The sequence below is a fragment of the Cyanistes caeruleus genome, chromosome 1, assembly GCF_971803275.1.
Source record: "Cyanistes caeruleus chromosome 1, bCyaCae1.hap1.1, whole genome shotgun sequence".
Lineage (NCBI taxonomy): Eukaryota > Metazoa > Chordata > Aves > Passeriformes > Paridae > Cyanistes > Cyanistes caeruleus.
Genome location: NC_141701.1, coordinates 119621701 through 119693789, shown reverse-complemented (window position 1 = coordinate 119693789; position 72089 = coordinate 119621701). Strand labels below are relative to the sequence as shown.

Genomic DNA, 72089 nt, shown 5'->3' with positions numbered 1-72089 from the left:
TATACCCATCTTCTGTAAGTAAGTGCAAATAAACCCTGATATTAAAGCCATACTGATAAGTCCAGCTGAGGGTGTGTGCTGAGAACACCAGTTCAACACACCAGCACTGCAGCCAAGGCAGAGGGAGACAAGCTGGATGGAACTGCAGCAGCAATGCTATTGCAAGAAGGGAACAGAATTAAAAGCAGGAAACAGGAGAAGCCATGAAAAGGACATGTTGCTGATTCATGCTATATCCTGAGTTGGCTCTCAGGGAAAAGGCATGACCTCCATAATTTTTGCAGGTACTGAATCAGTTCTGCACATAGAGTTGCACACCAGTACTACATTGCCGGAGGAAAGAAGATACTACAGAAAACTGGGTGAGGTCTAATAATACTACCAGACCCTACTGTAATTCAAGACTTTGTGTTCAGTGGATTGTTTATCATCATTTGAAATTACTGACCTGGAACCAAAAAATCCTGCAAAAAAGCATGTCTTAATGTTTCAGAAAAGCTTGCATAGCTGAAATCATAGATGCATAAAGGAATCTTCTTTGCATAACAAAGAAATGGTAGTTTTGTTAATTAATTTATAATCATGTGAACAGAGTTGCAGTTTGAGTTAGTTTTTATTTATTTGATTAATTAAAAACAAAAAAAAAAGACAAAAAATAACCCAGACATACATCTGTAAAACTGAAAAGGAGAAATTTTTCACCAGCGCAATGAAGGCAATCACCTTATCTGCTGAATCTTTAAGCTTGATACTCCAACGGTTGTTCTAAACCATATATCCTGTGAAGGCAGTAAAATCAGAGATTCAAGGGAGAAACAGCATCTCACATTGTTGCTGCAGGAACATCACTGCCTATTACTGAGCAGCATTTCTGATTATTCGCTATGAATCCATCTACTGCAGCTGATAAATTTGCAGTTTTGGATGATGTTGCTAAATATTTCTTGATTTTGACAAGTCACAGCATGGTCAGTTTTCTGGTGAATGCATTTCTCTGAATTCAGGATTTTATATTTGGCAGCTCCGCCATTTCTCTCACTGCAGTGTAAAATCCAACAAAGAAATAGGTCAGTGCAACTCTCTGGATGAGGAAATTTAAGGCAAGAGATACTACAGAGATACATCTGAAATGTATGTAAAGGTGAATAAAGAGTACTTTCTTCCTCAGGAATTACAAATTTTGATTTTCAATATAATTCTCAGTGATGTCAGCCCTAACAGACTAAGTTGCAAATTTTCAAGGATTCCATAAATGATCTTAGAAAGTCAGATCTTATTTTCCTTTTATGACAACCAAAAGCTAGTTTAAACTAGATAACTACAGTTAAACACAAATAAAACAGGAAAATACTGAGAAATACAAAAAAGCAGTTCTCAGCTACAGAGAACAATAAGACTTACTACTACAATATTGATTTGTATTGTCTTTTGCGGTCCCATAGGCAATACCAATTTCTCCTTAGTGTGCACATGCTATGGTCAGCAAGCTAAAAATACCTCACATTTTTGTGGGCAATCTGTTTCAAAAGAAGCCAAGAGAACATCACCAGTCATGATAAATACAGTTATGGAGGCTGCTATACAGTAGCCAATATGTTCACACAGGTTGGACAACAGAAGGCTGCTAAATGCATTTTATTCTTCCACTCTCTGCAATTCAAAGGCTGCTTGAACTTCTTTACTGCACCTTTTAAATTACCAATCAAAAGGCAGGCAATGAATCATGTCTTTGGTTTTTGCAGAACCACCAAATGCTCTTTGTACTAAATGTATTGGGAAGGTGAAGAACTGAAAACCTATTTACTCCTTCCATCACCAAGCACCACAAGAAGCCTGGATAGAACACAACATTTCTATTGAACAAAAGCCAGGTGAAACAGTGTGCAGTCAGCATGCACACTGAGTCACCTGAGAAATGCTTGTGTCCTGACAGTGTTAATAACCACTGTATCAATGATCCAGGTGGAGGTGCTTAAATCTTTTGCTTTTACAGAATAATAGTATTTCTCCTGGTAGTTCTTAGATAAATAGCAGAATTGTGTGCTTCCCATTGACATTCTGCTGTTTCTCTAAACTGTCACGGATGTACAGGTGGTATGTCTAAGTATCCTGCATATCACTGCTTAGAAAATGTATGCTGTTTAAAAATTTAGAAAATAACCTAGTTAAATCTATCTTTTTTTGAATGGGTTGTTGACTTACAGCTGATTTTACTCCTTCAGGGACAACAGAGAACATAGTTGCTAGGTTTAAGCATTTAAACATGTGGTTAGGTATAAGACACCATTTAAATATCTCAGGTGCTGCTGCTTTTATTTCAACTTCTGTGGCTAAATCACCAGACTGCCATGGGCAGCAGTGATGGTGATTCAGTAGATGGCACTCCAGCCTGGGGTTCACGGTGTTGCCTGCACCCAGCCCGGGCATCCCCAGCAGGTGGAGTGGCTGTGTCTGCTCTGCCTGGGCGGGCACCTGCGGGGAGATGATGGGGATGGAGCCACAGGGGACCTGTGAGAACACCTGGTTGTGCATGGTGTGAGCAGCCTTGTGCTCTTGCAGGGAGTCAGTCATCTTTGCACCATCCTGCTGTTGACTCTTCCACGAGTTTCATGGCTAAAGGGACCCCAAGCTGCTGCTTTTTGACAGCAGATTGCTGCAGTCTGTTCCTCCCCTTTCAGAAAGGTGCTGTGGGGGGTGATGTTTGGGTTTCCCTACATAATTACGAACAACTCATAGCCTGTGTGCTATTCTGCAATGAAATACCTTCCGTCTGCCCTATGCAATGTGTTTTACAACCTATCAGAATACTATGGATTTGGGTCAGACTAACAATGTACCCCTTTTTCCATGTTCAGAGCTCCAGAGTAAATTTGCTGCTAAGGTTCTGGGTGCCATTTTCAAAACACTGTGCACCATTTTTCTGACAGACATAAATACTGAACTGTTCTTCAGCCATACTGGCCCTTTTCTCCGTGGATGACTTCAAAGAATTGGAAGATGGGGCTTTGAGCAACCTGGTCTAATGTAAAGTGTCCCAGCCCATGGCAAGGGGGCTGAATTAGGTGATCCTTAAGGTCCCTTCCAGACCAAACCATTCTGTGATTCTATAATTCTATGCCCCTGTGACATAACATATGGAGAAGGGGGACCATGAACGCAGCTGTTTCTGTATGGCCATCTCCTTGTGAAGGTCCACTCAGGATGTGCTAATCCCAAGAATGGAATGGCAAGCAGTGGCTAAAGAATTTCAGAGATGAATGGTGACTTCCCTCAAGATGGTTCCAGATATTGACATGTTGTCCAGGAATCTAATTATGCTCATTGCTTTCTAGTGACTGATCTATTTGCTGCCAGTAGGTCAGCAGTCAGAGCTCCTGTCATGAAGATTAGTGCCTCCATTAAGAGGATGTTGTGATCATTTAGAGGGAAGTAAGTGAACCAGGGGAATAAAGATAGTAACCTAAGTCTTTGACATTAACCGCTTAAGTATGGATCAAGGCTTGAATAATGAGCTTTTGATTTTCTTTATCTCATCGAAGATATGCAAGATCCATGCTGAAGTCTGCAAATGCATTTTTAGGGTGAATGACAACAAAATATTAAATTTAAATTCAATAGATATGTAAAATGACATGGATTAGAACATTAAAATCACTTACCAAAGATATAGTAAAGGACTATTTTAAACTACCAACAATTCTGATGAATAAGAACAGCTTCTCAAGCTGATTTTGGGGGAGCCATGATTGTCTTCCTGCTTGTGATTTCATGCACACAGGTCACACTGGTGTTGGTGTGATGTCTTAAATATATGACTTACTATTTGCTTCATTGGCTTACAAATGGCCTTATTGAACATTTGGGCAGGAGGCAGATGTTGTTTAACTTCATCCAGGACAGGTATGGAGTGGCAGGAGAGAGCAGATATTGAGGACTGCAGACCAGCTGTAGACAGCGATGTGCAGTTTGCCTGCTGTGCATTTCTGCAAGAGCAACAGAAGAACCAGAGTAAATGGTGATAAACAGAGATTTAGGAAACTTCTCAACAGTTGGAAGTGTTGCCTCTGCAAAATGTGAATATTTCAAATTGGTTAAAAGACTATGCCTTGATAAATCACTATCTTTCCAAGAGAGCTGTAGTGCTAAAACAGGCCTTGGAGCAGCACCTACCGAAACATTCCTGCTCCTTTTCACAGTAACAGCACTCACACCCTACAACATGTAAATGCTGGACTAGACTCACAGAGCAGACCTGCCAATGCAAGGCTGAGGATGCAGCAAGGCACTTGAAGAACAGTGAAAATAAATGAGAGCACTTTACCCATATAGATAGAATGATTGAGTATATACTGGAGATATTGTGTGAAAACTAAAGAAACAGAGCTTTTTTTTTTTTTTACACATTTGCAAGAAACCTATAACACCAGTGTCATCACAGGCTTGATTCCAAGTGTACCCTTCACTCTTTCCCATGATGAATATAAACTCTCAAAATAAGTAATGCTGCATTTTTAAAAAGAGGAAACATTATTTGATAGTGCTTTGAAAAAGCAAAATTGAAGTTTAAGGCAATACTGAAGCTTGAATTAGCAGAGGACAATGTATGTACCTAAAGACATCAGCACTGAAGTAGATTGCAAAGACAGTTACAAAGATATATGTATATGTCTTTGTATACTTTCTCTTAGTGGCTAAGATACTGGCTCTTAGTGGAGAAATGAGATTCAAACATCTGAACCAAAACTGAGGTTCAAACATCCTTCTCCTGCTTACCACCCTTCATATTCCTTGCCATCTGAAGCTGCTCAATTAGAATGGCTACAGACAGCCCCCTGTGCTTGTGTCTACTTTGAACAAGCACAAAAACAAATCCAGCTTCATCTTTTTGTGTCTGACCCAAGCACATGTCATTGTTAAGACAATTTGTCAGGGTCTCACTTGAAATTTGCATGCCTCTTCCCCATACTTAGTGAGAAATTAATTCTGTAGCTGCTAAGGCTGGTCTGAGTGGAGGTCAGTGTAACAAGGCCTGGACGTTGCAGGTATGAATGAATACATGCTCTGCAAAGGCTACAGGTAAAGTAGAGCTGTTTATGTAGTCACTTGAAATCTCAGATCTCCCTGTTCCCCAGATATTATACAATGTTTCTGTAATCAGAATACAATCGCTGTAAGGGCAACAGCAAGCCCAACAGGGCTCCCCATTCACATAGGCAAAATGCTTCTATTACTTTGTTTAATTTGTCTTAGTACAAAATACAAACACAAAATTAATAAAACAAAATTTTAAATAATTAAAATTAATTTAAAATAATAATACAAAATTTAAAATACAAACATTTTCTAGGAAAATAAATAAATAATTGCAAAAATTATTCTGGTTTCTTGCTTGTCTGTGGTAATGAAGTGAGAGAATTCAGCAAGGTACAGCATGGAAACAATTACATGAAAACACAGCAAGTGCATGGTAGAGTCCCACATCCCAAACTGAGATGAGACAGGAGGCATTACAAATCTCTCTAGGAATATTGCAATTTCAGCAAATCTGAAATTCAGACCAATGCATATTGTAAAAATTTAATGAAAAAATTCTTACCACTCTTCCCACATTATGTTATTATCCAACATTGGTAATTTACAAGGTAATTAAAAAACAACCCCAAATGTTTTAAAATTTGGCGTCAGAAAGAGGAAATTAAGCCACAGGTGGAAACTAGAGTCAGTCAAATGCCTGAAGCTATGTCTAATTAAGTAACACATTTCAGATAGATCTTGGCATTAGCTTTTTTTTGGCCATGTAATATAATTTAAAAACCTCACTAGAGGACATTAAGGACAGACAAAGCAATGATCTATATCACAGGACTTGTCTACACAGGAAAGAGCTAAGGATAACACTGCAGAGTATCTGTTCTGCAACAGCTTTCCACGGGGACTTTTTTTTTGCACTAAGTGTGCATTTGTGTGGTTTAGCTGACCATGAGAAGTGAGCTGTGTAAAAAGCAAACAGAAACATCCATCATGGAAAATAAGAGCATCTTCTTTAGGAACTGGTACACCACAGCTTCTGGGCTCTCAGTTCTGCACTTCAGATTGTTTCCCAGTAAGCACCTTACAGGGATCAATCCAAAGTGCACTACTCCTTCACTGTAAATGTACAAAATAAAGGAAATGGAACAATTAACCACATGGATTCATGATGAGGTAATAGTCAGAAGCTGCTTGTGGTGCTGAACTACTACTGCAACTCACACATGTAGCCTCACAAAGCCCAGGCTGACAACTGCAAAGAAGCAATAGTCCAGCACCATTCATACCCTACAACATGTTTCTTCGGCTGTAAATGGCATTGCAGATGCTTCTCAGACAATCAAGAATCTGTTTCAAATATACTAGTGCATACAGTGTAATTCATATTGTAAGTTCAAATATTACACAGATGTGATGGTTTATTCCATGTAGATTTTAGGCTGAAAAAGGTAGCAGCTTTTCTTCACTGTAATAACTTTAAGACAATGGATACACTCTTCTGAAAGCAACAGAATATGTGGGAAACAGAGAGGGCAAAACCTTCTGATGTGGCTGTGCCAGGCGACATGAGGCATCTGATGCATCTGACTTACTATAAAAAGAACTAAGCAAAACATCCTAAAACAACGAGAGGTGATTCTGAACAACTGATATTTTTGCTTGCCCATCTCCTATGCTGAACAAACCAGTTGGCTCAGTAGATTTCAACCACATGTACTTGTAAAATTTATTCGCAGCAATGATTGATATAACTAAAAGTGACAGCCATTGACATGTTAAATGCTCAGAGGTTGCCTATGGGAATCTTATCACCACATGAGAGTAGTCTCAGTCCAATTATGCAGGTTTGCCTAAAATGATAAAGCCTTGTTGAAGAGTTCCCTAAACTGGCATTTGGAGGGTATATGCTTACGCCTGGGCTGAGGAAGAGACTAAGATACATTGAGGTAATGTAGCTTTAAACCAACTTAATGCATTAATACTAGTAATTGTGCCAGTATATTTATTCTGGAAAAAAAAATGCCACCCTAAATGGCTCTACACCAGCACAAACCCTGCATGTAACCAGTCTACACAGCCAAGGCAGGAGTAATGGCAGGAGGAGTTCACCACGGGAACAATCGTTCCTCAGCCTGGTGAGATCCATCCACAGGCAGCATCTCAGAGCACTGGGAAAGCAAGGTGACATCCTTTACCTTAAAATTCTCTTGTTTCCTGCTAAATGAGATTGTGTGAAGTGGCATTTACATGAGCCAACAGCAGAGTCATTGAAACTCAGCTGGTGCACAGTAACTTGTTCAGCTGCCACAACTTCAGCAGAAGAGCAAGCCCTGAGACTTTGCTGTCAAAGTACCAATGGGTGAGGCTTGTTCTGGCTGTGGCTAGGATGTTAGGATGTTAGGAAAAGGGGGCCATTCCCCAGTACCCTGACCACTGTCAGTAATTCCAGAGCCTTTACCCCTTCTGTTTCCAAACCTGCTTCTCCTAATTGCATCTCTGCTATTCTTCTAACTCCATTGGTAACCACCTGGCTGCAGCTTGTCTTAAAATATTCACCACTAACTTGACCCCTCCCATCTGTGCTCATCTAAGACAAAAACTATCAAACCAAATACTTTTCAAAATTACTAATTCCTCCCAGCCTCTTTATTGTCACACCTGGTTCCCACTGCTGGTACTCCAACTTCCTTCTGCCTGAGAGGAACAAAAAGTTACCTTATCAAGCCATTGCACAGACACTGTCTAGAAGTCATTTGCAAAAGTCTCATCCACCTCCCCAGGTGAGACCCACCTACCCCTCAGGTTTGAGGTCCCATCAGCACAAGAAGCAAGTTTCCAAGGATTCAAGAGTGTGGTGAGAACTGTGGGGTAATCTGCCAAAGGAAAGGGATGCTCTTTGGAAATACACATGTGCAGTCTGCTTAAAGTATGGCTCCATATAAAGTTTATGAAGAATGCCTAATTTTTTAAGTTTTGTTTTCTTTTTTCCAGATCTGGAATAAATAGCACATGAGAGTTTATTGCTAGTTTCTTCTTGTCAAAAGAAAAAACAGAAAGGTTTGTACCAACTGAGAGTATTTGGACTGAAAATATCACAAGCCTGCTCTTATTCTATCTCTTTTTATGAATGTATCAGGACAACAGTGGGCAGTACACAGTAATCCACATAGGCACTGCCTTTCATATGACATGTACATTTTCTGTGCTACCCAAATGGCAGCTCATGGCCAAGTCTCTGGAAACTTAAAGAAAAAGCTACCATTTTATAGCCAGTCTGACCCAGACATCTCCCACTTGAGGTATAGAATTGCCATTGGCTGCTGTTCTGGACTCTGGGGGCACAGGTGTTTTGGGAGGATCAATTAAATCCTGGGCAATGTGAATTGTCTGAAGGAGAGGTTTGTATATGCCTTGACTACAAACATCTAATTACGTTGTATAAGCAGGGAAAATAGGGCTGCCAGCTGCTTAGCTTTTGTGCCTTCCATCCCAGTAGAAAGAGACACAAAGAGAAAGGGAAGATAGGAAAGATGGAAAAAAACCACTTATCTGGAGACCCTTTCAAGAGCGGGGTTGTTCTGGCCTCACATTCTGCAAGAAACCAGCACACGACCAAGAAACTGCAGATTGAAAACCAGTGTATGAGGCTCTTCCAGTTAACCACTGCTTTACACTATTATAACCTTCTCTGAAATAGTCATAAATATCAAGTCAAATTTTAGGCCTGTATGTTTTGTTACTTTAGAATTTGCCCTGGACGTTGATTTTAATTGGTCAGTCTGGTGTATTCATGCAAATAAACAGTGGCTCTATCCTATTTTATTAAACCTGACTTTGAGAAATAAAACTAAGCAAAATAAAAATTGAGTAGAAAGAAAGCGAGGAAACAATAAAAACCTGGTAAAAAGCAAATTTAGGGGGGAAAAAGGAAAAGAAAATCTGTATTCCTTTGCTTCAACCAAACATGTAAAGGAGATCCTTTAAAAACATTCATGTTTCTTTCATCCTTGTTTATTTTTTTCTTGAAGAGTACCATGCAAGTCCAGCAGGTTGACTAGACAATGCTATGCAAAACCAAGTGTGTGGCAACGAACCACAGCTCTTTCTGATGGCTTTCAGTTTTTAATAAGGCTCTTGGCTTCAGCTCAAGCTGAAAAGATGGCAAAGGAATTTCATTAATACTCCTTTTCTTGGCAGTTGATAGTTTTCTTCTTCACACTAAAAAATCAAGGCTTTCCATTTGTCCTTGTCTTCAGATCAGATAAAATACAGAAAACTGGAATTACTTATTGGTAAAAAAAAAAAAAAAGAAAAAAAGCAAAACAAAAGAAACAGTCCTTTTTCATATTACATGCAAATCCAAATAATCCTCTTCCTCCCACAGTCTGACCCAATTTTGCTTGGGCAGACTTTGTGCTTCTAAGCCCGGCACTTTTGAGACTGCAATTTAGCAGATGCTACTGAATGTGAGAACACAGCACTTGCAAAATAAACTCTAAAGCTACCACACTCATTGCACTAAAATGTCCAGGGTCCTGGCAACTTGCTTGTTCTAACCAAAAGTCCTCTCTTGGACTAGCCATGATCACGTAAATGGACAAGCTAAAGCCAAGAGTTTCATTCCTTCAGCAGTTTTAGATAGGAGAACATTTGCTCTAGCTGCTTATTGCCATACATACTTGAAAAATGGATACAAATTAGTAGCAAGACACTGCAAAATGTGTTGATTTCATGCTTTATTGCAAATAAGCTACAAAGAAATCCCTTCTTGCCAAACATGGCACTGTAGTTGAGGGACAATTGTAGTTTTCCACCACAGAACACAAACTAGCAAGAAGAAATATTTTTAGAGTTCCTTTTTTTGTTCATCTTGCGCTTTTCTTAATCCTTACACCTTCCACAAGATGAAAACACTGAGCATCTTCAGCAAGCATTTTTCAGAACTGCAATCATTGACTACTTCTCTCATTTTTTATTAAAGCTTTCTAAGAGTAATGCCTAAGAATCCCACTGCAGCCTAAAGCTGCATGATTTCCTCCTCTTCAGCCATGAAAAGGAAATTATGGGAAAGTCTTGAACATAATGATTTGTGTTCATAATATCCCACATTTCTTTGTTTGTAACTCTATTTATTTAGTAAGTTATTTATTTAATAACTCTAGTTATTTAGTTTGAAGCAGTGTATTTTGCAAACTTAAGAATCTTCCTTTTTATCTGGAATTTTTCATTATATGATCAAGCAGTCAGGATCCGGTCCTGTAAGTTTCTGGATGCAAAAATTTATTCAACTCCAATTAAATAATTGAGGGATTATAAACATGAGGTAACAAAACCAGGATTGTAATCACTCTGTGACTTAGGCTAGGTCTATGTTAGCAAGCAGCAGGATTCCAACAGGAAAAACTCTGTAGTGCAAACCAGCTTATGTGGACAATGAAACCTTCTCCCTCTCTGTGCTCTGGAAGATTTGTTCCAGACTGGCTCCATCAGTGGCTGGAATGCAGCTTTTCATTATGTTTCAGGTGGAACATTTCTTGTTGTGTCTTTTGGGGCTGCTTCACAAAATGAACCAAAGAGCAGTAAAGGAGAGCAACCAGAGATTTGCTTCAAATAATACATATCTCACCTAAAACAAAATGTCAGTGTAGTTAATGCACACTTAAGTTTACCCTTATGAATAAATGGATGGTCATATCTGTGGCAGATTTAATCTGAAATAAATAAAACTGATGGAAAGATAGCAGAATTTTTATTCTGTTATTCTCTTTTTCTGTAGTAATTTTAGGAAAGAGCTGTTGTGTGTTGCCCTGAAAATTAAAGCCTTCTGATAAAGTTTTCATAGTTTTAGCTACTTCCCAATGAAAGTCTTGTAAATATAAGTTGTTTATCATATTCCTTCCTTTTGATGGACGTTTCACATGACCAGTGTGCTTAGGAAGGTGGTAACTTAATTATCCAAACCCTGGTCATTGTGGAGAATCTATAAATACTGGAGTCAGAGAATAAAGTGATGGGTTTTTTTGTTCTGACACTGAGAGTGTCGTGTGAATCATTTCGTGTCCTTTAGCGACAGCTGTGGAATAAATTTCCCTCTTCTTTTTGTTGTTGAAACACGGAAAAAATAATTTACATAGATTTGATAACTCCCTGAAGCAGAATTAGTTTATCATAGCATTGAGAGGCAAGTTTTTGACATAGGGAAAGAAGTCCCCTGAGACCAGCAGGTCAGCCAATGCCAGCAGCAGGACCCATCTCCCATTCCAGCACCATAGCTGCACCCTGAGAAACACTTGGACATCGTGTCAGGACACTATGCCACTGGCAGAAGAAAAATGGACACAAATACCATGATGACTTCACAGAAAATGCACAGGAATTTCCTTGATGCAAATTTTCAACAGAACTAAATTGGTAATACCAGCTTTCTAAAACTCCCCCTTGCCCTGATTTCTATATTTTTCCTCAGGAACTCAATCTCCTTTTTCAGTTATTTTATCTTTTCCTCCTTCATCTTTCCTGTTTATTTTTTTCCCCTAGGATAGTTTTTATTTATTTATCAGCTGTAATAATCTTGAAGTTTGCTGTTGAGCTGAAGGCTGTTTCCACTTCAGTAGGTCTGATGGTAGATGCCCTGAGCAGTAACCACCTGGTCCCTCTGAATCTTTCACCACACAGCTTTATAGAGATCAAGGCAAACTGAGAGCCTGTTTTACTGGCAAAAGCAAGGAGCAAAAGGAGTTGGACAACACAGCCCTCATCATCCATGAATACATGGAGAGAAGAACATAAGAAACATCATGAAGGTGATTTAGATTAGGAAAATTTTGTCCATGCTAACAAAAACTAGGTACACTGATGTCTTAGATTGCAATGCAAGATTTAACCAAAAGTGTGTATTCTATTACCATCTGTTAAAATCAGCTGGGCAGCATTCTTTCTTTCTTCTGTGATCCATCCCTCATAGCTGGAAGATATCATCCGTTAATGGGCCAACTGTTAAAATCAAGTGTGGCAGTGTTCTTTATCTCTTCCGCAACCCACCCTCCCTCCAAGGGAAAATCTTCTGTTAATGGGCCATTGAGTCTCACTGCATGGCTGATAAAATTACATCAGCCCATTGGGAGATGCTCCACCCAGCATTCCTACCTGGATATAGTCTGAGATTTGGAACACCACAGTCAGCCTTCTTCCATTGGATTCCCAAAGGAAGACCAGACCATTCTACATCACCACTGGACCTTCAGAGGAAAACTACAGCCTTCCACAGGATCACTGCTTCAACAGTGACTGCAGCCACCATTTAACTGGACTGCTAGCAACACCCTGACCAGCGGGGTGTCAGGTTGTATTCTGACTCTGTCAGTGGTTTTTGTACTACTGCATTTTAATTTTCCTATTGAGTTGTAGTTTTTTTTATTTATACAAATAAGTAAAGAACTGTTATTCCTACTCCCATATCTTTGCCTGAGACCCCCTTAATTTCAAAATTATAATAATTTGTAGGGAAGAGGTTTACATTTTCCATTTCAAGGGAGGCTCCTGCCTTCCTCAGCAGACACCTGTCTTTTCAAACCAAGACAATTGACCAAACAAAGTAATGGAATGAGAAGGCCTCCCCTGTAAGGAGATCCACCAAGAGGGCTCGGACAGATCTTCCACTTCAGAACCAGAAAATGTGAATATTATGATGATTGGCATCTGGTCCTCCTGATGAAAGCTTTCCTATAAAATTAGGAAGAAAATTCTGTATGTACACCATTCGCATCTTCATTCTGCTGCTTTTCACAGTCATCTTAGTAAGGTCTTTAACTTTCCATTATTTTCTGGAATATATCTGTGCACCATAGTCCTATAAAAGGTGATTCAGTACAGCACTGAAGTGGGACAGAACAAAAAAAGTTTGGAAAATAAATGAAGGATTGAAATCCTACAAAAAAGCAGTTTGGAAGTTTGAACAGGCCTTCTCCAAAATTAAAAAAAAAAAAAATCCCTGTCATAATGTAACAGATTAGCATTTAAGAAACAAAGAGAAACACCTAAGGAAGTTTAGGTTGCTGGAGGCTGATGGAAGTTTTTCTAAGAATTGACAGTAATTTTGACCATTGAAAAGTGAGATCAACTTATGAACACCACCTTAAGACCTAAGCCCAGGAATCTGTCTCTTTGTTTCCTGGCTGTGAAAGGTAACAGAGCTCCAGCTGCCCTCCCATTCCCCAGCCCAGGCCATTCGGCCTGGGGGTCCCTGGCTCTGAGAACAGCTGAGCTGAAACCTGGCACCATAAATACCTGCTGCAGCTTGAGCAAGATTTTAACCCTTTTACTACCCAGATGAGACTTGCAGATTTAATCCTTTTTCTAGGAAGAGGTCAGGAGAGAGTGATCAACAGGTAAAGAGACAACATAAACTATCAAATACAGTGAAGAAAGGAATTAAGCTTCAGATGGGGAGAGAAATAAGGAGATGCTTTAATAAGCTGAAATATTCTTTTGTTAAAACTATGGAGATGGACAATAATGTTCTGAAAAACTCCTTTAATTCATGAGAGAGTACTTCGGGGGGAATAGAGTATTTCAAAGTGTGGATTGGAGCAAAAGTAATTAATTGATAAAGTTGAGTAAAATGGTGAAGTAATTGTGATCTTATGTGATGTTGAAAGAGAAATGGAGAAGTGAGAGTTGTTGAAAATTTGTGGCCCTTAAGAGGCAAAGAGAAAACTTCTGTTTCCAGAGATGGTCACAGAGACAGATGAAGAGAACTTTCACCTTTAAATAACTCATCCTTAAAATGACACCCCTTGACTTCATGGCCCAAACACACACCTCAGAGTGGTGTGAAATGGAAGGAAAGAACTGATGACAGAGTTTCCAAGCGGCTGGCATCAGAAAAATAAAAAGCCATGAGAAATATTGGCAGAAGAGAACTTCTTTTTCTCTACAAAGACTGGTGAAAAGACTGTAGCAAAGTTAAGACTGTTTTAACCACCAGGGTTTTTTGTCTCTATGTTGTTATGTAAACAAGGGAATGATTGGGTAGAAAAAAAATGGTTGGGGAAAAAGTTTCTGGAGGTTTTATTCTGGTTTCTTATTCTTGTAGTTTTCTTAATAAACTTTCTTTACTCCTTTTAAGTTTTAAACCTGTTTTGCTCTTCTTCTAATCCATATCTCACAGCAAGAAATGAGTAAGTTTTCTAGTGATTTTTTGTAGCTAATGCTTTAAAACCATGACACATAATTGTTCTTTATTCCATTAAGAACACTGGCCCGTATATTCCCCTTTTCCTAAATTTAACTATAGCTAATTATGATTTTTTTTTTTGGTGGCAAAATTGTGTGGCTTACAGATAGCACTATTTCACATTTATGCAGAGATAACCTAGGCTTTTAAATCTCACAGATATTAATTTTTGAATGCTAGAATATAAGAAAAAAATGATTTCTTAAAATAAGTTTATACTGGCAATCCCACAGAGAGTTATTTAATTATGTTAGTCTCATTCTTTCATTTCAGCCTTTTCCTACTCTGGCCATCCTTTGTGAATCCCTTCTTGAACAGAGGGGTTGCTCAGGGCCCCTGCTCAGCACAACATCTGACAGCAGTAGCAAAAAAGGTGATGTTCAGCCTTTAGGTGCTTTCAGCATCCTACCACAAAATTTTCCACAACAGGACAAGTGACACTTGGAACCCTGTCTACACCCACATGGGGTCTCTACTGCCAGCAATGGTGAACCACCATCAATAGATACCTTGTGGAAAATACTGATGCAGATACTTCATATAACAATCCTGAAATTCTCCATAGTCTTGATTTCCACCTGTCTCTGCAGGGTTTTGCTTAAGAGCTCTTATTGCATAAAAGTTCTGGACAAGACACACAAGACAAATTAATAATTATTTTCTTTGAGAATTTTTATCCTAGAACTTGCTTCATATTTTGATGCATTACAGGAAAAATTAGTCCACAGTTTACAGAAAATAGCTAAGAAAAGAAAAGATCATAGCCTTTCCAGTATTTAGAAATTAAGTAAATATGTACAATGCTACTAAAATTATTTATTTTTTTCAAAATAGAAGTTGCTCAGAGCCCCTGAAGATTCTTATCAGTACTGAGATAAGACCATTCAAGCTCTTCATGAAGCAGAAAGCCTTACCCCTTCTTATTGCAACAGAAAATTAACTCTTTTCCTACCACTCTCATCAGTGGATATTTTCTAAGGTGCTTTCATTTATTACTCTTAAACAAATTTCTGCCCAAAAGAAAAGCCTCAACAGCAAGAGACAAGCACTGCCACGGATAAATGATTTCCCCCAGTTTGCCAAGCTCTTTATTAGAAGACAAATTCCAAAACCCAGGAATCCGAGGTGTCAGAATTGTAGCATAAACACTATTACAAAGAAAATCTCCAATTGATAGCACACAACATTAATTGTGTATTTCAAATTTCTCTCGGAATTTTATTACACAGTGAGGAAACAAAATTACTAGAACATTGATTTCCCGAGAAACCAAGTAAAGCTGAAAGTAAACCTTCAGGAGATATTTTATTCACCTTTGAAAAACTAGTTAATTTGGCTTCTCAAACACACAACAACAGAATAATTTAGGCTGGAAAATACCACCAAGATAATAAAATTCAACCTTTTACCTATCATCACCTTTTCAACTAGACCATAGCATTAACTCCTGTGTCTAGTCATTTCTACGGTAAAACTCCAGGGATAATTTTAATTTCTTTATTTTTTCCCCCCCGCTTCTTGACTAAAAGGCTTCTAAAATACTCCCAGCAAACCTGTACTTTTTCAGTCTGAGCAAGATGCGTACTTAGGGTGCAATGTCATAAAGCACACGGGGTGTCTACGGCTGAGGTGTTAGGAGCTGTAAACACCAAAGAGCCCCACTCAGTCAAGGTGACTCGATCACGGGATGCAGATGTGATGAGGACGCGGGTCACAGGACACCTCCATCCCCGCACTGACAGAGCCCTGCTCGAGGCAAGCCGCTCTCTGCCCCTCGGGGCTCCAGGGGCCGGGCGGGGCGGGGAGCGCGGCCCCGCCCGCTCTCGGTGACGCGCCGGCTTCTCCCGGCTCTGGGCAGCGGCGGGAGCGGCGGCGGGTGAGCCGTGTGGGATCGGGATCGGGATCGGGATCGGGATCGGGATCGGGATCGGGATCGGGATCGGGATCGGGATGTGTCAGGCCCGGAGCGGCCGCGGCGGGGCCGGCGGGCGGGCTGCCGGGGCTGCGTGTGGGGAGCTCCGGGCCAGGGGTGCGGGCCGTCCCCCGGGCTGAGGGTGACGGAAGGCGCCGCCCGGCTCGGTGGCACCGGCCGAGGGGCGGCTCGGGAGCCCTGGCCCAGCAGCCAGCCCTGTCGCCCGGCTGCCCTGGCGGCGGCGCTCGGCTCCTCCCGGCCCTTTGGAGTGTGTTTTCCCCCTTTGACAGAGGGCTCCGCCGCGGTTTACGGCGCGGTAAATGACTGCCCTTAGCAATGATTAACGCCGGGCAGAGAGATTTACTACTAATCCCGTTTTGGCCCACTCCTCTTTGTTTTGCTATAGCAAATCCATCCCCTTTGGCATCTAAAGATCATAAAGACATGCAAAAGCTCTATATCTATCTATCTATCTATCTATCTATCTATCTATCTATCTATCTATCTATCCCTACATCTATGTATATATATGTATATATATATTACTGTTGTGTATATACATTATATAACATTCAGTGTACATACACTATACAAATATAGAATGTATATCATAGCATGCTTTTTTGTTAGCTTATTCTATTAGTCAGGAGACTGCCTTATGTTATTCTGAAATTCTGTGTTATCTCAGTTAGGCAGCATGAGAAATTTTTAGGTACGTATGAAGACAGCCTATGAAAACACAGCATGCAATTAAAACTAACTGATTTATAAAGCAAAGGAAGTTCCAGTGCCTGGGGGTTGCTGGGTTTGCCATGGGTCATGTTCTGGAGTTGCCATGGGTCATGTTCTGGAGTTGGGCTCAGAGGCACAGGGACAGCTGCCAGTGCTTTTCCTTGAGGCGCCTGTGTCTGCTGCTCATCTCACACTTTCTGGGGTCACACCAAGACACAGTCTTAGAGACACAGTCGCTGTCAGATCAGGACAACGGCCTGGGTGTTCTCACAGCCCTTCAAGGGTATGGTAGTTCTGAGTAAATATTGCCTAATTCTGCTAGCAGTATCCAGGGGATAAAGACAGACAGAACTGTGGGGCCAGGCTCCTGAGGATCAGGGTCTGGCCCAGCCGGGAGTGTTTGAGGCACCCACCTGGCATGTGTCCACGTCAACCATGACCCAAGGGAAACTGCAGCTGGAGTTTTCATTGCCCACTCTGCTTCTCACATTGACAGAAGTAGCTCAAGTGAAGGGAAAGGTTTTCCTATTTGTGCTAGGGACAACTGAAACTGAAAGTAATGCAAGGCAGGGTTTTCCTGAATTACACAATACTGGACTTCCTTTAGAAAAGTGGAAATACCAATGTTTTCTTTGTGTAAAAGATGCAAATAATTATTATGCCTGACTCAGCCTAGGGTATTATTTATGATGCTTGACTTGAAATACAGAAATGTCTCGTTTAGAAAGTATATTTTGTGTTGAATCTAAGGAGTATTTGCCTCTTAATGAAGGCAAATATGAACACCTTTTAAAGATCTTGCATTGGTGCACCATGATTGTGTTCATGGAAATACTTGTACCTTTATTATAGATGATAATGATGATGATTATTTTAAATTCTATTAGGAAAATAATGATACGTAATTATTTTTTAAAAAGGAGGGAAATATTTTGAAAATATTACTACTAAGGCTTTGTGTTCTTCTACCATTGCAAAACAGCTGCTCTTTTCCACATTAATTCCTGAAGAACAGCTGTTCTGGAGGTTAGCCTGGTGTATCTGCTTGAGCTAATTCTGAGATCTCTGCATGCATATAGTGATGAGATGCTTTTAGTGTAGGTGCAGTGTGCAGGTCAGCATGTGAGCAGTGCCCTGCTGTACCGAGGCTTCTGAGCATCCTGAGATTTCCCTTCCCAAGCACTATGCCATACTGAGCAAAAGCTACTGAGGATGTGGGTAAAACTGAGCAATTCTCAGGCGTAAGAACAAGGTTAGCATTGAATCAAGCCATCAGTTGGCAAACGTGAAGCAACCTTTTGGTGGATTGCCACCATTGAGCCAGGACTGGTGACATGACTGATGGAAGGCTGTTCAGTGCTATCCCTGAACAGATGAGGAACAGAGGATACTAAAGGTGAAGACTGTTCAAGAAATCTTATGTGCTGCTGCACATGGATCTCTTGCAGAATAGTTTTTCTAGACATAGGCAGGGCAGTCATCAGTTGAACACACCTAGCTAAGCAACCCTGGAGCACCTTTCCTTGATGCTTCACTCCTTTCTTCCCCTGGCAGCTTATTGCCTCTGCCACGGAACAGCGTTGCCTTTGGCCTGAGCCTGCAGATCAGGCAATTGCTTCATTGTGGTGTTCCCCTTCTCCTGGGGAATGAGAGATACTGCCAAGGGTACCAATGCAGGAGCTAGGGCCTTTCTGACCATAAGGGGCTGAATCAGTCTCGTGGCCTCACTTTAGTCAGTTTTTGCTCGGTATGTTTCGTAATTGCCGTCATTTCAGAGGTGACTGCAACCTTCCCTGCTTCTTTATCATGCAATTTTGTAATTTCTCCACGTGAAAGAAGGAAGTAGTCAGTTGATTTAAAAAGAAAATGAAAACAACTAAAACCTCAAAAGAACAAAACCCATGCTGTGATAAATCACAAAGCAAAAAAAGTTGTGAACATTTACTCAGCAGCATGGACTTCTGGGGCTGTTCCTTGCTTCCTGGGAGAGCAGGCAGGTAGTATAAGACAGGAGACAACTTCCGTGTGTCATATCTCTGCAATGTGTCACACAGATCTTATTTCCATGTGTGTGATGTACAGTATGCATAAGGTTTTAGTGAACAGAGAAGTAAAAGAGGTCTCGATAATTTAGGATATTGTGTTTTTTTCTTTCTTCTCATTAAACATTTTGCATATTTTTATTATCTAAAAAAAAACAAACCCTCAGCTTTTTTGTTCTTCCAATAAAAATACAAAGAGAAAAGCACAGCTATGTATCCTACAGGAATTTTCAGACTACCTGGCAAAATAAGTCTTGGAAAAGCAAATCATGCTTCATGTCTACAGGGAGCTACATGCACAAGTTTGCTGCGTAGTGTTTGGCTCTGGATCTTTGTTTCGTTGCTTGCTAAATTTCTACACAGAACTTAAGCATTTTGTAAGCATACTTCTTCCCCAGCTTGGAGGGGAAAAAAACCCCAGAAGAATCCTTGATTAGTATGTTTACAAAACTTTCATGTTTTGGATATAGACATTGAAAGACAGAAAGGCGAAAATAAAAAGCTTGTCATGCCACTTCATTGGTGGTTGCAGGTGTGACCTCTCCACCCACAGAAAGCGGACTGCCATCACGATTTCCTTGTTGGCAGAAGCTCCAGATGAATCACACGCTTGGTCAACAGCTCTCTGTGCTGTTAAAATCAAGCATCTGTGGGAGGGAAAGAAGAAGCAGAGAGACTGCAAAGACAGCTTGGAGCTGAAACCACTTGAGGCAGCCCTGGCACAGACAAACCTTCGTGGTGGGAGATGTTGCAGAAAGAGCAGGGTCTCCTGAGGAATCTGTCTACACTGCATGTAGCACCAAAGTTCTGCCTGTGCAGCATCCAGCAGTTTGGGCACAGGTCAATGGCCTGATGTATGGGACTGTGCCTTTCAAGGTGACTGTCCAGAGGGATCCAAAACACTTGTATGAGGCTGGCACATGACCTGCAGTTGATGCACCCTCTTCTTGAGCAGGAGCTGAAAAGTAGGACACCTTGTGAGCATTCACAAAGACACTCAACATCTAAGTTTAGCTGTCAGAATCCTACTTGTCCAGACTTCTGTATGCCAGGTTAAACAGTGGAAGTTTTAATGGAACATAATCCAGTGATGAAATCACAAATGGTTCTGCAGTTCGCACAGTATTCCTCCAGGGATCCTCTTTCAACTTGGAGAAATTCAAACCAGTATTTTTCTTCTTGAGGCCTAATTAGTGAAATGTTTTCACAGAACCCTTAAATGTCCTCAGGGCTGCTGGTTTCAGTTTCCCTTCTGATTTTGTTTGGCCTGTTCTCCACAGAGAAAGGAGAGCTGTCTGCAAGCCTTTGTGCTGTCCTTGACTTGCTCCCTGGTGCACTAACTCCTTCAGTACTTAGGGGACAGACATAAATAACACACATACTATGTTCTTGCTTGTTTTCCTCTGCTTTGCTGAAAGTCTGCAGTTAAACAGGGTATGTCTCTGGATCGACGCTGTGCAGGTGTTGCTCAAGGTGTCCACAGTACAGCAGCACTGCACATTGTTCCACTGGTACCTCAGCATGACTTTTGTCAAACTGTCTCCCAGTGTGGTAAGTGAATTCATCAATAGATATGAACCTTGAAAAAGCTATTACAAAAAGCATCACTCTGTGGACCTGGTTCGAAAAGAAGTACTTGATCAGATTGATGGGAGTTTCTCTTTGCTCAGTGTCTTCATGTGCCTGGTGTTACAGATCGTCACAAAGCTGAGGGGTAGGATGCACACCAGGGAGTTCCATTTGTTTGAGAACAGGTAAACCAGCAATGATTTCATTATGGATCTTCTCTCTTGTTCATAAAAAGAGGAAGCAATTTACGCTCCATGCCTGCTCTTTTGTGGTGTGAAGGAATTCCTTTTTCCTGATATTGAAAGAATTTGTGGCTTGAGAAAATTACTTCTTCCTTTCCCTTTCTTCTCTACCAGAGATGTCTAGGAAGATGCACTCATAGCTGAAACTACGTTTCAAAGCCAGACGTTCTACTCCTATAATAAACCATCTATTTTACTGTAGAATTGACAATGAGTAATTTACCCTGACCTCTGTTTGTGTGCTGCCCACGCATTTTTCAAGTTCCTGCTCCTCCTTTCCCACAGGGAGGCCCTAGCTGCTCACCTACCTTGCTTCTTGCATACAGCAGCAGTCACCAGGTTGTAAGTTTTGCCTTCTAATAGTATCATTGTTTTAATTGTGTAATGGTGATGTATGGTTTTAAATTAGTCATAACTTTAGCTTCTGTTTTAATGACTTCAGTTGTCTTTCCAGAGGGGAAGGCTTTGTTTTCTCAAGTGTGTCTTTTCCCAGAAGAAATTAATTTCTGCTAATGACATGTGAATAGGTGAGGTGGCAGTGGAGGTGTTGGGGAGTGATTATGGGGAGAAGGGACGTATCTGCAAGTCCCAGGCACTGAAGAACATCTTGATAATGCCAGCGCCTATGACGTGCCAGGCACTTGTGTATAAATAGTCACCTTGGCACGTAGTGTCATTGCGATCGTGCTTTGAGAACAGCTGAGTCTAACAGCCTTGTCTCTCATGCACAGTCCAAAGACACCCTCACATGTCTTCAGACATGTGAAATAATAAGACTGGTGTTTAATGGCTGAGGCACGAGTTGTTGTGCTGCCCAAGGATTTAGGACTACGTGGCATTTGCTGGATCTGTCTGGCCACTGGTTGCAGGTATGACTCTTTGGAGGTGGGGAGGCAGGAAGGCAAATCACTCATTCCAGATGAGAGAAAGCCCCTTGTCTCCCCCTCTCTGGGTAGATGAAGATGAATCACAGAATGTGCCAAGTTGGAAGATCTGTTTGACCCTCCAGCTGGGAAAAAGATGTCAACAGTAGGTATGTAATCCAGTGCTTAACCTTAGAGTAGAAATGCAAGATCCTCTCCCAGCTGAGGTCTTTTTTTGTGAGCTTCCCACACCTGAATCGCAGGGGTTTAATGCAAATCATGGTAGGTTGGTGTTAATAGTCCAGGTCAGCTTGCAAAGAAAGCATCTTGATTTTCTCAGGAAAACTATCCATCAATATTTGCACTAAACCTTGTAACTAATGCAGGATAACCATAAAGATAATTTGGAGTCCTGTGCACTATCTTTAAAAAAACATAAGGCAGTCTTTAGGCTTCCGTCAGAAGTCAGTATCTTGTACTATGGCATATGTGCATAAGCAATGATTTTCTTTCAAAAAAGGATTCTTTCATTTTCTCCAGGATTTCCAGAGTCACAGATCCTTAGGACCAAGGCGAGTTGTACACATTAAATATCTCTTCTTAGAGTAATAGGTTTGCTTGAAAAAATAAGTCTTTGGGACTTACAGCATCTGAACAACACTGTAAATGCTAATTAACACTCCAGAATTATTTTGACCACCTGAGCATCACTAGAGCTTCTGTCATTCCAACCTTGGGTGGTAATTGACTTGTCCTACATCTCTGAAATAGAGGTTTGTTAGCAGTGTGGAAAAACCATGAGTGGGATCATGTATCAAAGCTTAATTCTAAGGAGTGCTGTCTTTTCTCAGTAAGCTTGGCTAAGAAAGATCAAGGCTGGAAAGTTATCTAAGTTAGATAACTTTCCAGCCTTGAATAGCTTTATTCTCTATAATGTAGATGAAATTCTGGATTTCAGCGGTCAGTTAATAACTGGCTTTTACAGTTGCAAGAGTTGTATTTTTTAATCTAGATGACTAAAACCTCTAACCATTCTCCATCCTGTTTTCCTGCTAGAACAATAATACAGACCCTGTCAAGGACAGTACTGTATTTACAGAGTGCTTTCTGAGTAAGTAAAACACTTGCTGTGCATAATGTGGTGCAGGATTTGAAACTCGGGTATAAAAGGGAAATGCATCCTCAGTAATGGTTGTTTACATCTCCAGTGGCACTAAGTGACCTAATTGTGTCAGTTCTGCAGAAGAGTTACAGGGAGTGAGGAGTAGGCTTGATACCTGCAGTGGGGCTTTCTTCTGTGGGCTTCCAGCTGCAGGGGGGTGTGCTAACTGGACCTTCTGCTCCTGCTTTGGTCTGGGTTTGGTTTCATTGGGGTGCCGTGACTGCAGTTTCCTTCTGAGAGCTGCACGTAGCCCTGGGCCAAAATGCCATTGTCCCTGCTGCATCACTGTGTTTCTACAAACCAGTAGAGCTGGAGAGGATCTGTTGGTGGTTATCAGAATCCTACCAGCTATGTGATGGACATTTAGTATGGATACAACTGTAGGACCACAAAGTCCATATGTAATGTGTAGGTTTCAAGTGGTTTAGTTAACCAGTGGTTAACTGGTGTGGTTATATGAATTGACACTTGTTTCTGTTTTAAGATTGGATTGTGGTTTTTTTGGCCTGAAGTAAATACGTTTAAGTGAACTTGAAATAAACGTTATTTAACACAAACCAGTTTCCTCTTGATCCACTGTTTTCCTGTAGGCTTGCCATACAGATCTGTGCATTCTGCTCATTTCGGCAGTGTCTGCTCTGAGGGTGTGAAATCTTTCTCCTACAGAAGGCAGAAGTTGTTCAGACCACTTAGTGGTCTACTTGAATTCATTGTTGGAAAGATATCACATGGATTTAGGCACTGTGAAAGCAGGCTGTGAGCTGTATTTGTCCTGTGAGCATTGTCTTCTACCTTTGCTTCTCTTATCTTATCTTGAATAATGTTTGTTCCAGGCTGACCAGCCATTTCTTTTGACTTAGCTGTGATGGCGGAGCAGTCAAACCGAAGTGCTGCTTTTCTTCTCTCCCTCCCATTTTTGTGTATTTTCTGTGCCTCCTGCTGCTCTCTCACAACTTCATAAAGAAGTTTGTCACATCACAGATGAGCTTCCTGTGCTGGGAGTTGGCCAAAAGCTGGTATCAGTCTTATAAAGTCAGGGTGCAGCAGTGGGGTGAAAGCAACCAAAATCACATCTTGTTGTTCAGTAGGCACAAAAATAAATTAGAAGTAGAGAATCCAAGTATATGGATGAATCACTGATTTTCAGCTTGCTTTTTTTTACTGGTCAGTCTCAATTAAAGCCATTTTGTTTCTCAGAATTATCTGCTTTAATAATAAATAACACTGTTTAGAAGCTATTTTCTTCCAAAATACTGTTTTCATGCCACTGGCACAGTCTAGCATCTAGAAAAATAACAAAGCCTGTGGAACAAGTGAACTGCCCAGTCACATTCACTGTTAATCCATTCTTAAATGGTTAATTTGATGATTGATAGACCCAGCCCACAAACTATGTTTGCAGTATGTGGATGCAGCTACACTAATGTGACAACAGTAAGATTTGGTGTCAATGATGGGCCATCTGGTGCATTCTTCAGGGGAGGAGAGCCCAAAGAGTGAATTGCCATAGTGTGAAAGACTGGAGGTCTGATCCAGCTGGGCTGTTGTAATGGTCCATCATGGGCTTGATCAACTTAAAAGACACAGGGGACACAACAGTTTGAAGAGAGTTGATCCAAATGCTTTGTGGGTACACTGTATTGACTGCAATATTTCCTATCTTAACCACTGTTCTGAGCTGCAATTACACAGACTACTTAGGATCAGTCTGTCTCAGGATGTTACTGCTTAGCTGTTCATTTTAATTTTTACTATATCTGTGCTGGGTCTTTCCCAGCCATCTCCCCAGACACATGTCATGAAACTGGGACTTCTAAATCTGTGGCTGCAACCAAAACTGTAACTTTTCCTTTACTTTCCTCTCTGAGCACTAGACCAAACACTAACACATCCTGGATTGGAGCAGGTAGCACATCAAAAAAATAGATGTTTTGATAGCATAAGGAAATCTGCAGCAGGAAAAAATACCGAGCTAAAACATGTGCTAAGTGACAGCAATTCAAGCAGCAGACAAAAATTGTATCATAAATTAAAAGGCTTCGAAATAAGCAAAAAAAATGAGAAATTTCTGGCACATGAGATTCAAAGTGTTCCAGTGTATGAGTGAGGAAGGGAAGGGTCAGGTGATGGCAGCCTCTGCATCTGAGAGAGAGAGAAGGAAGTGTAGGGATAAGACTGCATAGTATTTGCTGACTTTTGCTCTGCTTACTCAGCAGCAAAGATACAGCTTCCATCAACCCTTCTTGTCCTGTGTTGGGTGAAAAATAGTTATTACAGACATGTCTTGAGAAAGATACTACTTTTAAGGCAACTTAATTTGATTTAATGCAATGAAATATTTAATTCCTGACAAAAACATGAATTTTGGAAAGAAAGCCGTATACATTCTCTGAACTTTACTTTAGAAGCAGCATTTAATATTTTTATTAGGAATTTAATCTGTGCTCTGAAATGCTGAGACATTAATCTCTCTTTACAACCCCTACCTTGTTGATTTCTAAAAGTAACAGCTTTCTGATGTGTTGTTTGTAACTTGCATCATGTAAAAAATGCCCAGTGGTGGTTTATTTGTCTGTGTTGGTGTACCCCGTCAGATCTGTGTATGGTTTACGAGTGCACAGTGTGCACATCCCCACTCATCACTTCTGCAACTAAACGGAACTGGCGCTTGCAAAGTACACAGCGCAATCCAGCAAGTGGTTTAGCCTGGATATTACTTGCTTCTTTCCCTTCTCAGTTTCAGTGCCAGTGGTCTGCCTTTTCTGTTAAAGTATCAGCAAGAAGACTAGTGCCCGTCCACTGTTTTCCATGTTGAGTACAGCTGAAAAGATAGTTGAATTTGCCGGCTTGCCAAGGTTGCTGTTTCTTCTGGAATTGATTTCTTCTAGCTCAAGGGATCTGAAAAACTCTCTGGAGCAAGCACACTTTCTGAAACTTTACCTTGAAGGTCACCAATGCTTCCTTCAAAGACTGCTTTATCTCTTTGTAAGCCTTCTGAAAATGTCCTAGCGACAAAACCTGTGATTATGTATGCCACAAAATAATTTTGTGTAGTTTAGGCTACTTCTTAGGCACCATAAGAATTGTAAAGAGTAGCAAAGGCAGGCTCACATGGCAGACGAGCTTGACAGGCTGCCTGGAAAACACAGGAGCTGGAGCTGCAGGAAAGTTTTGAGTGGTCCCCTGGTTGTCTGCAGAAGGAGTGGCAAACACTAGCCCTGAGTAATAAATAATTACCAAGACCAACTCTTACATGTACTGTTCTTTCAGTGACTTGACCCACAATTACTGTTCTGTAGTCATTGCCTAAAATCCAAAGATGCCAGTGGTAGCCTTACCAGTAGTTTCTATTATGAGAAAACCAAAGTAATTGTTGCTCTGAGATCAGCAACACACTGAAATCGCATGAAGTCCTTTGGTTGTGCTTATGTCTGCAATTTGAGCCTTAAAAACAAAAACCAAAACAAACAAAACCCCTTCCCCCAAAAAAAACCAAACCAACCAACAGCAAAAAGAGAATGGGGACACATGTAACACTCTCTCCTACTCTGAACAGATTTCTTAGTACTTCTTCCTAGTTTAGGTTTTTAGAGATTTCAGAAAGGATTGGCATGTAAGTCATGCTGCTGTCCAGTAATATGGTATTAACTTGAAGCAGTTCAAAGCATGGTATAATACCACTGTCTTTGGAAATCTGTGACCCACGCCTGACACTAATCCTTGTCATGTATTTATTTTGGAGGGTAGAGGGAAATTAGTATTTTTCATTAACTCTTTGATTCTCAAGTTTCTCTGAAACAAATGAAAATTTCTTATATACTATATTGGGGTTTTTTTTGGTTTTTTTTTCTTTTTTAATGATCCAGATTAATTCTTCTGGTAAAACAAGTCTTAATAGTCAGGAAGACTGCAGGACAGGGGAGTGGCTGACTAGGGAAAAATGCTAATATAATGGTTAAGGAGAAGCTGTCTTACACCTTGTGACCATAAACAAATGTTTAGAAGCCAAATGGAGTGAAATTCTATAGGAAAAAGTAGTTAACTGAGCATCTGGGCAGCAGTGCCTGGGAATTTCAAGTGCAACCACAAAGGCATGGTATTTAGCAGTGCTTTTCTACATTGTATTGTGGTGGAAGGGAAGGTGTGTGAGTTCTGTCACTAGTTTGGAAAACTCTTCTTTAAAAAGCAGTTTAGACAGTGTGCTTGTTTTTTGCTCAGCAGTGGAGTGATTCTGCTCCTACTCTGATAACAGCACTGATACCTTTACCCTGTAAAGTGAGAAGGGTTTGCTTAAGGGGTACGTCATTTTGTTGACTTCAGTAAGCAGGCTGTGGACTCCTGACTGTTGTATGGAGTTTAGATGAACATGCTGATGTCTTTCATACTCTTTTCATTTCTGACCAACAGACCCTTATAGTAATTTGCTGAGGGATGGTGAGGCAAATAACCATCAGGATAGACGAAAGGAGGAACATGCTCTGTGACCTGCACAGTTTCAGTCCTCACATGTGGTTCATGGACGCTGAGGAGCAGAAGTGGTCTCACGACTCTGGTTGGTACAGTTGGCTTGACCCCAGGTGTTAAGGTGGAACAGGTGAAGTAGAAAGCATTAGCTTACACCGAATTTGAGTTATTCTGCATTGACTGAAAGTCCCTGATTGAGGAACAGCATTTGAATAAGATTTTTCTCATCAACAAGAGCAGTAATTCTGTGATAGCCATGTACCTGATTGCTGTAAATTCCAAGCTGTATTAGGATGTGGTCAATTTGGCAACACAGAATAGTGTGTTTTTATAGGTTTAGGGGTTTTTTGAACTCTCCTGAACTTCTCTTACTTATTTGTCCTGTTCCTCCCCCTTCCACCATCATCCCTGCATGTGTATTTTCCTTAACAAATCCACACAGATCACTTGCTTTTCAGGAATATAGTGTGGCCAGGTGCATATGGGCATGTTCTTTGACAGTGAACTCCATGTATGGTTGCAGCTGAACTTTCTACAGGCTGTAAATGAACATTATTATGACTTACTTTGAGTCTCAAGGTGAGCAAAACATAAAATGCAGGAAAGACTTGCAGGCTTTTAGAGATTCAATTTTTCTCTCTCTCTTGGTCATATTGAAGCCTTGAATGAAAGTTTCATTTGATACTGATGGTGGGAGCAACCTTGAAAGCACAGCTGAGGACTTTGCTTGTGACTGGATAGTACTTTAAATCATCACCAAGATCTAAAACTAAATCACACTTCCCCATTAAAGCCTGAAGGTGGTAATTTAGTTATATGATTAGAAATAACCAAAGGTGGGTGGATGGATGGATGGATGGATGGATGGATGGATGGATGGACTGACAACCACCATATTTTCATGAAACTCTGACTACATTGAATGCATGAGCTCTCCCAGAGGAGATAAAGATATTGCATAAGCCCCTTGACAGTAATGAGTGAAATTGTAAAATTTCAGTGCAGCTAAATACAGCTGCTGGTGAGGCAGCCAGGAGGGCTTGCATTTGTTCATGCTGTTCTTAGAGCAAGTTGACATGGTTTTTGTCTGCACTGCTTGAATTTTCATCTTTCAGTTTGGGAACGCTGGGGAGAAATCACTTCCTCCTTTAGGAGCAGTCCATCTACATGATAAAAGGGTATTTCTCTAGTAGTGTTAGATTATCTGTTTTAATTTAGATTTTAAAATAGAAACTAATCTCAAAAATATGAAATAAAATATAATACTTGATATTATTTATGTGTTACCCTTAAGAAGAGCACTGCAGTTTATCTGTTTTCCCTAAGAAAAGCACTACAGTACTCATGTTTTTTCCTCCCTCTTCTTCCTGATTCTTTTTTAGGCACAGGAAGTACGGCAATTCATCCTATGTAATCTTTTTGCTTTTGAGTGGTTGTTGCTAGCAGTTGTGGAGCTGTTCCCCGGCAGTTTTGTTGGTTATGTAATTAAGAACCGTTAAAAATATGTACTGCGAGAAGCAGTTCATCTAGTAAGTATATGAAACAAATAAAAGAAAAAAGAAGTCTTTAGACTGAGAATGGATCAGAAGCAGAACAAAAACATACTCAAAGCAGTGGGGGGGGGGAGGGGTTTCCCAGTCTCACCAGAAGGTGTTTTATCAAAACTAAAGATTTACCACTGGCTTTTTTGATTCTGTTTCCCAGCACCTGTTCATTTCTCTGTCAGAGAAAATTTTGTTTAGAGTAAAAAGACCAAAATCCTTCTGTTTGTCTTCTGATGGCTGCTTTTCTCCATCACTGGTATTTTGGGTAATTTTTTCTCAAGAGAAAAAGATAACTTCTTATGCAGAAGTTTCACTGGCTTCACTGCGTTCTGCTTCACTTGCTTCTCTATGTGTTAGAGAAGTCCCCAGACGTATGTCTTGCTACCAGACAGAATTTTGCATTCAGTATATTTGCAAGTGGCTGCAGCATGACTGGGCAATCTCACTGAAATCAGTGAAAAAAGGCAGCTTTGCAGGGCTTGCATTTCCATTATTGATTTTTTTTTTTTTTTCTAAATTACTTGATGAAAATCTGATGTATTTTAAATACTTTAGGAAGCTTTTTGGTGTTGAAATATTAATTTTTTTGCCATGAAATATTTAAAATCGTGGTGGCTGTATGGAGTTTAAGCTGTTCTTGCTAACCTGCACCAACACATAACTTGGTCATTAGAAAAACAGATGACAAAACAAAACGTGCTATTTCAGCCTTGTCATTCGCAAGCAGTGTTAGGAATGAGATATTTTGGGCTTGCATAATTTCTCACTTAAATCAGCTTATGCACAGGAGAGAAACACACTGCAGAATCTGATGGAATAAAGATACAGAACTGGAAAAAAATTTGAACTGCCACTTTGAAAAAAAAACACAATACATTCAACCAGATCAGAATGGGGGGGTACAATAACCTCAAACTATATAGGTTTACAACTATACTCAATGGGGAGAGATAGCAGAAAGAATCTTCTTCAAACAGCCCGAGCCAAACACAGTGTTTTTTTTGTCTGTACTCAGCAGTGGGTTTTTAGTCTGTACTGTGAAGCTGTACCTCGAGTCCTGTGTCCAGTTCTGTGTCCCTCACTTGGAGAAGGACATTCTTCAAGTTCTTCTTGGACAGAAAAGGGCAGCAGAGCTGGGGAAGGGTCTGGAGAGTGAGTCCTACGAGGAGCAGCTGAGAGAGCTGTGGCTGTTCAGCCTGGAGAAGAGGAGGCTCAGGGGGGACCTTACTGCTCCCTACAGCTGCCTGAGAGGAGGCTGTAGCCAGGTGGGGATCAGCCTGTTCTCCAGGCAGCTGGTGACAGGAGAAGATGATATGGCCTAAGCTGTGCCAGGGGAGGCTCAGGTTGGACCTCCAGAAGAATTTTTTCACTGAAAGGCTTGTTAAGCATTGGAATGGAGCACCCAGGGTGTTGGTGGAGTCACCATGGAGGTGTTCAGGGAACAACTGTACATGGGCCTTAGTGCCATGTTCTAGTGGACAAGGTAGTGGTCAGTCAGAGGTTGGACTTGATCTTGGAGGCTACCTAAATGATTATGCAATTCTATGAAAGATCTGTGATATGTGCTTATGCTCTCCTTTGAGGTAAAAGCCATTTATCTCCCCAAAACAAAAGTTCCTAATATACTTTCTCATTAACAGCAGTTAGCACCAGTGAGCTAAATTTTTACCCCCACCTTGCAGAGATGCTGGACACTGCTGAGCCTGTGCAGCAAGAAGTGTTTGAGTGCTCTTCTATAACTTCAGCTCGGAACATACATACTAGTTAAGCATACATAAATGGAGTTAAAAAAACCCGACAAAACAAACACAAAAATTTGAGTGTGTTTTTGATATTCCTATTTTGTCAGTACCATTCTAGCTACAGAAGTGAAATGATGGCTTTATCTTTATGGAGATGGGAACTATGTTGGAGTCTATACAAAACAATGACTGTATTGTATATATACAATGTATAGAGTCTATACTATACAAGGGCACCCTTTAGGATGAAGTCTTATGTTTGGTCATTTTTATTTGGAAACAGAGTATCCTATTTTGATATGACTGACCCTATAGAAACTTGACAACAAAGTGTTTGTTTCAGAATAATTTCCTGGGCAAAGAAATGTATGTGTGCTTATCTTTGTGCCCTGTTTTATTAAAATGGGTGGAGTTTGTAATTTGAAAGTGCTCCTAAGAGGCAGTGGGCAGGGGTGGGGTGTTCAACACTCCTTGGCTGGGCTTGACCTAAATATGTAGTTGTAACAAGAGCAGCTTCAAGCTCCCTTATCACTAAACAGGAGGTGGTGTGTATATAAGCTGGACAGTAAAAAAAGCTGTCCTGCTCTTCCCATGTGGGTACCTGTCCTGAGCAAACTGTCTGGTTTATTGGACTGGACTGCAGACACAGTTAAAAATGTACTGGGATTTTCAGTGTAAGAGTAGGTTTAAAATGTAAGTTAATGACAGGATGTTTCAAGTTGGTGTAATTATACCCTTCTCTACATGGAGGTTTGAAAACACTGACGCTGTGAAACTTAGCCTGAATTTTAGCTGTCCTGCAGGATCCAAGCAGTTTGTGTCTCCAGTTTGCTGAGTTTCAGGAAAATGGTTGAGATGGGCATTTGATTCTTTTGACTCAAATGTTTTAGAGTCTCTGGACCTCAGCTGCAGGCATGCAGACCTGTGCTTGGGCACCTGGGAGTGAGGCACAGGCAGCACTGCCTTGGCTGTGTTTGTGTGCTGGGAATGCTGGCTGAGTGGAGATGTTGGGAGGTGGGTACAAGGATGAAACCCCGAGATGGTTCTTGGAACAGAGAAGAAAAGCACTGACTTCCAGAGATGAGCAAGCATCACTGGACTATCAAATATGACAAATATGTAGAGAAGGGGACTAGCCCAATGCTTCTAAAAAGGGGTTATTTTTTAAAATGAATAAATTCTGATATACAGGTAATGCAAAACATATTTTCTGCTATATATGGCACTAAGCCTGGCTTTTTCCACTATCTATTAAGAGCAAAAGTGGTACTGACCTTTAAATAATTACTAAATACCCATCTGATGTCTGTTCTGTTTTATTTTTTTCAGGTTGATTTTTTTTACTACAAACCAGTGAAGATGACGCCAAAACATGAAAAACAGGTAAGTCATATCTAAGCTTTAATAAAAAAGGATTCAAGTTTGGCAGCTGTGGATTGAATTTCATTAATGTTCACATGGATCAGGAAAGATTGGTTGTATTCTTCATACTTTTAGTTGCCAGGATACAGAATATTCTGGAATGATGCAGTGCCAGTTCCTTCTGTTAACGTCTGATAGAAGACTCAGATATTCATTCAGAGTAAGTGACTGTGCATAAGGGGCTCAGACAGGAGAGAAGGATTTTGATGGAGTCTTCTTTTTATCAATTTTAGATATTTTATAGGACTAATAGTTGGATCTGGGTCTGAACTCTGATTACCAGCTGCATGGACCACAAGAATCCTACTTACATGTTCTCCTCTGCTCAGTCCAATGAACATTAAAAGTTTCAATACATTATTTTGTCTCAGCTCTTAGTCTCTTACCAACTTTACTGCACAGCATGTGTGGAGTGAATATGCCAACACCCACAACATGGAAAGTCTCATGTCCTTTGTGTCTGATCCTTTTACTAACAAGCAACTTGGTGGGATATGCTATTTTTCTTGGGAGCTTTGTGGAAAATTACTCTTCAGGGGTTATTGACTAATCAGATGTGTAATAGGAGCACAAGCTCATCACCTGATACAATCCTGAGCATAGATATTTGAATTAAAATGCAGCTGAAATGATTAATACAAATAATCAACCAATGTGAGATTGTTTTTTTATTCCTTTTTCCTGTGGTAGATTTTCCCCTCATATTAAAAATAGATATTTCCATGTCAGGTTTCCTGTTTTCCTAGTAGGAAAATGTTAGAGATTTCTGAGAAAGGCACATTTTTTGCAGTCAAATTCTGTATAGTAAGGCTTCTGCTTTTTCTTGAGGAATCCATTGCATTATGCAGAAATATATCCAACAAAAGAAAAGAGAGAAGGGGAAGAAAAAAGAGAGAAAGATTTCTTGTGTTTGCTTCAGCTGCCTTTATGGGTTGTTCTTCCTTTTGAGGCAGATCCAAAAGGAACATTTTCTTTTAACATGCTAGTATCTATGTGACCTCAGTGACAGCACCTTTTAGTCTGCTGTCAACACTCATGTTCTTTGCATAGATCTGTATCCACGAGGGAGTAGGTGTAATCCAGGTTTGGGTGCCACTTCGACCGTTTTGTCATTTATGTGTGACTATCTACTTGGACTGCTCCTGGCCTCGATGACAGGCTAGCAAAATACCACCAGTGCCCTGCTTCAACTGGCTGGTCTAGCCAGGAATTAAAAGGCACATCCAGACAGAGAAACTGCTCTGCAATTCCTGCTTGTTAAGTAGTTATGACTACTTTTGGGGCAGATTTGAAGATTCTGAATATTTATGAAGATGTTTAGGCCAGCATGGCTGCTGGGATCCATATCAAAGTCATAGCTTAAGCAGCTTGGAAAGAAAATTATTTGCCTCTGAATTTAGTAGTTTCCAGAGAGAAGGAATAAATGGAGGTGCCACATCTTTCAGTAGCTTTCTCTTGAGTGTATACTGTTCCCAGTACAAGAGGCCTCCTTGCCTAAGCCTGGACATTTTTAACAGTCAGCAGCGAATTTTGGTTTTGAGAGAACTGTTGCTCTGAAGTGTTACAAGGACACATTCTTGAATTCATTGATACAAATGCATGTATTGTGCCCCTCAATTAAAAAACCCCAACAATACAACCAAGGAAAAAACCCAAACAACAACAACAAAGACAAAAGCCCAAACTGAAAATACTTGTAATGTGACATAATAGCTAGATTTGCAGTTCTGGAAAAACCAAGCAGCACTTGGTAGGGCAGTAATACAACTTGTAGAGGATTTCAGCTGGCAAAAAAAAAGTCCTTGAAACCTTGGTTGTCTTTGTACCAAGTCTCCCATGTTGTACAGCTGGATTGCAATACGGTTTTGTGACAAATGATTAAGTTAGTCTTCAAGTGGTGTGTGGGAGGGAGAGGTCAGCGTCACCTCCCCCAGGTGGACAGTGCATGACTTGAGAATAGACATGTCTATTGAGAGTGTCCTCATTTTTATAGCAAAATAGGGAGGGAGTGGAATGCATACAGAAGAGAAAGGCAGTTATTACCCAGCATTGCTGTAATCTGCTGATTGTTTGTAACCAATCAATGCAGGATGGACTGAGCATATGACAGCAATCTTGCAGAGGAGTATTCTGCCACCTAACCCTGCTTGGACAATAACATAGCCTGTATGTGAATATTGGCCTTTACTCTAGGGATGCAAAAGCATAGGCATCTTTTCTGGCAGTGGATCATCACTTACACTGCGTGGTTAGGTCTGCTTTGATTAAAGCAATGCTATTTGCCCAGTGGGATCTTGTATTCTGGAGAAGACTTAAAGGTAAAAGGTCAAAAGAGAAGAAACAGTCTATATGTGCAATGCCACTGTTTCAGAGCAGAAAGATCTGTAATGGGAATGCACTTCCTGGATTCAAGAGATGAATAGGAGAAGTAACCCGAAATCTTGAGAAAGGCTGTACATTTTTATTTTTCATTTCTAGTTGCTTACTGTTTATCTTGCTTCATTCTAAGCTCAGTATTGTCTTTTTTTAGGTAAATAAGGGGGGAAAAAAAGGAACACCCAGTCTTCTGTTGAAATCCTAGTGTTTCAAATCAAAGCTGACAATGACTGTGTGTGAGGGCTGCATTTTGCTGAGGTGCTCTGCTGTTCTGCAGATCATTTTTCTTTTTGCCTCACTTCTTTCCTGCTTAGACACTGCCTGCCACAGCATATACAGCAGGTCTCATTTCTTTGGTAGGTGGAGTCTGAAGGGTTTTAACTTCCTCCATGTTGAAACTCAGTGAATAGTTAATTACAAGCTAAAAGTGTACAGAAGTTTTCCAGTGTAAATCTTGTGGTCTGGAATGATTTGCAAGGTAAGCCATAGCTGACAGACAGCATATCCAATAGCAACTTTAAGTCACAATACTTTGGTATTATAAAGGTTTGAAAGAACTATATTTCTTCAAAGACTGTTTCGATTCTGTACAAAGGAGAGGGTTATGGAAGGTTATTTGGAAATGGGGTAATGTGGGGAACCTGGACAAAAGGAAAGTCAACAAGAAGCTGATAGAGCAGTAGATGAGAGGAGGGAGACTGGGGTCAGGTTATAAGCAGGCTGCCTAAGGTTGTGACTCCTGTGCTGCAGTGGTTGAGGGGAGGAAGAGTGCAGTGTCCTGTTTAAGCTTCTTGGCATAATTTCTCTTCTTCCACTTGCAGGACTGATGCATTTATCAGCAAAGGATAGAAAGTATGTTGAGAAGTGGTTGCAGCTTTGGAGAAGATTGGAACACAGGGAAATAGGAATTTTGAGGAGACAAAAACTTGTGATATAAAAAGATAGTACAGTGGGTCTGAAAGTCTACTTTACCTACCTACCTATGTATGGTAAATATTATAGACAGTGAGGCAGGTGGAGAAAAACAGCCAAAAAAATTGTGTCCTCTCCTGTGTTCAACACATTGCTGAATATCTTCTCTGGAGCAGAGATAACTTTCTCATATGTCTCACTAGTGATTTTGTAAAAGTAAAGGCATGATCCTCAGCTGGTAGAAATGATTAAAGCTCTGTTAATTTGTTCCTCTTGTGTCATGCTGTCATGGGGTTAAAAAGCTGCAGGGGAGACTTGGCCCTCTGATGCTCATCAGTGAAGAAAGAAGCAGCAGAGGTGGCAGGAGCTTTTAAAATGTGCTTTCTTTGGCAAGCTGCTCATGATACTCAGCAGAAGGGTAACCACCACTTTTACAGAAAACACCCCTGGGACCAGGAGCTGGGCTAAGTGACGTAAAACCAAAAGCTGTGTCCAGCCATCAGGTAACAGGCTCCCCGTCTCTGAAGCAATAATACCTAGAAATCAGGGAGGAAAATGATTTAATCGAGACCTTGAATGTCTCCCTGCTACGTACATAGTGCCATGGCTGTTCAGGAAAAAGTGTATCTTCACCTTTCAAGGCTGTTATTGTTCTCCTGTCAGTCCTCTGAAGGTTTGCAGTGCTGGTACATGCAAGTGTGTGTTAGAGGAGACAACTTGGCTGAAGAGTAAAGCTTTTATTCTGATATCTTTGGTTTGGGCATAGGAAGACACATTTTGAGAGCTTTCTAGTTTAAGATTTCTTGATTTATGCAAATATGTACTAAAAAAAGCATGTTTTTTACCAGAGACGCTGTCATTCCTCCCACAGTCGATTCCTGTACCTGGAGATCTTGCGCAGTGCCTTCCTCTCAGGGGGACTATATCTACAGCTTAAAGTGATACACTTTTCCTTAAGTGGTGGGATTAGCTTTTGGGGTGAATAGCTTATTTAAGCAACTGGAGTAGGGCAGCCTGTGCATGTGCTCCAGAAGTAGCAGGTATTTAAGCACACTTCTGACCTTTGTATTTCAAAGGAATGTTTTCCATCCTAACATGAATATACAGATTTATCAGGATTTTGTGGTTTGGTTTTGTTTTTTCTACAACAAAATTTTGATCATTAGCTGGGAGTATTGAGAAACATTTAATTCTTCAGTCTCTTCCAATTCACGTTAGTGATGCCCAGTTACATTACAGTAACATCCATAGGCCCTCTCTCTTTTGGGATTCCTCTAAATTATTACATAGATACAATAAATTACAAGGAAGTAAGCGAGATATGACAGCTTCTACAACAAATACTCTATATGATTGTCCCCTCAAAATAGGGAATTTTGCTCTGCAGTGTAGCTGTGTTGCTTCCTTGGGCAGGTTGATGGTCAGATTGCAACAGAAATGCCCCAGTGCTGCATCTTCAGCTGTACTCTTTGTCAGTGTTGATTACGAATGTGGGAAAAGCCTAAAACACCTGCCTCATCCTCCTTTATGTGTGTGACTTTGAATGTTAGGCTTTTAGTTTCTCTCAGCTCCCATGCGTGAAACATGTATGAGTTTTCAGAGTGTTACTTCATCTGAAATACTCCTTTTCAGCTAGCGGTTTGGCAGGGACTTTCCCAGACATGTGGTGTAGCTCAGATGATTCATTGCTTTATGCTTCTCCATTTATAGGGTTGCAAAATTCAATAAAACAGCAGTTCATCTTTTAATCTGACTCAGTAGTTTGTGGAACAGCAGAACAATCAAGAGAGTCTTTAAGGCTGCCTTTGTCTTCTAAAATTAATTGCTTTTTATTATGCACTTACAGGAATTTGTAACTGTCTTGGTGCGAGACCCCAGGATACAGAAAGAAGACTCATGGCATTCCTACATAGACTACGAGATATTTATTCACGTAAGTATTAAAATATGAGAACAGATTCTTTGGGCTCTTACTGCTGTTTCTGTCCAAGCCAGGGTTATCTTTGGGATAAAAATGGAATTTCTGGTTCTGGGATGCTGGAGGCTATTATTCTCTTTTTAACAGCTGGGGTGCAGTGGAGCAGGTAAGGTGGGGTTTGCCGCTGGCCATGTCGTAGGTCTGGCAGAGCTGGGGTTGAACCTAATGTGTTCACATGTGCATTCCACAATGTCTTACAACAGACAATTCTTAGCTTTACTTATCAGCTAGAGGACTGTTATGGTCAGTGGTATCTTACAGTTGTAAAAGAATGTTGATGTTCAGGTATTCATGGGAAAGCAACTTCCTTTTCAAGTTATTACCTGGATATTTGTGCTTTAAATTCTTCTCAGTTCTTTTTGCCACGTTACTTGGTTGATGCAATGTGGTTGTTTTCAGTGTACCTTGACATTCATATCATGTTAATTTAGTGGTGCTTGGATGTGTGAAGTAGTTGCATTTGGATTTGTGATTATAGTCCACCATATGTTAATGGGAATTCACTTGGCATTATGGTGCTTTTATGCCTCAAGTCTGTCCTATACATAATTTTGTTTCCTTGGTTGTTCTTTGGTGGATGACATATGGAAGGTGTTATCCTAATTTGCCAAATCTAGATCCAAGGATTTTAATTGCAGTGTAAAATAGAGGTATTTGAGAGCACCAAGTTGCATGGTTAATGCTTGGCGTAAAACCAAAAGCATTTCCTTCCTGTGTGGAAGAGTTAAGCAGTTAGTGTATGACAGCAAGCAGTCAAATGATGACTTATTAAATGTCTGTGTGACAAGTACTTCTCTCCTGTGTGGCAATCAGAGTTGTGAAACTTTTAAATTTGCAGTGTGCTTCAAGTACTGCTTCCAAAGCAGTTATATTTTTAATTTCTGGTAAATAGAAATTCTGTAGATTTGGCAGGGTGGGTATTAATGTTTCACAGACATCAGTGCCTCTGAATAGAAAGTGTATTAAGGCTTTCTCAGTGACTGCTGAGCTGGGGAGATGTTGTTTAGACCCAATGTGTCTTCATTCAAGTCCAGCCAGCAACTGAGCGCCACACAATCTAACGCTCACGTCCCCTCTGCCCCACCAGCAGGATGGAGGGAAGAGAATTTGGGGGGTGAGAGAAAACTCACAGGCTGAGATAAGAACAGTTTAATAATCGAGATGTAGTAATAACTTTAATAATAAAATAATAATAATAATAACTAGTAATAATATAAATACTAATAAAGAAAATAATAAAAAAAAATAGATAAAACTGTAGAAAGACAAGTGATGCAAATGAAAACATATGCTCAGCACCAAGTAACCAGTGCCCAGCCAGTCCCTCAGTGGCAGTCCCCAGCCAACCTCCACCCTAGTTTATTGCTGAGCATGATGCCATATTGTATGGAATATCCCTTTGGTCAGTTTGGATCAGCTTTCCCAGCTGTGTTTCCCATGCACTCCCAGCCTGCTCACTGGTGGGGTGGGGTCGAGTGAGGAGCAGAAAAGACCTTGGTTCTGTGCAAGCCATGTTACTGCTCAGCAATAACTAAAACATCCGTGTGTTACCAGCACTGTTTTCAGCACAGATCCAAAACACAGACCCAGCTACTGTGAAGAGTATTACTTTTCCCCCAGCCAAACCCAAATATATGATCCATCATTGGGCATATCCGAAGCTATTAAGCATCAATCCAGCTTCCTGCCACCACAGTCCCAGGGGTTTTGGAGACTAAGTCTGCCTGGTTTTTAGGACAGCTGAGTTCCCCTTCCACCCAGCTCTTAGAACATTTATCTTCTTAAACTGTGTGGTATCCTAGGTGTGTTCCTCTGTTCCAGAAGGCTGTCATCTTTGTGCTCTCTACAGTCTGCATCTTGTGGCTGTCTGGAGTTAGGGCTCCTGGCAGGCAGGGAGGGTGGGCTGGACTGGCAGTTTTCTAATGGAGTCCCTGTCTGGTATGTGGGATTTCATCTAAATGTATGCTCCATGGGAAAATTTGGCAAAAATATTTAATTTCCACAGATTGTTTCTCTTTTGATGAATTGGCATTTTCCTAGTGAGCTAATTGTCTTCTGTGGGAAAATTTCCAAATGCTGCTACTTGCAGAGAGCAGTCACATTGGTTTCTTTGGTTTGACTTAAATGGGACTGCACAGTGGAAAAACTCTGTATAGCTGTTTGCAGGATTGTAACTAGAACAGATGAAGATCTTTTTCCCCTGCAAAGATTGGCATTATCTACTGAAACCTTTTTCTGAGGTCTATTTTTCCTGTTACTGTAAGTTGTACTGTAATCCAAATCTCTTGCTTTTAAAAAGAAAGCAATGAAAAATATTTCCCCGAGAAGCAGTAGAAACTGTCACCAGTCTTGCCTTGAGTTAAAGCACAGTCCTTAACATAAACTGAATTAATGTCAAGCTTTCCATTGGTATCTCGGGCATTAGTAAAACATCTTGGATGTGTTGTTAATACCATGCCTGCACTTTAGCTTAAGCTGATTTGCAAAGTAAATGTTTTTTATTTCCCAACAGACAAACAGTATATGCTTTACAAGGAAAACATCCTGTGTTAGACGACGCTATCGAGAATTTCTTTGGCTCCGGCAGAGGCTTCAGAGCAATGCAGTGCTTATGTGAGCAACTTTATATATGGCTATTTAATAATCAGTCAGGCATGGAGAGAAGGACTGTTTCATTTTAATTCAGAGAACTGCAGAAATCAGATCTGGAAAGTATCCTGTGTTTCTTACACATTTATTCTGTAAAGTGCATTTTATGTGCTTTAAACCCAGAAGAATGTGGTTTGTACTTATTGCCTTTTTTTGGTGAGGCCCCCCCTCTAATTTGTAAGAGACTTGATCTATATTTTCTTCTGCTATGTACAGATAGCAGAAATAACAATCTAGTGTAGGTGTTTGTACCTCCTCTTTGTTCTTCTTCAGTGTGCTTAGGTCTTGCAAGCACCATAAGAAATCTAGCAGAGATGGATGCAGACTTAAGAACTCGACCAGAAAAATCAGATTAATTTATTTTCCCCTTTGAGGTGTGTGAGAAGCCCTTCCGTTTGTCAGCATTGTGTTCCTAAATCGATTTCAAAAGTTTCTCAAACATAACCCATTATTTTCACATGCTTGAGGTTGGCATTTGCTTACTGCATTTTTCTCTGCTGTTTCACATTTGGTTTTAACTGTGTATTTTTTTTCCTGTTTATAAAGACAGCTACCTGAACTGCCATCCCGAACTCCCTTTTTCAATATGAACAATCCTAATCACGTGGACCATCGCCGTCAAGGTCTGCAAGAATTCCTGGAAAAGTGAGTACAGCCTATCCAGAGGTGTTGAAATTTTTATGAGGTCATCAATTCCTGGTTTAAAATAGCTCATCTCTGGTACTTGAGAGCCACCGTGTGGTCATCTGTACATGCTACACGTTTAGTTCCATTTTTTTACTTGCACTGTCATAATTCGTACACGTGACTTCAGCTCTATTGATTACAAGGAGACTTCAGCTGGAGCTTTTCCATTGTGTTTCATTGCACTGATTATAGATAACAGGCTTAGATTTAAATAACTTTGCAATTGCATACTTAGTTTGGGAGATCTTTCACTGTGATGTCTATTTGTAGCTTTCAATAAGGAGCTGGATATTCTTGTACAAAGAAGAAAACCACCCCCCTTTATGTTCATGGAAAATCAATGTCCCTATGAGCCTGGGAAAATTCTATAGTGAGATCTCCTGACACGGAGCTTTCCTATAATGCAAATTACTTTGTTTACCAGTCCCACTAACATAAGCAAGCTCTAGCAGTTGTGACTATTTTCAGTGTAGCTGCAATCTGTATAAAATCATTCATCAGGTTTAGCAAGACCCTGACCTGCATTACAAAGGAGTAGTGCATGAGTTTCAGTACTGCATCCCTCAGTCCCACTGCTGTGGCCACTTCACCTTCTGCAGTGGCTGAGCCCCTGTTGATGTAATTTTCTGTTTTTTCTCTGCCATTCTTGTTGTGCTCTGGCACTGCTGGTGTGAGAGCAGGCTGCTCACAGCTGCTGGGGCAGGAGCTGTGTGTACCTCTGCCGGCTGCCTTTAGCTGCTGCTTGGGGTAAGGGCATGGTGAGACACTGCAAGTAGAGACTATTCATCTTCTTTTCCAGTCCATGTATTATAAGCCTCCCTAACAGACAACAAATCATCGGTCCTGAGGTATATTTGTTAGGCTTAGCAGCTGAAGGCAGGGACAGCTAACTGCTGCAGGAATAATATTCTGCGTGCAGTTATATAGGATCTGTGACCAAAAGGTCAGCCAATAAATACTGGCTGAAGGCATGTGAGACAGGGAAGAGAAAGCAGAAAAGGATTAGAGGGTATTTTTACGCCTCAGGAAAGAAAAGCAGTGAAATGGAAGGGCTGTGCTCCTAGAAGCATGTCAGTGATAATATGAAGAGTGTGGTAGTTCAGGTTCCTGGCTCTGAGCAGTTCTGTCTTAGCTGTGCTGTCCCACGGAGTAGTGCATTTAAAAAAACACTGTCATTTCAAAATGGCAAAGAGGCCAGCCTGGTAACAAGGTATATCGACATCAGAAATGTTTACAACTGCTGTCTGCCCTTCAAAAGGCAAAAGAGAAAGATAGATGATCTTAAAAGACATCCTCATGCTCCAATTTTGTGGATGACTGTAGCTGTAAATGAGTACTGTCAGCAGAAAATGACAGCACGTGGAGCATTTCACCATGCTGCTGTTAGTACAGGAGTGGGAAAAGAAGCAACTCAATGGAAAGGTAACGATTTAAATGTTTGAACTTGAATGCAAGGAAAGTGTCAGCTTTCTCTCAGCCCTGGGGAGCAGTTGGAAGGAATTTTCAGAGGTTGTGTTGAGATGCAGTGGCCTGGCACTTCACTGTACCATTGCCCTCTGCTGGCTGGCCCCGCTGTGCTGCTGCTGCTGCTGCTGCTCCACACAGAAGGCATCTTCCTATTGGCTCAGCAACGCTGCCATGATGCTTTCCCCCCCCATCCCCCCATTTTATGACTCTGAACCAAAGGTTATGATTCTTTTTCTGAAATTGAATTTGTGGAACTCCCTAACAACAGTTAGTATAAAATATATATAGACCTGTGTATAACATATAGGTATAATAGGTATGTAAAATGCACACATATATTCTGTATATATGTATGTTTTATATGTACAATATGCATATATGTACAATATACATATGTTACATACATATTGTATATAATACATATGCTTGACTTTAATGAAGCTCTGGGTCTGGATGTTGCACGTTCTGTGGGGTGGCAATGCCAGGTGGAGCAGTACCTTTCTGATACTTTAGAAAGGGGGGACCCTAACCCAAAACTGCTAAGCTGAGAGCTCCATTCATCCCAGCAATGACAGCAGTCACTGTGCACAAGCTCGCAATCCTACTGGTGTTTCTTTGAGGCAGTGGGAAGAAATGAGATTCGAGCCTATGTAGACCTGTCTGGAGAGAGGTTCACAGGTAACATTTTTAAATGCCTGCCTATGATGCTGGGATCCCAGGTGTTGTCAGGATCCAAGACACCTCTGAAAAGGGTGTTTAGATCTTCAGAAGTCTTGGTTTGTGCCTTGTGTCTTTATGGCCAGATTGCTATAGTGCCTGCTTGTGCGGGAGCCACATGCCTGCGGAGCAGGATTGAGCAGCTGGAGGCTCTCTAGTGCTCATCTCCTGGCCCTGGGAACACTTCTATACTGCCTATATGTGGATGGCTACAGAGTTCTGTTGTCTGTCCTCACTTCCCACTCCAGGGTGAGTTAGCACAGGGCACAGTGTGTACTTAGAGCCTTTGTGGAGCCCCTCCGTGCTGAGCACAGTAGCGTAAGAATTAGGCCAACAGCTGGGAAGTTAAGCACTAGACTTTGGTGAAATCTGGGAACAGGTGTCCCATTTTGATTTGGTTTTACTGCACAAATGCAGGGTAAGATCTACTTGTCTTACAGGTTATTATCTCTGAGTGATGAAGAGCTGTAAAGCTCACTTCTTGTCTGGGCATAATTTAATATTTCAAGAGGCCATTTGCATTAACGGAAGTCAGCTAGCCCCTTTTCAATTATGAATTACTTTGTAAGAATAAGGAAAATTATGTGTTTTTCCTGCTAAGTATCCTCATCATTTGAGGATGCCTGTAAATTCACAGGAAAAGTTCATTTTTAAACTAGACGTCAAAATTAAAACACTATCTTGTAATTTTAGTTTCTGTAAGATCCTCTGCATGTCTAACTTTGGGATTTAGATTACCCACACAGAAGATGTATTGGGTTTGCTCATGAGAAAACTAATTAAAGCCATTTTAAATGAAGTTGAGTTCAATTGATGACTTTTTAAAAAATTGAATATACTTGGATCCCAAAAAATTACATGATTTAGGGAGAAGGACTACTTTTCAATCACTTTTCAGACATGCAGTTTATGATGGGATGGAAGACACTGAGGGTTTTGAGAAAGGAAACGCTTGGATCCACAGGGAGCAGAGGGCATCTGTGTTGCTGTTGCAGAGGGCCATGCATTGGGCTTGATGTAGCAGTGAGCAAGCCGTCCAAAATTCATCTGCCTAAGGAAGAGCCATTTTCTGAAGGTGTCTGGTGTTTTGTCCTTTTCCTCCCACCTCTTTGGCTTTTCCACTGCAGTCCCACAAGCTGCAGCTGGTGCAGGGCCAGAGGTCGCTTCTGGAGGTATCTCCACTGGGTGCTGTCTCAGGGATGCGGAAAGCGGGAGACTGGCTCCAAAAGGGATGGATGCCAGCTTGCCCCTGCCACGGGCTCAGGCCAGGAGCATTGGCAGTTGTGGGGCAGGTGGAACCACCTTGGGCAAGATGCCTCTCTCCAATGGAGCCTTGCTGGTATTTCCTATTTGGTGAGGGAATAATGTGTAGCAGGCACATGTGGCTAAATCTTCTCCTAACCGCATGCATTATCACATACCCAACAGTTGCTTCACAGTTGCTTGATACCGGTAACATTTCCTCCCTTATAAAAGTGAAGGAGGAAAGACAGTCAGCTTTTTTTTAGAGGAAACTGGGGCTTTGTTTGGTGTGGGCTGGGGCTGAGGGGCTGGATGCTCAATAGAGGGCACCACAGCACAGGCTGTTATCCCCCGCCTCTCAGCTCCTTGGGCTTTTCCCTTGCTCTCCGTCATCTGATGTAAATGGGCAGAGTAAATTTGTCGAAAACAAAATCGGAGTGTTAACCTTCCACACACATTCAAGTGCGCATCTGTCATTGTATTAGGTTACAGTAGATACAGGAAATCTTTAGTTAGGATTAAGTTGTACTGTTCAGCCATATGTTGTTTTTCTCCAGCAGAACAGTGTATAATATACCTAATAAAATCATGTTGAAGAAAACCAGATTTTGGACCTTGTCCAAATAAGAAAAAACACATGTTTTTTCTTTTGTAAATATTTTTGCCATAACACAGGAAAAGATAAATATTCCTCCTATAGTATCCAGCATTTCCTCGAAAATGACATTATTTCTTCTGCTTGTGAAGTGATGTTTTTCAGTCCTGCTTCTTTAAAGGTCTAGAGATCATGAGCATTTACTGCAAGATTACAAACAAAGATGGTTGTGAATAAAAAAATTATTTTATTATCTCTAATTCTTATGTGTAGCCTTATCCTGCAGCCCCCTTAATCATGTAAGTAGTCATTATGCATGTGAGCAATCTGGCCAAGAGGACTGAAATCTCTGACAAGTAATGACCACTGATGGGATCAAGACGTGCAGGGTTTAGCCTTTCGTTCTTCTTGCAGGCGTGCATAGAAGGTCTGTTGTTCTCCTAAATATGCTCAGTCAGTTTATAGGAATTAATACCATGAGCCGTGAATTAATACCATGACTCTTGCAGTAGCGCAAAGGCAGCGAGTGCTGATTTACATCACTGTAAGCACAGCCCTGCCTGGCACTGGCTGCAGGGAAAGTGTTGAAGAAGCACTGGGAGCGCTACCAGTTGTGTTGAGACCGCGCAGGCGTCCAGCCTCCGCAAAGACATCAGAGTGTTAATGCTGTGACACTCCTCCCCTCCTCTTGCCTTTTTCATTTGTTAGGTGGTGGTTTGTAATTTTCATTTTTTAAGTCCTTGAAGCCAAGTCTACTTTTTAAATGAACAGCCCTTCACACAGTGAGCCCCCAGGACAGCAAAAGCCCTAGAGAGCAACTGCTATACCAACACGTAATACTACTAGTACCATCTGGTGACAAATGTTGGGGTATTCCCTTGAAGAAAGAGTATTTTGAACAGGAAAGTGTAACACTTATGGGTAGTGCAGAATTTATTGCTCATTTTGATTGCTTGAAGCATGCAATTAAAAAGCAGTCTAACCTGTTGGTTCAGAGGGGGCGGGAAAAGAAGCAGCTATTTTTTAATTAAGAGAGAACAGAAATTCTTCAAGGGTACAAGCAGTTAAAAGGTGTCTGTATATTTGCTTTCAGGGTGGTTTTAAATGACTTGCAAAATGCATTGAGTGTTTGGTCTCAATGTGAACACACATATATATATATATATATATATATACATATATATGAGTGTGGGTGTGATTAGCTCCATGAACATCTTTTAGTTGTTGCGCCTTGGTTTCTCTTCACTCCCTTCACCTCCAGATGGCACTATGAAGCAGAAAATTACTGTGAAATAATGAGTCCAATGTAAAGTAAAATTGGAAATTGAATTATAGCTGCAGAAAAAGGACAGTAGCCTTGAGGTCCTGATCAGTCTGTACTCTTATCACTTTTGTTTGCTGTTCCATGTGTTAGGTTACTGCCGAGTTAATAACAGTGCTTTAGCAGTTCAAGGCTTAGCAGAATTGTACTGGACATGAAATAAAGCTAAAATGAATTTGTGTCCAATATCATTGACATTAGTGCTCATTACTTCTCTGGTGTAATGCCTCAAACCATCTAAAATCAATTTTAAAGATTACCCGTTATTTTATAAAGAAAATAAAATACATTTCAAACAGCAACAGAGCTGTAAGTGTAGTGTAATCTCATGAACAGTTAGTTACTCGTGTTTTCACTGGTTGGCAGGAAACTTTTGAAGGTACAGCAAGAGGAAAAACTGTGAAACTAAATGCCATTCACAGAATTTAATGACTTGGCTTTTTGCTGTGTTACTTGGCATTAGACACGCAAATGTTAGAATTGCAGAAATGTGCATCCCCTCACTGTGCCTGGGAAAAACAGTAACTGTAGTTACTCTACAGGAAACTTCAGCACATTATTTTTCTTTTTTTTTTCTTTTTTTTTTTTAAGAGAAGTAGAAGGAGAATATTTACTCTCCCAATTCCATAAACTATAAAAGTGGATTTATTGTCTGGAATGATACCTCTGCTTTTTGTTGCAATGTTTGTCTTTGTTTGGAATGTGGGTTTATCAAGATTCAAGGCTGAAATCCTCTTCTAGTGGCTGCTGAATAATGGCTTTTCAAACTGTAATCATGAAGCTGTTGCTGTCAAGGTGTGTGGACCTGTAAATTCTGTTTTGAATCATTTTTACACAGCTTTTGCTGGATTTTAGACTACAAAGAAGTTTTTCTGTCTACTAATGCATTACGCACTTTGGTTTTACAGATGTCTATTTGCTGTTAAAATTGCAAGAATTCGGATTGGATTTAAAAGGCTTTCTCTGTGTATGAAAGTGTGCTTATTTTAAACTTGAGCAAAATCTGGTCTTTCTGAGACTCCATTTCACCCACACCCAGTAGATCATTAGGGTCGTTGGAGACATTTCCTCATTGGAAGGTGTCAGAGTTGGAGTTGTTCGGTTGAGACTGCGTGTTCACCTAGGCAAGTGAAATGTGCATGCACACAAATATCTCGTGGTTTCGTGTAGGCATCTCCTACTACTTACTTTAATTTGACAGATTTTTATGGGCTTGAATGAAGCCAGAAATCCTTTCGTGTGTTTATTAAATGTTATTGTAACGTTGGCCACTTTAGAGAACAGTTTTCAGAATGTATTTGTGTTTAAAACGTTACGGTCCAAACACACCATTAATCTTATTCAAGAGAAGGAACTAATCAGTTACACTTTTCATTTTAGTCAGAGTACCTTTAAAATGCAATATTTCTTTCTGCTCTTAGTAGTTCTTACATTAATGTCATCTCTTGTTTCCTGCTGCACAGCAATGACTTTTTTTGGTAAAAACTGTAGCCTAAATGGGTGTAAATAGGTAAATATTGACTCTGAGTAGCTTGGAGTTGTTTAAAGATATTTTAATAATTTTCTCTGGAGCACTCTTTGGCATAGTAATAGCCTCTGATGTCTTTATTACATGAGTAAAATGACACACACAAATTGAAGAAGTTTCTTGTTAATCATTCTAGGATTTGTATAGTAAAAAACTCCCTTTTAAAGAATTCCCATTTAAAGAAATGTTGAAGAAAAGTTGCATATCTTTTCTTTAAAAACAGTGATGATCCACAATTCTCAGGCCTTGAAAAAGTCTCTCTACAACTTTCTGTGTTACTGAAATGTGTTGTATTTTGTTTACTGTCATATGTTTTAAGTAAATACTCTGTGATAAATTTATTTGGGGACTTAATTTAAAATACGTATGAACCAAACTTTAAAACTGATTTTTGAAAATTTAAGAGTCCCTGAAAACTATCTGCAAATAAATTAAAACCAGTGTTCAGTGTTAGCATTTTTGTTCTAGCTTAAATATTTCTGACAGTGTAAATAATTTTGGCTCGGGTTGGCTTAGTTGTTGACAGGTATTCCAAGGTCCTGATGTTGCACATGTATGAAGTCTGTTCTGCCTACACACTGTTTCTCTATGCCACCAAACAAATCGGTGACTTGTAATTTTTATAAAAGTTTGTCGATTGAAAAAGAGAGAGACCAAATTTTTGTAAGAGTATATGTCTCCAACTGCCTAAAAATCATTAATTGATCCATGTGGTAATAGCAGATGGTTAAATGGAAGAAATGTCCTTGAAGTTATTCTAATAGCAGATGTGCCTAACTATTAGCTTGATGTTTTTACTCACCTAAAATTCCAAATAATGCAATAAGAAAGTAACACGCACCTAATCATTTTAATATGTTCGTTGCCTTCTGTTACTGATTTAGGATTCATATGAAAACTTTAAAAGCAGGACATCATTTAGAATTTGTTCTGGGAAAACACTTTAGAATGTATCTGTGTGTGTCTGTGTGTGTGTGCAGGTTATATATAACCATTTGCCTTTTTTTTTGCTTTTCCAGGGTCCTACAAGATGCATTATTGCTCTCAGATAGTAGGCTTCACCTCTTCTTACAGACTCAGCTAAGCCCAGAAGATATGGAGGCCTGTGTGTCTGGACAGACCAAATACTCTGTTGCTGATGCGATTCACAGTTTTGCCTCTCTGAACAGACGTTTTCCTATAGAAGATGAAGAGAGGAAAAAAGAAAAAAACGATGCAGACTCTGATTCAGAGAGGTGATTTCTGTATATCCTTACTTTCTGAGATTATATATCCATACATACACACGCACATGCTTCACTTTTTTGTTGATGTAATACTAAGATAATGAAAAAATTAATTGACTGAGATTTTATTGAGCTGTGACAGCTCATCATAGAAGTCTTCACACACACCTCCACACTGAATTAATGAATGCAGTAGAAATTCAATTATCTGCATTCTGATTATGTGAATTTCATTTAGTCAGACTTGAATTATTCGCGTTTAAATTATCTTGCTAAAAAAATATCCAACTGCACTCCAAATGGCTAATTAAAAGTCCAAATTTCCTGTCTCTCTTTGTGACTGGAGATAATTAAAGTTCTCCTCTGTTACTCAGGCTTTGAGTGTGTTGTGAAAACCAATTTCCTCCTTCTATTTTTTTTTTCTCTCCCCCCCTCTCCCCTTTTCTGCAGTTCATCCTCCGGGCTCGGACCTAGTGATGACAGCATTTCATGTGGATGTAAAGCAAGCCCAGCTTCTGAAGAATCATGAAAAATCATTCCTGTATTGCTACCTTAAGGACAGTACAGAGCAGTTGCTGCTTTGTTTACTGGTTATGTGTACCACACAAACAGGGCTGTCTGGTAACGTGTACCTCAAAGACCCATCATTACTGCAAACATACGTCCTTACAGAACACTCAAAACAGATGCTGAGACTATCTTTCTGGTGATTTTTTGGTTTTTTTAATGTATCTTGGTGTAGGTCTACATTGCTACCTATTTATGTTTTTGTGACTATTAAAATCTCAGTATTGGGTGAGTCATGCTCTTCTGACATATGTGGCAGTTAAAATAATTCCCTCAGTGAGTGCATGTCTTGGATTTGAAAAATAAAGATAACTTAATTCTTCATCTTATAAGTTGCTATATCATATCAAACATATTCAAAGCATCTTTTAGTCATTTGCATCAGAGAAGTTTCATCTTTAGAAGTCATTTGACATTGGTGATGAAATTACACACCCCACCAAGGTACTCACTTTTTAAAGTAGCTCAGCAACATCAGCAAAACAAGTTTCGTACAAACTATATTCTGCTGACAATTTGAGATATAAATACATCTTACTCTGGTCCTTCTGTAATGTTTATGGAAAGACTGGTTTTATCCTGCGTAAGTACTGAAGGCAAAAATTCTTGAGCATGGTTGCTTAGAAGTTTAGAAATATAAATAAAAATTACATCATTTCTAGGCTGGAGATTCTCATTGCTGGAGATTCTCAGCTCCCAGGGTATTATGGATACTCATTCCCGGTGAAAATCACAGATGAAGTCCATCAAAACCAATAGCTGAATTTTGCATCGACCTCGCTAGGGCCGGGATTTCACCCAACATGTTTAACTATAAGCATTTATGTTTGAAGGTGCTGGTAGAGGTGTTCAACAGCTGAAATGGGGAGTATCTCCCTCTGAGAGGATGATAATCATGTAGCTGTTAACATCCTGCATGGATGTGGCTCTCTCCACTCTCTCTGAATAACAGGAGCCACCGATTTCATTGTGGCTGTAGTTACCACGCTGGAATAATGACTTTTTCACAAACAAAAGGCAGGCTTGAACATAACTTCTTAACCACCAACACTTATTTTGATTAAATGTCAGTTTTGCTCTTTATTGTTCACAGCAGCTGCGTAGTGTCTTGTCCCAGATCCTGTCAAAGGAATATGTTTCACTGTGGTGTTGTATTTATATTTGACATTTAACTGCTATTAAAAAGAGCTAGGGGGTCTGATCACCCTAGCAAAGCTCCCATTAACTTCAGTGCGGTAGTTACCGGCCTAGAAATGGATATAAATACATGCCTTTCTTTTTTTTCTTTTTTTATCCCTTTTTTTTTTCTTTTTTTTTCTTCCTTTTTAAAGAAAACTGTGGTAACTTTCAAAGGAGCATTTTAAATATGTGAATTACAGAAACAACAGATTATTAAATACACAGCTAGTAAGGGGTAGCATAAACATGTGTGGGCATGCTTTTTTAAAGCATCCAGCTGGGAATCTGTGTAATTTTAGAAACAGGTTTTAATAGCTTGAGAATAACATCTCTTAGGTAACTACTTTAAGCCACTGTATTTTGTTGATGGTAGCACTTTGTAAGATAAATAATCTGGGTTTCTTTTTTGTTAGGTCTTACTGAATTGCACAAATGTATCTATTCACCGTTTCAGCTTGTATGTGACCTAGCAGCAAAGCTATTTTTAATGTAAAAGTGATAATGTTTAATTAAAGCAACAAGTTATCACTAAAAGTAGCTTAAAAATAGCTGTTACTGCCAGTCAGAGATTTTGATTACTTGATTTTTTTTTCCTATATTTTTTTAAGATGGACACATTAAAAAAAAAAGTTTAGTAAATTTATTTAAAAGGTGGGAAGGATTAAAAACTGGAATAATGCTGGGAAGGATATTACCATTTTTATTTAAGACAGTGTAGGTTTTTATTTTTTTTTTTGGAAGATTGAGCTAAACTCTTGAAGCACTTTTCAGTTCTGGCTTACTAACACATCCTCAGTACCTGACAAAATCTACAGAAACACAAGGTTTGGAGAGCGTTTGTGGCTGATTTTAATTCTAGGAGCTTATCAGTATGCCAGCGAGTGTTTTCCAAATGAAGATGTTTCTGAAATAAATATTTGTTTTCTAATAGCTTTATTGTTATTCTCTTATTTTCTTCATCATTCTGTTAAAAAAATCTGAGACTACTATAACTTTCTTTCCAGCTTTGACAGAAGTTTGTTCAAATATTTATTTTTTGAATGTTGTTTGTGTAGGTAGTGTTACCGGATTTTTTCTTGGTAATGGGGGAGGGAAAGTACCTCATGCTCTCTAGTATGTCTCCTTCGTGTATCAACTGTCTAGAATCACATATAAAGGCTTTAAGGCATTTTGTTTCATTGGAACATTACATGTAACTTTTGCAAATGTAAATGTCAAACCAAAAATAATTTAAATGTCTTGTATTACTTCAATTATTTAGTAACTTTTCAGTACTATGACATACAGTTTGATCAGTTGGTCACTGGTATTTTGATAATCATTTTTTAGTTTTGAATAATGCTGACATTTCCTGCTAGCTATTTCTTAAAAAACAGGATAATACCTAATTTATAAATTAGAAGTAGTAATCAGATTGCATTATATCTAATTGCAGTAATTCTGCATTCAAAATCTTTTCTTCATCTTTTGCTTATAGCTTTACATCCTCATTTTTATGATTTCTTAAAAGCTTTTAAGTAATTAAATAAAACAAGTTACTACTTTCTAGCTCATGTTTAAACCTGACAGTGAGGTTTCCTTTATTTCAATATCAATATCCTAATCACTTTATGACTTACCATGTGTAATTTACTCTTCTGTTATTTTTTTAATATGTGTATATATACATAAATATATGTATGCTATATACATATATAGTACATATATATATGTTTTTATATATATATATATATATACACTGTATACACGCTGTTGTGTTTGGGTTTTCACTTCTTTACATTTCCTACAAAAAGAATAGCAGAGAAACTCCATAAAAATTGTGTATTTGGAGTGAAAAGAGTTGTTTACATCACAATGTATTTCTATAAGCACCGAGGGAAATTTATACTCTAAATCTCATGCTGTAGAACAGTGCAAACTTCAGTGTCCACATCTTTTTTTGACAGGTGACATACTGAATTTGTTTTCCAGATTAATATTTAAATTTTATATAATTACTGTGAATTATAAAAACAAAAAATATTTGTGACTTGCTCTGTTATACACGGTATGGATAAGAAGAATAAACCTGGTATGGTCCTGTGTCGTTTCCCTATAATTGCAGGACTGGGCGCAGGGCTAAGGACCGGGGGCTTTACTTTTCTTTCCTAGCTTTTATAAGGTGGCAAAAGTGTAAAAAATAATTTCCAGTCTCAGGCTGATTCTTTTCACGAAAGGCCTAAACGCTTTAGGAAATTAATAACACGATTATTCTCCGCTTCGCTGTTAAAAATGCGCCATAACGGGTTAAGTCGCTTCTTCGCCTTCTGGAACAAAACCTCCTTAGAAATTAATTCAAGTGGCCTTGTAAAAGAGAAATGGAACTGTGGCCTTCGGGCTCGCTGTTGGCTTGCGGGGCGCCCGTGGATGCTCCGCGGCTGCGGGTGCGTGAGCGCCGGCCGGAGCGGTCCGGCAGCGCCGCCGCTACGAGCGGCCGCCAGGACTTAAAAACGGGGGAGAGGGAAAAAAAAAGAACAAAACAAACAACGGGGGAAAAAAGGGAAAAGGATCCCAGATCGCGCTCCCCGCTGCGCCCCGGCCCGGCCCCTCCTCGCGCCCTGCCCTGCCCTGCCTTGCCTTGCCCCGGGGCCGCGGAGCGGAGCGGGCGAGAGCCTTACCTGGGGCCGCCGCGCTCTCCGCCCCGCTCCGCCCCGCGCCCGCTACTCGGGGAGCGGGGCCGCCCAGCCTTCATCCGGTAACTCGTGGCAACCGCAGCCCATGGCAACGGCGGAGGGGGAGCCGGGGCGGGGGCGGCCGCCCGCGCTGCCGCAGCGCTCCCTCCCTCCTCCCTCTCCCTCCCCTCCCTCCTTCCCTCCTGGCTCCCCTCCCTCCTCCCCTCCTCCCCTCCCCCCTGCCGCCCCGCCGAGGGAGGGGCCGTGCCCGCTCCGCTCCGCGCCGCCGCCGCCCGCCAGGGGGCGCTGTGCGCCAGCGGGAGGCGCCGCCGGGCGGGGCCGGGGCGGAGCGGGCGCGGCCCCGCGCCGGGAGCGCGCTCCGCGGGCGCGGCTGAGCCCGGGAGCGGCCGAGCGTTTGTGGGGTATTTCTGGGATATTTCTGGGGTTTCCTGCTCCCCACAGGCTCCCCCCATCCCTGAGCCCTTCCCGCCGCCGCGCAGCTCCGCAGCCGGGCAGAAACAGGGAGGCGCCACCGCGCTGGGGATGGGCGCACCTGCCCCCCACGGGCAAGCCCCCCCCGCCCCTCACGCACCGACCCGCACGGCTCCGCCGTATTCTGAGCGTGCCTGTTACTGTTTCTCAATGGATTAATTTATATTTTTATACAAAAGCAGTCAGGGCCCAGGCATGACGTTTGGCGGCCTCGGTGGCAGGCAGGCTGCCGTTAAATGGAGGCCTCTCTGCGGAACAGCAAGAGCCAAAAGGCCTTGTGTCACCCAGTTATGTAAGACACAATCTCGCCTGAAAATGCACAATGAATCGGGAAGGATTTATGTAATTAATTGACCAGTCTTAACCTGTTATCGTGATGTAAGGAATTTGGAACTCATTAATTTGGGCCCTGACAGATTTCATATTAGAGCTGGCAAATATGGATTGAGCCTCTTATTCTTGTAGCAGCTGGAATTTCCATGACAGTGAGGATTAGTGAAGAAGACCTATTGCTCAAGTCAAACTGCTGCTTTTGTAATCAGCAGCCCTGCTCTGCATTAAAGGGGTAATAGGAAAGAGGAAAAAAAAAATACAGAGAGAAAAAAAAAATGGAGAACTGTATTCATGTATGGAGCAGAGGAAGGGAGGGAGAAGAGTGATGTATCTGGACAGCACAGGCACCAGAGTGGGGTTTTCCCAGCTCCATGACAATGCAAATGCCACAAAGGCAGCCCTGGGGTGATGGAAATTGCCTGGAGGACAGGTCTGTGCCATCACCATGGGCCTTGCCTCTCGGGCCAACCTTCAGATGGACCTTCCCAGGAGCCACTGAGCACTTGGGGCCACAGTGTCAGAGGTTCTGGGAACAAGGTCTGGGCTGCCAAGAGCGGGAGGGACTTAGGAAAAGAAGGATTTGGGTCATGATCCTGGGGAAGGCAGGACTGAGAGATACCTGTCTTTCAGCTTGGACTGTGAGCTTTCCTCCCTCATGGGGAAAAGGATGCCCAGGTGGGTAAGAGTGAGATCCAAGGACAAGGACAGGCCTCCATGCAGCCATGGCAAGCGTGACTGCACATGATATGCCTCAACTTCCCCAGTACAAAAACAGGAAAGAGTAAGAAAAGTCCCTTTGTCTGCTGCTTTGTGACAACCTCTCAGTTTGGTTTTTCATGGTGCCTGGCTGGGGAGTGCCCTCATCCCATTATCATTTCTTGGCATTGATGTGGTAGTAATAACACTGAGTGCAGTCTGTATGGAAACAGTCTAGGAGCTTATATTTTCTGTCCTGGCAACCTGTTAATGACTGCCCTGGTAGTGAATACAGTTGTTAGCAATGACATTAAAAGGTTTTCATGAGACCTCATCATAGTTCTACATGCTAAGCATTTACCTACTCTTGTGATAAATGCCATGCAGAAATGGAGGAATGTTTATCCTTTTCTCATTTTTTCCTTGCTTTATGCCATTTGGCATTTGAACATTTCCCCTTCACAATTTCTTAGGTCCACCATTTGCTGCTCTGAGGACAAAAGTCGTAAAACAGGGATATGGACAGTAAAACCACAATTGTTTGCAAAGACTGTAAAGTCAAATGCAGATTAAAAATAAAACACAGCTAATAACGCATACATGGCTCTTATCCTCTGGACATCTTTGACCATATACACATTTGCCTTGATGTCCATCATTGTGTAGAGATAATTAATGAAACCTGGCACTAAAATGTATTCAGTCCTAAATTTGGGGCAATAATCTGGGTCATAGCTTTGATCTTCTTGATGTAAAATAAGTAAATAAAAATATATATAAAAATAAAATAAATCAGACCAATAGATTGCAATTGGATTGTTCTCCTTCAAATAATGCATTTTGTCTTACTGTCTCCTGATACATTAAAAAAATCTTCACACAATGTCAGCTATCTCTTATTTTCCCAAAGGTAGGGAATAATTAATCGTTTATGACACCCAACTCAACTCAACCATTGTCTCACTCAGTTTATCTTTGCTTTTCTAATGATTAGGAGCAGTAAACCACCCAGGTTCTGCTGCAGCTATAAGTTCTATCCAAATGTTCCTCTTGTTAAAATGTTGATCAGGCACATCTAATTTCCATGGTAAATGTGCCAGACATATGTCTGAGTTTAGAATTATTTCAAACAGCAATAAAAAACATTTTGAAGTTTAAATGCACATTCTCTGATTTCTTCCCATGGTTATATTTAAAATATTCATAAGTGGTAGAACTTTCCAGTGATACCCCTGATTTTGAGTGCTTGCAAAATTACTTCCAGTGTCTGCTCCTTTTTTTTTTTTTTTTTTGGCTTGTAGATAAGAAAACAGTCATCAGACGAGAGGAATATTTTGTCAGATCCTTACAGTATTTTTATTCTTTGATGGTTAATCAGAAAGCATGGAAAAAATGATAAAGAAAAGAGCCCCACAGTTAAGCCTTCTGTAAAAAAAAAAATATTTGCTTCAGATATTTTGTTACTTAGAACAATACCAGAGGACTGGTTTAGTTTTTGTGGAAATACTAAATGCAAATTTCACAGTAAAAGTGGTTAAGACGTATCAAACACTGTTCCAGTTGAAGTCAATGGTAAAAAAACTTTGTGCTGCTTCTATGGGGGGGGTTAGAAAATTCTGTTTTCTGAATGACACTGAGATAAAAAATTACATCCTTATTGGAACCAATTGGTGGTCTTTTTGAATGTGCTGTAGTAATTTTTTTTTCCTGAAAACAGAAAAATGTTTGCTTTGAAACAAAAAAAACCCCAGTAGTTTTCAAATTCAATGATTTTTGTTGTTGTTGTTTTGTTTCTGAAAGACAATATAAGGATGAACTTCTGAATTGATTTCCTATTTTTGGTGTACTTATGCTAAGTCATGGGTCTTAATAGGCTCATAGAATGGGTTGGGTTGGGTTGGAAGGGACACTGAAGTTCCAAACCCCCTGCCATAGGTAGGGACACCTCCCACTAGTCCACATTGCTCAAAGCCCCATCCAACCTGGCCTTGAAAATTCCCACAGATGGGTAGTCAACAACTTCTTTGGGCAACCTGTTCCAGTGTTTCACCAACCTCACAGTAAAGAGTATCTTCTAATATCTAATCTTAACCCACACTCTTTCAGTTTAAAGCCATTTCCTTTGTCCTACAGGATCAATAATGTGATGATAAAGTGGACTACAAAATCTATCCTTTCCTTTTTCATGTTCATGCTTTCAAAATGCCATATATTCCAGTTTCTAAGACCTCTCCTAAGTTCTTATTTCCTGTTATTTCACAGTTAATTAAAATGGTTTCAAAAGAACAGTATCTCCTTGTGCTTCAGAAAAAGAGTACTTGTGATTTTTCTGAAGTCATTCCTCTGTGCCAAGTGTCAGAAATCTTGATTCTGTTTTACTTCCTATATAAGCAATACATTCTTAAAATGTTTCTGCAAGGAAAAGGCAGTCAGCAGACATAGGTGCCCAAGCCTCTTAAAAGCCTGGGTCAAATGGGGGTGTTAAAAACCTGAAAATGCAGCCCTGAGTAAATCATAACACTCCTCACTTATGCCTGGATGAGGTATTTTAGCAGCTCATTCTTTGACCTATGCATTTCTGGACAAGTGATTATTTTGTGGAGTTGGTTGGTTTTTTGGTAAATTTTGGGCTTGTGTTTTTATCCCTGTGTGTGGATAAGAACAGCCAGTGTAGGTCTGAGAGCTGGGCAGATCTCCTAGGAGAGAGCCACCACCCTATTCCTGTCTTGCCCCTGCATTCTGCTTTCAGCATTTGGTGGCAGTCCCTATCCAAGAGCAGATTCAGAGTCCCAGGACCTGGTGCTTTGACCCAGTTCTTGCTTTTCTTGAAGGCAATGGCTGTCAGGTCATAATGTAGAACTTAGTCTGGACCCAGCACTCATCCCATGAAATTGGGCTTTAATTGGAATCCTCAGTGTGGGACAGTTCACCCACAATGTTCATGGTTCCTGTGTTCCCATTTGTGTCTGCATGACACTTTTTACTTTTGATGGTCATTTGAGGGCTTTGTGTGTTGAATTATGAGACTGAGGTACTGAAAGTATGGGGAGAGCTTTTCTTAGAAGCTAATACTGACCTAGGAAGTTTGGTTCCTAAACAAATTTAGTTACTCTGATTCCCTGAAGAAGTCCATCACTCCCCTGATGTGCAATAGCCTTGGGAGACCTGGTTCTAGGACAGAGTGTCTACCTTAGGACATTCTTGTAGCCCCAAGAAATAACTTTGTTGGAAGAGTAACTTCTTTATGTAAGACAGCTTCTTAATTTTTGGCGAGAAGTGCCCTCTATGTGCTGTTTATATGAATCTTCCATCTTATTATGATTTCCTGCTTTCTAAAAGGCTCAAGACTTGCTGCTTCTAATGATCTAAGGCATTGGGAGAAGAGGTGGGATATGAGTGTCTGTCCATAACAGTGCTGCCAATTTGGTTACATACAAAAAGAAGTCTGAAAGCAAGTTTGGCTCCTGGATGGTTTGAGTTTTGCTGGGAAATCAACGTCCACCTTGGCACCAGAGTCCACACATCATGGGCTGGATAAAGGAAGTTAATAATTTGTCTGTGTTTATGAGAAAGCTTTCCTGTCCAGAGTCTCAAAGTCTTTTGTGATGAAGAATTAATTCAACCTTCCAATAAACAGGATCTACTTTTTTACAGCTGAGGAAACTGAGGAGCAGTGAGGTGACCACAATGATGTACATGGTATCTCTCAGATGAGGGAGGAATGGTGTTCCTCCTTCTGCTGAGCTCCACTGCATTATCTGCTGGGAGGGACAAAGTGCCACGCTCCTTGTGAAAATCTCACCCCAGCTATCAGCACAAAGCACTCCAAAGAGGTAGCAGAGGGATCCTAGTTTTTGGTGTTTGACTTGAAACACTGAAAAAGGATTTGCTTTTTCCTCCCAACACTGTGTACTCCGGCACTTGGAAACCAAACTCCCTCTGGAATCTATTGCATTTGTAAATTTTGGGCTAATTATCTTTTGGGTTTCAGCATTCATAACAGAGATTTATGTCTATTTTGGAAAAAAGGAGTTAATCACTCTTTTCACTAATTAAAAAAAAAAAATACAGGAAGTGAGATGAGAGAGGTAATTAGGGTACCTTGTTTAGCTTGGTTAAATAAGTAGGACTGATAGGATTTTCTCAGAGGGACAATTGCAGAAGTGCTGCAGTCTTGTTGATACTACTAGATGGTGTTATCAATAGAACTGGACTGAAGAAAGCAGAGCTGATGTTGACTAAAAAGTATAGCAAAGACTGATTTTGGCCAGATCATTCAGTCTTTATTCATCCATCCATGACACTCGTTAAAACAACTTGGGACTGCTAGCATGAGTAAAGACCATTGGTGTAAGTGAGAACTGCAAACTTCCTTTTCCAAAGTTGTGTTCCCTGTTCAGCTGATTTCAGCAGACCTCCTCTCCTCTCTTTATTTTGCTGATGGGATGTATGACCTGGCCTTTCATAAGTAAAAACAATTCTCAAAAATTGACATAAAATGTAAGCACTATAGTTAAATACAATTCTCTACATTACAACAACCCATTTAATTAAATCCAGGCAGAATCTTTCAAGGTTCATATTTTGCTTTCTGGACAGATTTTTTTTCTTGGGGTAGTGACAGAGACACTTCACCAGAAGACTCTGCAAGCTTATCCTTAATTCTGTATTGTTTGTAGAAAGTGATGATGACTTCTGAGCAGGAGATGAAGACCGTGCCAAGGACAGGGCATTGTGCTGTTCCTGGAGCTTGACTGGCTTTTCCCTCCTACTTTGTTCCTTACTAATCACAGTGGCTTCCTACAACACATTTATCAGGGCATGCCATTGCCTGTAAATAAGAGAGTTTTTGTCCTTTCCAAAAGCCAGAAGTACAATGTTATCTTTCCTCTTTCCCACAGTAGAGAGCCATTAGGAAATTCCTTGTTTTAGTTTGTCCCTCCTTGTTCCTGGATGATGTTGGAGCCATTGTAAAAAAATGAGGCTTATATTTCCTTCTGAAGATGGCCAACTCATTGATGCTTTGGATTGATGAGGTGAATGTTCCCTGATGCATTGCATTCTGTAAGAAGAGTATTCTGGGCTACTTCAGGGCTTAGGAGTCCAAAAGGAATTTTGCTGGTCTGAGAACTGAGTACTTGGTATTTTTCTGGGTGCAACACAAGAGATCTGAATGTTAAATTTGGTGAAACATGATTTGGGGACACAGATCATGACAGTGGTGGTGATGTGCTTGCATTAATTCAAAACCATCAACCTAGTACTCCCTTATTTCTTAGAAGAGAGGACCCAAATTCCCCTGGGGGAGCAACTCAAGAAGGAGACCTTAAAGGTTTGCCTTTGTAAAGGCACTTCTCAGTTTCTCTGTCTACTATAGCAGGGGGGACATGAAGGGGCCCCTGGCTAAATCTCTCCTGACCCAGCAGGGGCTGTGGATAGTGTCAGGGATCTCAGCAGCAGGAGAGTCACCTCTCTTGCTCATTCCCTGTTCTTTTATGTGGTCTTATTTGGCCCTGCCCAAATCTCCTCCCAGAAAATGATGCTTTGGAGCCTGCTGAGAAATGTATGCTGAACTCTGTCACTTGAATGCATGATGGTTTGCAGCTCCCCTGATAGAACTGAGAAGTTCAAGCTTCCTTCTCAGTTATGCAGGTATTGATACTGTGCACATGCAGAAACTCCACAGACAGATAAAAGGTTTTACTTCTCGCCAGTCACAGATTAAAAACCAAACCATCCTCACTTACAGAAGTCATCCCCTGGGGTCAGAAGAACCATTTGTGCTAGCAAGAGAGGTGAGACCTCCCAGGATGTGCCAAAATCATCCCGAGATGAAATTGCTCCATTCTTCCCAGGAGGGCCCACAGCATCTCGCAGGGTCAGTTCCATAAATTGTATGTTCTTCAGGGCAAGGACCTTGCCCTCTGATTTGTCTGGGAAGAATGTGTTTGGTGTGCCATACCAGAAATAATAAATAACTGCTTTGGCCGCTGGCTGGGCTTGGGATTAGGAGGCAATTCTCCCTCCTGATTCGTTTCTTGTTCTGAGATACCAGCAATGCAATTTTACTGGAGTATGTCAGCGCTAGTGTTAGTCCCCCGCTCTTCCCTTGCTCACTGTAAGGCAACTGTCATCTCCTGTCTGCAGCATACTTCACAGCACTGAGGAAGAATATTAATAAGATTTCCAAAAGGCTTGCTGCCACTTTGGGTGGAAAGGTTTCCTGCAAAGAATGTGCAGCAAAACTCCCAGGAGACAGACAGAGAAAACCCTCCCACCAAGAAGAGCTGGTGTCATCCAATTTCATTGTCTCTGTGTCACTGTAACACCCCTGTGACTCTGACACACTTCTCTGTGCTGCCCTAGCTTGTGTAGTTCAATGTAATTTTCTTGGTTGAACATCTTATTTTAAAATTGTAACAAGGTATTAACTAGTTTCCCTATGCCTAGCTGTTGGCTGTTTGCTGTTTAAATAACAGTCTCTTTCCTGTTCAGGTCAGCTAGATTTTTCCTTTTACCATTTGATTTTGCATCACATTTTTAAAAAGAAGCAACCTTGTATGTCATATTTCCATGCAGGTTAAATGTTCAGGATCTCAAGAGTTCATGTGACAAGGAAACCAGAAATACCCCTCATTAGTGAGTAACAAACATATACAGCCCAGCAGTTAAGAAAAGAAGGACATAGACATAGAAAAGCCAAATATTAGTCAATGAGGCCTGAGGTTTACTAGAAGTGTTTCTTTTGGGGAGCTGGCAGAAATCAGTGAAATACTAGGAAATTTCTAGGAGTGCCCTCTGAAAAGCAGGGGGCAGCCCTCTTGTGCTTTCTTAGCTGTGTCTCACTTGCTGCCATTGCACCTAAGCTTGTGCTGGGAGGTCCTGAGTGTGGCTGGCTCTGCTCTGCTCTGCTCCAGTGGGACTCTCTGTGGTCCCACAGCCCCTTGCCAGGGAACACCTTCCTCTCCATGAGCAGCTCTGGCAGGGTGCAGCTCTGCCAGAGGCACCTTGTCAGGGTGTGCCTGCTATCAGCAGTCAGGGGACAGGCTGCCTTTTCCAGATCTGCTCCTGAGAACACCCCTTAAATGCAATCTGGGCAACCTCAGTGAGTCTGTGGACATAAGCAGGGCTGCTTTCTAAATTAAGTGATAAAGTGCAAAGAGAGAAGGCTTTTAATGTAGGAAACCCCATAATGTTAGTCTTTGAAGAGCTCCCATTAGATGCTGGCATCCTCAAGCCAATCCAGCAGCTGCATTTGCAGGTCTTGACCTTTGTTATTTTTGGATTCAGGGAGACAACTCTGAAATGGAATTAGGAGTCTGTGAGCTGGCTCTGTATTTTTAAGCAGATGTTCATCGGCTTGACCAACAGATTGCCATACTTTGTATTGCTCATTTATGCTTCATGTAGATATATCTATATAGTTAAGTCTAATACTGTAGAATAAGTCTAATACTTTAGAAAGTTTGACTAATATATCAATTGCATCATCCAGACATAAATTTTAATATCAAGCAGTGATACTGCTTTGTGTATTCAAATATATCCCTAACTGTGTAAGGCACAGTGAGGTTTTCTTTCATTTTGTTTTCAGATTGAAACCAGGAAGCTAATGTACATGAGTTGGCCTCTTCTGAATCTTTGTCATCTTAGACAGCCCTGCTTATTGCCAGCTCATTTCACAGAGATCTATTTCAAATCAACTCATAAATTATTAATAGTACATGTGTAGGTCAGAGAGATGCTAACCCTGACAATCACACCCTAATATTCTCTCTTTAGCATCAGAAATAAGAAAGGAGATGTGAATAATCAATATTCAACAACCATGGTACGTCTCATACAGATATGGTATATGCACTTAGGAAAAAAAAAAACCCCACATCTTTGCAAAACCTGTCAGACTGGCATTAATCTTGCATGATGAATAATGTGGCAATCTATGAATTTTTAACACCTTTAAAATGATAAAATTGTGGAATGTGATATCCAAAAGTAAATTTGTTCAAATTGGAGAATATTTTTGATCAAATGGAGATATTGAATAATGTGTAGAGAAATATTTAAACATCAATTTAAATTGCACAGCAGGCAAGACAGTTTGTATGGGTTTGTGACTGGGAGCAGCTTTCCGTCACAAATAATTCGCCTGCAGATTTAATTATAACTCAGAGCTTAAGCAGTAACTCTTGTGAGAAGAGCTCTAACTCTGGAGGCCCAGAGCAACTCCTGGGGCTGTCTGGCAGCCCAGGAAAGGCCACACAGTTCCATGCCTTGCCTGGTTCCTGCAACCCCAGCAAACTTGGAGCAGGATGCTTCCAGAGAGGATGTAACACAGCAGCAGAAAAGGGCAGGAACAGAATTTCACCTTTTATTTGTAGCAGGGATCCCCAGTGAGCAGGATCAGGCCCTTGCTCAACTGATTGTGCTTGGTGGGAGAGGGCAAGCTCAGGTTTTCAGTCTGGAAAAAAATGAACCACTAATATATAGGAAATAATGGGGTAGATGCTGTCCTGCTTGAAATTGAGTACAAATTTGTTGTTGACATTCATGGGGACAGGATCAGACTTTACATTTGAAGTCACCTCCCTCTGACAAACTGCCTGACAAACACTAAACCAAAATGCTTCATTTAGAAACTGTCAAAAGGGAATTACTAACCTTTTATACTTATTAAAATTGCTGTATGTGTTCCTGTAAAGGGACTAGAGAGCAGCTGGACACTTTAATTTTCACTCTATGCAAAATAAAAATGACACTCAAGAACTTTACCTATTTTTTTTAATCCTTCAATGAAAGCATTTTATTTTATTCCATTTTTATTGAACAGAAAATAAAATATGTTTGTTTCCCCAGATTTGAGGAGAATTAACATGTATCTGATTGTTAATATTTGATCCTTCTTTAATTATTTATGGTATCAAGGAATGAATCTGTCAAGTAAATAATGAAATGCGTACATGCAGCGTATGTAATTAGGTTAGGTGCATAAATCCAAAGTGTTCACTTTATAGTTGTCAGTGCAAAATTTATTAATAATGAGAAATGCTAAGTGAAGAAAATTCCTAACAGTCTACTCATTAGTGTAGGTTAGAGCAGTTGCTGAAAAGGAAAGTTACCATCCCCCTCCTACTGTATTTCATCATTTCAGAATGTTAGTAAATCGTTATATATTTTCCTCATCTCTGCTTTAAATGCATAATAAGGGCAGTGTTTAAGTTGTGCTGGGAAGGTGCACTTTATCGTCACTCTGCAAACAGACAGCTATCACAGAGGGGTTTTGCAGCTTTGTGCAGTTTAAAGCCAGTGTTATATCCCACTCTTGCTTCCCTCAGGACACAGGGGTTTCCCAGGTGTTTAGAAGGGATGAACTGCACTGTATGTATCCCCTGGTATTTTAGGACTGAAGGTGATGAATGAATGCTTACGCACAAACACAAATATGACCGTACATTTGTCGGGGGTGGGGGGGTAGAACACAGGTGGTACAAATGGTGAGTGATGCAATCTGTGTTTGCTCATGTTGTGTGTTGCCTTAGCAGAAGTCACACAGACACAGCCTTCTGCCTAGGGCATGCATGTATTAGAAAAGCTCAACTTTTAGAGGTCTAAGCCAGGTGTAACAACCACAAGACTTGTATTTTGAGTGGAGTGGTGCATCTGAGTACTTCTTGGGCCATGGGTGAGTTGGTCCAGTTGAACACAAACCTTAATGTATTGTCAAGGGTGGTGACCTGAGCGAGAAGTTGTGTGGCTGTGCCTGGACCCAGGAGCATATGAGCCACACTAATAGGCTTTAAAAGTGGGGCTATGTCCCATGTCACTCTTACCACTCCTTCACCTTAGCTTGCTATCAAGTTGTTTCTGCTTTTGGCAAGTTAAGGGAAAAATGGTTCTAGTTAATAAAAAACAAACCAAAATTACTCTGTGAGTTTATGCCTTCTGGGGTCTGAGAAGAATGTGTGAGAGAGATGAAACACCTGTTTGAGACAGAGAAGTGTTGTTGTGGGACCACAAAAAATCTTTCTCAGTCCCAAAAGGTATTTTTCAAAGCTCCCTCTCTGAAAGAAGATTTGATTGCTAAAAGCATATTTAAAACAATATTTCAATATCATTTTGAAGCTTATCATTATCACAAGCACTTCACAGGCTAATTCCCTATATCCAAGGATAGGCATTCACCCCAGCTCACTTTTGCTGTGGAAAATTAGATATCTAGTCTGAATTAGTCATCTGGGTTCCATTCACAGTCACTGAGATTCATCCCAGCCTGAAACTGGTGCTGGAGGCTAAGCCTAAATTACAGGAGGTGATTCACTCTCTGGAGATGCCAGCTCTCTTGGGATGCAGAAAGCTGATACTGGAAGCCTAACTTTTAGTCTGCTAAATGAGATGAGCTGAATCCCAAACTAGGCATCTGGATCCGACTTCTACTGAGGATCTTTAAGGGAAGGTCATCAAATGATGACCCTAAAGTAACTGAAGCTCTGGGAGACTGACCACACAATCACAGCAAAGTGCTTTTGCTGGCTGTGCCTTATATTTCCAAAACATTAAAATAAAGAGGACTGGATCTGCTGATCAGCAGAGGCTGACCTAAGCCTGGGCTGTCACTGAGAGCCCCCATCCTGAAGCTGCATAGCTATATCTGTATCCCTCACTTCTGCTGGCCTCAGCATCCACACAGCACAGCAGGCAGCTGCTTTGAGAGCTGATTTGGCTGAGCACAAGTCTTTGGGGGGTGTCACAATGTAACTTTTCATTTTTAGAGATCTAGCTGACCATGCAGCCCCACAAGTCACTCGTGCTGGCACAAGGGAGAAAGATGGGAAGGCAGTGATTGCCGATGTTGTGAGGTGGCAGGGTTGCTGCTGCTGGTGGCAGTGCAAAATTAAACAGATTGTGAAACTGAACCCAGAGCAAAAGGATGCTGACACCCATTCATTAAATTTTGTATCCTGCTGTTAGATTTTAATCACAATATTTTGGATCAGAATCACTAATCCTCTTATTTGTCATAAGAACTTCTTTCAAGCTTAACATTTTTATGCTTCATGTAGGATGCAATAATATTCATCTCTGCTAGCCAAGCTTAGAAATGCATTAAACTGTCCAACCAGAAAATCAGGAACAGGCATTTAGTGATGCAAAATGGTCATTCTGTAACCTAATGCCTAAGGGACAGATCAGTCATCACAGACTCCCACTTCTGCCTGAAAAGACCAATTAGGTGGCTCTGTCTATTCAACTATCAATACAGGATTGTTCCCAACAGTATATTCCCCTGTGCTTTACCCACTCTAATTTTAAATTACTCAAGTGCCAAGACTTCTATCACTTCCCTGGGGTGACCATTGCACAATTGAAAGCCTCACTGTGAGGAAATGTTTCCTTATATTCTGCCACAATTTTCCTATGCTTAGAGTCATGCCTTTTTACATAGTTACATGTTCTAGAACAGCTCTACCTTCTTTTATAGCCACATCACTGCAAAACATAATGACAGTTACTACCCCCCTTGCTTTTTTTTTGTATAATGATTCCTAGGCAGTAAACACATAAAGGAAAAGTCAATTATTTCAGCCACTGGTTATCATTATTGGTGGTGTGCCAGTAGTGCTGTGACCTGATCATTCTGCATTGAACAAAGTTGCTCCAAGAGGAAAAGTTTTCTGCGCATTTCCTTTGAGAAAGAATGATAAAGGCTGAACAAAAGAAAGTCCAGAAAAAATACCTACCAACTTTTCAGGTGTTATGTACTACTGTGGAAAGAGGAGTTTGCTACTCACACCTGAGAGTCCCCTGACAACAAATAATTAGAATAAAGCTCCTTACAAGGAGAGCTTACGTCTTATTCTTTGTTTCCAGGTTTTGGTAGGTAGGTAAACACTAGAGCCCAGTGGGTTGTGGCCGGTTCAGGCAGAAGGCAGAAGAACTGTCACAAACCAGTGCTCTCAGGCACTCTCAGGCGCCTTTGCTTCAGGAAATGAGGTTTAGATGCGTCTTGTACAGCAGGAAAAGACTTATCTCCAAATATCTTGGGCAGGTTAATAGCAAACCCCCTCCTAAATAGTCTCTTCATGCTCCGTAAAGGGGCAATAATATTATGTTCCAGCTCCTTTCATCTGAACCACCACCCTGAATTTTGGGTCAGGTGCATTCAGAATGAGCTTTCCCATAGTCGTTGCAGGACTTTTTGGCCTGCTTTAGGTAGGATTTCTTTGTGAATTTTTCCCCCACACAGTGAGTGTCGTATAGTCAAACCGTTCATCTGTTTTATCAGACAAGCAGAACTGGGAGTCTGATATCTTTTAAAAAAAGATACAGCTCTCTGATTAACTGAAGAGTAATAGCATGAAATTCTAGTCTCCAATAAGTAACATATTGATGCTTATGTCTAATTTAATCAGCATCAGGGGGGACAGGGGTGCCCATTCCTTCACCATCAGTTATACAGCAGTTCAAGGTGATAAATCCTATCTGCAGAATGATATTCCGTCGACATTTCTATAATATTAATTAGATCACCGTGTCAGGCTGTAGGAAATTTGCTTAACATTCATTAGAAATTTCTTATAGATAGATAGGCATCCCTCCCTCCTTCTCCCCTCGCTTTCTTTCTTCTGTGATTGACAGATGAGGTCAAGCCGGAGACAGCCCCCCTTCTCTCCCCATGCCTGAAGAGCCAGGTCACCGGACTCCATAATGCATGGGGAGTGGGAGGGGAGGATTATGCCTTGAAGAGATATCCTATTAAATTGGACAAAAGCTCGTCTGCCTCCAGGCTCCATTGCCAGGCCTTTTCAGCTTGCAGCCAGCACGCAGAACGCAGGCGAGTGTACGACGCAAAAGCCATTTGCATTACCCTGCAGTCATTTTTATATGTGGAGGTAATGAAGTTGTCAGCGGAGCCTCGAGTGTGGCAGAGCCTGATATTCAAATAGACCTGCCAGCTCTCCCCTCTCCTCACCACCGCCCTCTGCTCCCCGCTCTCCCCCCATCCCCACAGCTGATGTACTGACTCCCCGGATTACTGCTTCGCTGGTTCCCCGGCTCCGACTGCACTTGCACTCTTGCCCCTGTCAAGAGCTTTTGTTTGCAAGTCAGGGAGCGGGCAGCCTCCCACCCTGCCCACGCACATGCCATGGGCTCACTGAGGTGCCTGGACCACCACTCCATGGCAATGCCTGCAGCCAGCCTGCAGCAAGCCCCAAGCTTGCGGGGAAAGCTCCCAGCCACATTAATCCCAGGCTGAACGTCTGGGGCACATCCTTGTGGTCAGAGAGAAGAGAAGGGTTTGGCGTTTCTGTCGATTTTGGAAGTGAGGTGGCGTGTTCGTTCTTGGTGTGCCCACCATGCCCTTTTGCTGTTGTGCAAACTGTGCATGCAGCTGGGAGAAAGGCAGCAACTAAATGGTACCCAGCACTCGTGTTCACCAGTATCCAAGGGATGCTGGCAAATGGCATTGCAGAAATACCTTGTCCTCATAAAAGGAACCATAGGATCATAAATAACAAGGCAGTCAGAACTGGCCTTTGGTAAATTTTACTCCATTTTAGGAGGAAAAGAATTTTAAAAATCCCTGTGGCAAAGCTGCCTGGTAAGCAAAAGGTCTGAATCAACCCCATTAGCCTTGGAAACTAGCTTTTACTAAATATGAGGCTAGGCTGTCAGCTGGTGTTAATTGGCGCAAACCTACTGAAGTCAATGGAATGACAGTGATTTATACCAGGATGAAGACTTGGGGGATGGATTCTTAACATGAAGGCTGTCTTTTCTCTGTTTTCAGTAACTGGACCCACTTGTGGTCACAAATCATAGCTTCTAGGCTTGATGGGCAGATGTCATTAGGTAGATAGGCATTTGCAGGTTGTCAAGTACATATTGCAAAATGGAAAACCATTAAAAAAAATTCATCACCCTAGTAAATATTTATCTGCCTCAATAATTTCATTTTTGGATCAGCAACTCATTCATTATTTGCAGAAAAGGATACTTTTGGTGCTCTTATGAAAATGATCAATGATCCTTTAGCACAGAAAGCCCCTGGGATTAATTTATTTTGTAAGCAGCATGCTAAAAAGACTGGTTCAAGCATTTTTTAAAAACTTACAGGAGGGTCAAAACCACAAAGGTTTCAACAGCAGCATTTTCTGGCCTTTGTTCTTACACTGAGATTTTGAAAGATTCCCTGGAACTCCAGCAAGCTACAAATTTTCATGGCATGATACATCATTGTGCCACTGGAATTCATATGCCTTCAAGAGCTCCTTTTGGAGTACCCAAAATTTATTTAAGAAAGTGAACTTTATGTTTACAGTACAACAGTTAGCCCACAAGAATTTCCAGTATACAAGGCTACTCTAAATGCACCAACCTGCAGATTAAAGGCTCCCTGAGTATAAATTGGCGTGATGCACTGTAAATGATTCACAAATGGAGGAGTCCCTAGGTGTGCATTGACTCGCTACACCATAACGTCTCCTACAGAGATTTTACAGCATCATATGCCAATGATCCATGGATTAAGGGCTCCCTAAGTGCACATTGACACGATAGACTGGAGCTGTTTTGGTCTATCGTGTCAATGATCCAGTGATAATGACAGTGTCTTGTGAAGATCCACTGAGACCAGAGTTGTTGTGGTTCCTAACGGAAAAGCTAAAATTGTCCCACTTAAGTCATATTGACTATTTTGGGTGCTACAGGAACATGGACAAAGTTTTCACAATGTTCTTCTCCTTCATATCAGTTGAGGAATGTCTTCAGTGGTGCAGTTTTGTAGTCTGTGTGGTTTCTGCTTGTATATGTACATGCATATGCAGGCTCATAAAAAAAAAATGTGGACAAGTGCACTCCTATACATTTTATATGCATAAATCTTTCTTCATAGAGAGGCAGACTGTCACACTAAAATTTTGTCACTGCCATTGAGGGTACCAAGACCCAAACTGAGTGAGAGTCATTCTAGATACAGATTGACTTCCTATGCAAAAGAGCACAGTTATCCCTACTATAGAGCAGGATATGGAGGAGAAATGAGAACCCAAACCATAATAATGACTAATTATTCTGTTTACTTGCATCTCAGAAAATGCCTTTCCAACAGCTGTAAACCTCCCCTTGCACAAATGGGAATACTGGTAAGTAACAAGTTTAATGTGGTAAACCTGTGACTACAGTGCAACTAGGACCAAAATACAGCTTTTTCTAATGTGCCTCAAACCCAACAGCAATGGTTTAACACATGGAAAATTATATCCTTTAGTCCTTGTACTGTTTCTGTGGAGACAGGAGAGAAGAAGTCTGGAAGACAGAGGCAGGTAAGAAGAGAGTATTAGCAAGTGTTTGTCATCCAGAAATTGTCTGGGATTTGCAGCATCCTGGGTCAGCATTTTCACCTTCAGCTACTCAAGTTTTAGAATTGCTGTGGTGGAGGAAAAGATGTCAAAAAATCAGGTTGCAAATGAAACAGCAGGAGAGGCAGAGTCAAAAACATTAAAAGCTCCAGTTTTGGAGGATTGAAACAAAAATATAAAATTTTAAACATACAATTAAAACTGTAATTTCATCAACCTCCACAGAGCTATCTCAGAAAAAATTCATAATTCTTTGCATACATTTAATTGAAAAAGGGAGAAAGTCTTTTACTGTGATTACAATATAAACAAATACATTATACATTGACAACTGGATCCTTTGATGAAATGCTACTTATAGATGCATTATATTGGCTTTTCAGGTCCACTGACATTCATTATAAAAATTTCCATTATAATATGCCATCTTCTGAAATGTTTAAATTTCTTGACTCCTGACAGTCAGGAGAAAAGGTACATATTAAGAGTATTTCTGTCTTCTGCATAATTTTACCTTCACAGAAGGTGAAGTCTGACCTCCATTTTATCATCAGAGGTAAAATATGTGCTACTGAGAAAACTGAGAAAAAACACCTTAAGGAAACTTAAGCAAGAAGTCCAGGGATCACCACTGATATTTGGTAACTTCAATTCCAAATAGCTTTCATTGTTTATATTCCTGAAATTACAAATTTCATTAAATTTACCATTTAATGAAAGATACCACTTTATTTAGAGCATACATACAACGACTGTAATCATGTTTAAGAGGATGAATTGCTTTATTTCATAATGTATGAGATAAAAGTTTCCCTTCCCAGGATATTTCTAATTGATTTTCAGTAGTACTCTGGTCTCCCCATTCCTAGAAGTTCTCTTTACATGAAGGTTTGACATGAAGGTTTTGATGACAGGTGTGGAGATTTTGAGAAACAGAAATTATCGCAAACATTCAGCTTGCTTATGGTTCATTTAAAGAAATACAAAACAGAAAAGGTTTTAAGCAGTTGTTCAACCAACCTCTCTCTCTGCTATAGGAAGTCAACTGGTAGATATTATTTAGTGTTAAGGTAGTGACAACTGGGACCCAAGCTTGGACACCAAAGTAAAGATGCAGTAGGAAATCAGGTTATTGGGTGATCTGTTTTGGGCTGCAGGCTGGCATTCCACACTTTTCAACTTTGCTGAAGGCAGAAGTAAAGGGGACACTTCCTAAAGAAGTACTGGGAATACAGAAGAATCATGTAGTCTTCAAAAATTGAAAGATAACTTTGGAAATGCACTTCATAAAGCCTGTCTTTGAGTTCTTCCTAATCTACCTCTACACAGAGACTTAATAAGCCCATCTCAGCTGACAGTTGATGATTATGCTGATGTTCAGGGATCCCAGATACTGGGGTGATGTCTACTAGCAAAGATCCCTAGCACAGTCTGTATGTATACATACTGTGGATTCACCTGTTTTGATAAAGACTTTTTCTTCTCAATAACAATACTTCCTCAAATTTGCTATATTTTTTAGCCAATCTTCCTCTATACTCCTTTACTTGTAATTATGTTCATCGTTAAATTGCAGTATCAAAAAGAAAAAAGAAAAAAAATACTGCCCACAGTATTTACTACTTAAAAAGTAATTGTATCATGGTTTTGATAAGCTAACCAGAATAAGCCTTTTGCATGTCTTGCTCTGGGGCACTTTTGCCAGTCCCTGGTGTATATAGGAATGAACAGAAAATTTCACCCAAGATGACTAAACTACAGGGCATCATTATATTTCGGGGGGGCTGGGACAAAGCACAACAAATGGTACCTGTTTCTGTTAAGAAGGATGAAGAGTCAAGGCAGAAGGAAGACATATGGCATCCCTAGTACCTGCTTGCTTTCCACCGATCTGCTGTGGCCCTAACCTTCTGCCATAGTCCAGGGAGCTTATTCCCAGTAAGAGATCCATGAATCCACGCACACATAGAATTTTACAGCAAATTCCTCTTTTTCTGAAAATGGTCCAGGCAGAGATGCTTGGTATGCTTTCCGTAGCACCATATAATGTCTGAACAGGGCTGAATCTGTCCTCATCAGTAACAGCAGGATACCCTGGGGACAGCCACCATCTATCTCCTGCTGAGGTTGCTCCTAGATATACTGCACACTTCA

General features: G+C 40.7%; 1 protein-coding gene and 1 long non-coding RNA gene across 20 annotated transcripts; one reads left to right on the top strand and one right to left on the bottom strand.

The window, feature by feature from the left end:
* The first annotated feature begins 15873 nt into the window (after positions 1-15873).
* SNX10 (sorting nexin 10) lies at positions 15874-51334 on the top strand. Of its 19 annotated transcripts, XM_086853228.1 has the most exons (11): positions 16051-16142; positions 27196-27340; positions 27711-27831; positions 28635-28781; positions 31868-31921; positions 32036-32120; positions 37095-37181; positions 39739-39839; positions 40422-40520; positions 48452-48667; positions 49109-51334. In XM_086853228.1, exons 5-11 carry the CDS (start codon positions 31911-31913, stop codon positions 49185-49187), a joined length of 678 nt encoding a protein of 225 aa, XP_086709354.1. In that variant the 5' UTR covers positions 16051-16142; positions 27196-27340; positions 27711-27831; positions 28635-28781; positions 31868-31910; the 3' UTR covers positions 49188-51334. The 19 variants fall into 19 exon arrangements, with proteins under 19 accessions (XP_086709431.1, XP_086709344.1, XP_086709377.1 ...); XM_086853218.1 differs by having other exon boundaries at positions 15935-16142; positions 27196-27831; XM_086853260.1 differs by lacking the exon at positions 32036-32120 and having other exon boundaries at positions 16046-16142.
* Positions 47437-50345, bottom strand: LOC147655859 (uncharacterized). Its single transcript, XR_015277114.1, has 2 exons — positions 49678-50345; positions 47437-48609 (listed from the first exon to the last, which is right to left on the bottom strand). It is a non-coding gene; the product is annotated as an uncharacterized LOC147655859 (long non-coding RNA).
* Positions 51335-72089: the final 20755 nt, after the last annotated feature.

Excerpts from the sequence above, each read along its gene's own strand:
- SNX10 (XM_086853218.1), top strand. Across the intron at positions 32,121-37,094 it reads GACTCAGATATTCATTCAGA|GAATTTGTAACTGTCTTGGT; the intron begins GTAAGTGACTGT and ends ATGCACTTACAG. Across the intron at positions 40,521-48,451 it reads CTGCAAGAATTCCTGGAAAA|GGTCCTACAAGATGCATTAT; the intron begins GTGAGTACAGCC and ends TTGCTTTTCCAG.